This window comes from Trachurus trachurus, assembly GCF_905171665.1.
Source record: "Trachurus trachurus genome assembly, chromosome: 4".
NCBI lineage: Eukaryota > Metazoa > Chordata > Actinopteri > Carangiformes > Carangidae > Trachurus > Trachurus trachurus.
This window is the reverse complement of record NC_139898.1, coordinates 24980706-25038346: the sequence shown is the minus strand read 5'-3', so window position 1 is coordinate 25038346 and position 57641 is coordinate 24980706. Positions and strand designations below refer to the sequence as shown.

At 40.6% G+C, this 57641-nt stretch overlaps 1 protein-coding gene across 2 annotated transcripts; it reads left to right on the top strand.

Moving 5' to 3' along the window:
* Positions 1 to 6119: 6119 nt before the first annotated feature.
* On the top strand, positions 6120 to 46527 carry lepr (leptin receptor). Of its 2 annotated transcripts, none has more exons than XM_083970524.1 (21): positions 6120 to 6255; positions 25808 to 25865; positions 27043 to 27095; positions 28350 to 28577; positions 30928 to 31048; positions 31676 to 31869; positions 34983 to 35134; positions 35421 to 35562; positions 37024 to 37184; positions 37333 to 37432; positions 37733 to 37832; positions 38692 to 38906; positions 39586 to 39740; positions 40169 to 40322; positions 40529 to 40611; positions 41105 to 41318; positions 42953 to 43156; positions 43249 to 43332; positions 43436 to 43532; positions 44377 to 44452; positions 45218 to 46527. In XM_083970524.1, exons 2-21 carry the CDS (start codon positions 25852 to 25854, stop codon positions 46142 to 46144), a joined length of 3474 nt encoding a protein of 1157 aa, XP_083826650.1. In that variant the 5' UTR covers positions 6120 to 6255; positions 25808 to 25851; the 3' UTR covers positions 46145 to 46527. The 2 variants fall into 2 exon arrangements, with proteins under 2 accessions (XP_083826650.1, XP_083826651.1); XM_083970525.1 differs by lacking the exon at positions 6120 to 6255 and adding an exon at positions 22166 to 22377.
* Positions 46528 to 57641: the final 11114 nt, after the last annotated feature.

The window sequence follows — 57641 nt, the reverse complement described above, 5'->3', positions numbered from 1 at the left end:
ATTTATTGTTTATCAAAAGGAAACAGAGTAAATCTGTTATTTCTGTCAGAGTTTTGAGGTCTTCACAGGAAACTTTAGGAGACGATCCTAAAACGTCTTGGTCTTTCACCTTTGTGTTACTGATAGAGCTCTACTGTGAAATCCAGTTAAGCTGTTTCATTCTGATGTTTGACCCTTGTTATCAGTTCAAAAAATGTGTCCATTTCAACAATTGTTTCAGAGATGTAGATGAAGGATGGGATGCTCTTCTAATAACCATCACAATGTCTCTTCTCTTTACTGAAGTTCATTCTTTCCCAGTTTGTCCTTCTGTGTTGAGGATGCTGACTGAATACAGACCACTGGAAAAAAAAAAAAAAGGTCTTGACTGCTATAACGTGCTGTTTCCTCAACTGGTTCGAAACCCAGAACGGATCGAACAACTGGAGATTGTCAAGTTGTGTCATGACTGAAATGATCCTCCTGAGTCTCTATCTTAAAACACTGAACTCTGACCTTGAGGCTCCTGCTTTCTTTGGTGACTTACCAGACACAGGAAGTGTGTGTAGTATGTGCTTCTGTGCTCTTATTTACACTGAGGACCTACATGTGAAATAACCCCCATATGCTCCTTCGCTGACTGAATTCTCTATCTGCAATCTTACGGCTATGTTAAAAGGCTAACCTCTATATTGTAGTCAATGGATGTGTGTTGTTTGAAGTTGTGGTATGTATGAAAGTGATCAGATTTGGATACAGACTACTGTACGTTATGTGTTTGCCTGTCTGCTGTTCAAGTATTACTAAATTGTGTAAAAAATTCTGTTCATGTGCTCCTTTTCAGTTCTGTTTACCGTTACAGGATGTACATAATGATCAAGTGCAGTGCACAAAAATAAATAGTAAACAGAAAACTCAAGCTACGAGCAGTCTGCATCAATTTTTATGTGTCTCTTTCTATTTATTTTATTGAATAGCTGTGAGGACAGTGGATATCAAAGAGGATGTAGTCCTTTACCAGTTTCTCTTTTTGACCACTAGGGGACAGAAGCACACCACATTAGCTACAATCATGCAGCATTACAGTAAATGACCAACAGTAGAACAAGTGCTCAGACCAGGCCTTGTTACAAAGTTTTGCTACATTTAACGGTTTTGGTCTCTCTGGCTTAGTTTTTCTATGCTTTCGTGACAGTGCAGGTGTGAATTTTTATGTAACTTGCTGTGGCAGCCGGATGAGTGTACGTGCTTGGCATGAGAAAGCATACGCTGAAGCCTGGGCTTCACATGCTCCCCTCATCACTTTTGGAGCCAACCATAATTCCAATATTTACCTAATTAGAAATACATAAGAATCACCTGTAATATACCTAAAAAGTGTCAAACAGAAGGTACTTATTCTGTGGAAAAATGTGGTTGATCTCTAAAGAGTCTCAGGGCAACATTCATTTCATGTTGAACAAAGTTTCAATATCATAATTTCAAGTTTTCTCAAGCTTTGATTTGTTTTTCAATTTATAGTATCATATCATATGACATCCATTAATTAATTAATTTAATTTAAGGAAGGAAAATTAAAGGAAATCTGATGGAACTGCACATACTCATAAACATCTTAAAAGTAAAACATGGGCCCCATTAGACATCACTTTTATTGTAAGAGTTAAAAGCCAGAAAACATCAGGAACCACTGGTTTAATCCAACATGTGTAACTCCATAAAGTCAAGTGAGTCTACAGCCATGCTATAACAGCTCAGACACAGCAGGGCAGCAGATGCTAACATCAGCATACTAAGTTGCTCACACTGATCCAAGATCATCCTGTCCAAAAAAAAAAGAAAAGAAGAAAAAAGACTTTACCAGACTGTGCCTTTGCAGACTGTAAAAGACTATTTCAATATGCTGGCCTACAGACAGTGCTGCTGTTCACTGCTCTGGCTACAGTCTTCTCATATGTGACTAGTTAGAGGGTTGATAGGTTTTCCCCTGGGCCCCAGATCCGGGAAGAACAGTCCTGCAGTGTCAGTGCTCGACTATCCAGAAGGAAATTTAGGGTAATTGAAAATAACCCCCTCGATCTGTGATTCATATAGTGAAATAAGGTTACTGCTGCACTGCACTCCTCAGTTTTTCCCCCCTCTTACTCGCTCTGCTGACAGTGCTTACGTACTTCCTGTGACGGACCAAGGGCTGTTGGATGGAGACCAGCAGAGGCTGATTTATTTATTTTTTCTAAGATGCAACATTAAGAAGAAATCTCATGTACATGTAAAGTTATTACATACTGAACACAGAGTTTCAAATAAACATCTTGACGCTCGAGGGTCTGCAGATGTCCTTTGGGGGTACTGAGGACGTCACGGGAGGCTGTTGTTTTGTTTTGAACCCAGCTCTACAGTAAGTGCCCTGCTGCTGTTATGCATTTGATGTGTTTTGCTTATTTGAACCTGTTTCTACTAATGTATTGAATAGCACTCTTGAATTCGCTGTGCACATAAATGACCTTGTAAGGTCACACAGGCCAGTGCAATAAAAGCCTGTGAGCTTCCTCCTCCGACTTCCTCGATTAGACTGATTTCTTTCCAGCGACGCTACAGACTGACAAGCTGCTCGCAAAGAGACGGCGTTAACCATGTTTTGAATAAATTCAAGCTTCACCTGGAAATCACACGCCTTGCTTTCGCAAAATGACAGACGGTGTTTAACTAGGAGAACATTGTTTTCATGCAACAGGACTGTTGCCTTGGAGAAGCTGCAAAGTTGTGAAGATGGAAACTGAATAAATAATGCCTCTCACACACTCACTCACACACTCACTCACACTGCCAAACTGTCAACATAGTCATGAGAGCACTTAACCCCTAAGTGCTCCAGTGATGACCTGATAAAAGGCCTCCTGCTGAAACCTTCTGCTTCTGACTACTGTATGTTCCTCTGAAACTGAATATATCTGGAAATCAGTGCAGCTCCTCTGCTCAAGGTCAAAATATTTAAAAAAAATTATGTTTACAAAAAGCTAACTTTAGAGTTGTATGTGCACACCATGTACTGTTTATCTTTAAATCAGCTGACTATCTGGGAAATGTTCATGTCTCCAGAGATGCTTCTCCTCCAGGCTGGGAACTGATCAGGAAAACCAGTTGATAGTTCATATTTCTGTGTTTTTTATGTGCATTGTATCCCTCCATTTGTGCATGTTTACAGAGATGATCCGGGCCACAAGTGTAGATTTATGGACTGGACAGAAATGAAAAGGAATGAGCTGTCAGTTTATTAGGAACATCTATAAAAACCAATGCAATGAATTGTCACAGTCCATGAAGGTTATAATCTTCATTTATAATTGAGAATAGAGGAATTGGTTCATTTTGCAGGGTGCAGATTTTTTGCTACAGCCACTGAGAGACGTTTCTATTATTTAGACCTCCCTCGCTGATATGAATGGAACCAATGGGGACTAATCGGCAGTAAAGATTTAGCCATTGGTGTCTTTATTAAAATTCTTTAATAAAATTAATTCAAACCTTCCAGTAGTTGTGTGGAGATATTTCAGTCTGGACCAAAATGTTGCACTAGCTGATCAAACAAAAGAAGATAATCAATTTATTTTCAAGGTCAAAATATGAAGATGATATGGAATCAATTATGAGACACAGGAAGGCAGCCTATTTCAAAATCCATTGCTTCTGTTTTAATTTGATGCCAAATATAAACATGGTTGAGTCCATAACATGTGTTTTATGTGCTCGTGTCGTTAGGTTTTTGTTTTGTCCATGACCTTTGCCCTCTCTCTGCTGTACTAATGACAACTCAAGTACACTGCATCGTCTCTAGATATTAAAATACAGCCATTACAAATACACACATGTCATTCTCAAGGCTCTTTAACGGTGGATCTCTAATAATGTGAGTGGACACATGTGGAGCAGCTTAAAAGAAATTGATAAGCAGGTAGAGATGCCGAGGGTCAGAAAAGGTTGTCGACTACCAAAGACTATAGTGTGTCACAGAGAGATTGCATACATTTACGTCAGTTGTTATAAAGTAAAGACTTACATTTTTATCTCTCTTACACTCCTGAAGATGATGCCCTTCCTTTATGAGGAAATAGTTTTATTACTGCTACTTTCTTTATTCTAAATTCCATGCCCTATGCTTCCTCTGTTTAACACACCTCATATAGTAAAGTCTCCATTTTCCCAGTCATAAAATGTTATCTAGTCCATCTTAACTACATGCACTGACATGATAGAGGGAAACATTTTGTTACATGTGATGCAATAGGAATGAGGGGGATTACTGTGGCAGTTGTGTGTGTGTGTATGTGCAAGTATAGGAATGTGCATTTTGCATGCCAAAACTAATAGTGTGGGTGTGTGGATTTGACACAGGAAGCTGAAACAGAACATTTCACTTAGTTTCAATTTTTTTTTTTTCAATTTCTTCACGTTTCCTGTACACAAACTTGATAATCTGAACCATATTTGGCATTATTAGAATTGTAGGCTATTACTGGAAATAATTTGCATTTGTTTTTGTATTTTTGCAGGACTGAAACAAGATCATACTCAGACAGAATAAATTGTAAATATTGTAGTAGGGGAGATATAAAGACTGTTTGGTGTTTATTCATGTGTCATGTTGTACAACTTCCTGACTCTGCCATGGTCAGCAAGTACTGGCAGTTTAAAAATAGTAGGCCAGCCTTCACTTTGGGCCAGCCACTTTACAATCAAAAGCTGTTTTTAAAATAGTATGGCTGTTGTTGGGGTTTACTGCGGGTACTGAGGGAGGTTTTGTATTACATTGTGCTACTGTATAGCCAACTTTAGCACAACTGTTTATTTAGGAGCCCAGAGAAAACCTGAGTTTAGCATCAAACTTAATTGCCTGTATTCATGGAAGATGTGGAAAGCAACGCCACCTACACTTGTCTCTTATAACATCTTCTCTTTTACTGAAATTAGCATGCTAACCATCTAGCCAAGGCATGACTCATCTGCTCTGAAGACCAAGCGATGCTGCTCAGGCCAGGGGGCGCATTATGAGCTCTTGTTCGACAATCACCACTGCACTCCCAATTGGTGGCAGAGAAAAAGTACATTTAGCCCTTAAAATTGACATTTTTTATCTCTCTGGCACAGTGCAAAAAGCTATATATCGTCATTTACACATAAAACACAGAGAGAACAATGCTAATAATTCATTTGTTTTGTCAGTGTTTCTGGCCTCCTTGTAAATTTTAAGTTCAGGGTCTTTGTGACTCTTTGGTTGATACTTCAAGATGATTACTCACAAATCTGAAGAAGGTGAAAAAAATGCTTGATGGATTTTTGGATCTGGGAAAGAGTTTGATGAAGTGGAGAGACTGAACCAAAAATAATAAATTAAAATCCAAAAATAATCAACTGGAAATGCTCTGTAGAACTGTGGAGCTAATTCTCTGAAGCTTAATCATCATGAGGAATGTTTTCATATCATACACGATCAGTGTGAATAAAAATTAGGCTATTGATTATAGCAATCTTAGGTTTTTTTTTTTTGTCTGTGTCCATAGCACAGTGGACACTCCACCCTAAGCAACAAGGTTTATTTCTGTAATTGGAACAGGTTTTTCCTCACTGATAAAGAGGTGATTGTGCCCCATATAGTTTGTTTGGACTTGGGTGGGTTACGGAGGGCGCTGTTGTAAAATGGGGTGACATTGAAACTCAAAGGCAGCTCTTGGCTAGAGTGCGTCAGCTTCAGAGGAATTATAGGATCACATATCATTTGTCCCATACCCTGCACACACACACGCACACATATACAGTACACACACATACACACAGAAAACTCCTTTGTACCTCAACCAGAGTGGAAAGTGTGTGTAGGTCACTGGCAGCGCAGCAGGCTTGTCACTGAGCTCTTGTTCTCTCTTAAACCACAACTACAAATATATACACATCCAGTCCATGTACATAGACACAAAAATAGATTTTGTTTTAATTGCCAAATAAAAACCTAATCCCCGTGCCATCTGCATTTCAGTTCCCACACACCTGTAGATACACAGATTAGTGCAAACACTTGTATGCAACTCCAGGCCTGAGTGGCTGGTGTGTATTCTGACACCATGCATCAGAAATAGCCTCTCATGCCCAGAGACAAACTGCTCTACATAAAACAGCCAGTCTTTTGGGACTTCAAAATGTCACTTCAAATGTTCAGGATATCAGTCGGATCTTTACTTTTCATGTTATACTTGTGAAGACCTTCTACTAAGGGGCCAGCTGGTGAGTAGGTTTTCTCAAATATTACAGCATTTCATAAGACGCTGAACAAAAGCAGCGAGATGGATTACAGCCAACAAGCTGAACACAATGACTCACACCTGAACCGACACACAAAAAGTTGCTCGTTTTCTGATTTTCTGGAGTTGTTGTTTGTTGTTTGTGAGGAAAAGACACTGCTGGCTCAACCTTGTGTCTTGTGTCATGTTGAAACAGCCTCCCTGAATCTCTTGCTGTCTTTCTTCCTGCCTCCCTTCCTCTAATTCTTAATAGCGCTCTCTTTGTTATGATCAAATATACGTCTCTGCTCCTTCCTACACTGTTTCTCCACCTCCATATTTTTTCCTTTAAATTTTTGATCATAACACTGTTATTGTTTTTTTTTTTTTCAAACACAAAAAGGGCATGCTGCCAGAGTGGTGCATGTCTGGCTTGGAAGCCTATAAATATCCACATGTAAAGGAAGATGGTTTTAAGCTTAGAAATGTTCTTTGTCAAATATGTCATATGTGGGATGAGAGGATCATGGATAAGTACAGTATGCAGCTGGAGTCGGGACATGTTTAGACTGGAAATGGAGGGCAACAACTGGTTTTGCTCCCTGCACATTTCAAAAACAGACTTTCAAACACCTCAAAAAGAAACACAACAGAGAAACGACAGCTTCAGGGGTTTCAACAAGTACCCCGAAGCAACATGTTTACAGTAGGGCGACCAGATCCCAGATAAGTATGCAGCTGGTGCCAGGAAATGTTTAGGCTGGAAATGGAGGGCAACAACTGGTTTGGCATCCCTTCACACTTCAAAAACAGGCTCAAAAAGAAACACAACAGAGAAACGACAGCATCAAGCGCCCCGAAGCAACATGTTTACAGTAGGGCAACCAGATCCCAGATGTGGGGGAAAGACAATTTTTATTAGAGTGCCATGAAGGGCTTTGTGTGATCTCTGTCAACATGGGAACTGAACTGGGAACTGCATGACCACCTGTCTCTCTGAACACTGGCGTATATGAGCTGTCACTCTGTCTGCGTGTATTTGTGTGAGTGAGTGGACAGTCAGGGGAGTCTCTGATCACCACATGCAGTTGGATAAGTCAGTGGTTAGTGCCATTGACTATGATTAGGGAGGCTGGTGGTGTTTGAATCCCAGTCAGTACTATGTTGCATGGGTCAATAGAAGATTAGTTTATTATTTCTGCCTTAGGCTGATGACTGACAGATTGGGAGCCTGCCACCATCTCCTCTTTGTGAAGGAGACAACGCTGTAGAGCTCAGTACACCCAGCTGGTCTGGATAACTCAGTGGGTTATGGCTCATTGGCACTGAATCTAGATCGGGAGACCCAGGGTTCAAATCCTAGTCAAGACCTGTATATTGCAGAAGAAGAGCTTATAACTGTCATCATTACCTTCTCATTTATCAACATCGTTGTAGCATGTTTTTCACTTTGTTGTGGCCTCTGTTATTAAAGATTTGTCGGGTTTCCAAAAAAATCAGCTAGGAGGGTAAGATGAAGAGGGTGACAGGCTAATCTGCGCTTCAACTGCATGCGCTGATTGATTGACACGAGGACGTCACTCATACACCTCCATAACAAAAGCCTTCCGACCATATAAAATCAGTCTTGCAGTGGTGTCTTTTGAAAACTAGAGCTAATTTTAAAGAAAGCAAGCTAGAGCTGATCAAAATGTTTTAATGTTATTGTGTTATATGGGACATGCTGGCTACGTATATACAGAACATATCTAAACCAGTAGCCTACTGTGATCTACAACTAAACTTAAATAAGCTTGTGCCAAAACACAACTGATACATAACCATTGAGTTGCAGCATCATTAGCAGTGATTTGAACAGTCTTTTGTCACTTCCCTATCGATATCTATATGTATTTATTCTGTACAATAACTACCAACACATCACCTTGGGGTTACGTGCTGGTCTTCGTTTTGACGGTGTGCATTGACTGGTTCTTCTACCTGTCTGCTGGCTCTAACTTCTTATTGGATAAGTATCCTTATCTGGCAAATAAGTAAGTATCTTTTCTGTTTTAAAGCTCTTGCCTTATGTCAGTATTAGAATTGAGCCTATTTACTCCTAAAGTAAATTTGGCTCTGTGTATGAATTCTTAATAGGCCAATTTTTTTTCAGAGCAGTGAACACAGCTTTTTATGTTTAGGCTAGTGCCAGTGGCTTCTCTAAAACACTGTTAGCAGAGATCAGAGGCCCTGGCCGCAGACACATTTCAGCTGAGCCTCAGGCAGAAAACCAACCAGAGCAGCTTCGATCGACAGCCCAGTACCAGATTTTCTTAGAGGTCGAGACTCCTGTTTTTCAATCTGTGTCAGAGCTAACGGCTGTGGTTGTGTCACAGGAGGCATTTAGCAGCCCGTTTGACCATTTGCTTTATTTAAACTAGGAGGGTAAAAGGTGAGATTATGGTCACAGAGGTCTCTATGGTGATGATGGCTCCTGGGCTGTTTACTCTATTGGACCTGAAAGCCCTGCATTTACACAGGAGGCTTAAAGTGTTCATGTTCTTTGAACCCTATGCCATTGAAGTTTATTATCTTCATGCTGTAGTTACCTGTAAAGAGACTGAGGTCTAATCCTCCTACTTTTTTGGAGGGAATTTGGGAGATTTAATAACCTCAGGAGCTGTTTACATTCAGCTGAAACTTTATCCAAACTGCATTATAATATATATATTTTTCACCACATTAAACACCACCATACTTAAACGGATAGTTCAACATTTTGGCAAATTTGCCCATTGCCATAATCCCTATAGTTTTAGGAGTTCCGTTATTATCTCACAGCGTGGTAAATGTGCAGGTCACAACTTGTCCATGAGAGCGTTTTGGAGTTGTTGGATTGTGTATTTGATGAGTTTAATGAGGGAAACCAGGAAATCCCATTAGCCTCCATAGCGTAGTGTAGCCGATGTCATCTGGCCCTCTGTGTTGTGTTTCGGAACTGCCCCAGGTGGGGTTCGAACCCTGGTCTCCCGCACGACGTGCAACGATGCAAACCGTTCTGGCAAGAGATCAATGACCGCTTGGCAGCTGGGTTTGCACACCCTTTATGGGTGAGTGAGTGCACCCGGACCCTCCGTTACAGTAGCTCTGAGCAGCTCGCGGCTCTGCCCTGCCGTTCTTAAAACAGCTTGCACCGACATTAAAAGGTAACAAACCTACCAACCTCCTAAGATTATGGCAATGGGCCAATTTGCCAAAATGTTGAACTATCCCTTTAAATAAAACGATTTAGAATTTCTGCCCATGAATCGTACTTTTATTCAAAAGGAAAATAATATTTCTTTATTGCATAATCATAGGAAAAGTAAAATTGCATGAATATACTATGACAAAATAATTAAAAACATTTAGCAACTTTACTTATAGTGACTACAAGGCAGTGTGGGTGTTGCGGTGGGTTTTTGATTTAGTCTGTGGGTATAAAAGCAGACACTGAGTTTCGATCTTTCTGCTCTGTCAGTTTCACTTTTAATTCTTGATGGAAAAAAAACTTGTATCATGAAGTGGCTCTACCTGATTTTGCTAATTGCTATTCAGTGCAGTAACCTCCTGTAACCTGTAATCTCATCATGCATGGCTAACACACAGATAAACACAAACATTGACAGTCACATTTCATATCCTTGGACTTACTGCACTTAACCCCAATCAGCGGATGTCTTCTAATACCACGGCAATGCAGGGTCCAAGGTTTGAGGTAGCTACAGTGTGAAAAGAGACTTTGTTGGACATTGCCTGAGGCTCTGCAGGTCTCACATGTGACTCTCTCTCTCCGAGTGTTTTGTGTTTGTGATTTCCACCCACTCTCTGTCTGTCAGTCAGTCTATCTGCTCCTGTGAGTCATTGGATCCAAACCATCCACAGAGCTGAGCAGCAAATCATGATGTCTGACAACACACTGCTTTACTTCACTTGTTGTTTTGTCTGTGATGATAATGATGCTTTCACCCGTGGTGACAATCTTCCTGGAAGATACTTAGTGGAAAACAATATATACATCAGACTTTCAATGAAATGAAAAGATTGTCCACTTTTCTTTATTTGCAATGTTGCTTACTCACCTTTTTCCATTTTGTCATTATTTGAAATGAACATCCAGGCGCTCTCTCACTGTTTTTGTTTATCTCACGCTAATTCATCCTCCCTGCGTATGTAAGTTGATTTGTGATGTGCTTTTTTTTGGTTATAAATGTTTGGAACACAAATGAACACATGGACGTGCACTTGCACATACAGGTTTGTGACTGAGTGCTGGATCAATGCAGTTTGTTTAACTGTTGTTTCGACTTGCATTGATGTGGCAGGAATAGTTGGAAAAAACATAACGGCAGACAAACAAGATGGCCATTTTGCTTTTGAAAGCCTCACATAAAAAAATAACCCCACTGGTTGTACAAGCAGATCATGAGTTCTTACACAAGCTAATGTTTGTGTAAGGAGGCTTCAGTTGTTCCAGCAAATGTTTCAAAGCAAACTTATCTCTTATGCTCACTGGCCCATGCAGGAGCCTGTAGAAGGTTCTGGACATGTTCTGAAAAAACACTTTAACCTTTGTAATATCTTTCCTGCCGCATCTGCACCTGCGTCAGCAAGTGTTTGTTTTGTTAGCTTTCTCGCTACAACATGGTGCCATGTCTGTAAAGATCTAATCAGATTTCAGCAGAAGACAGATTGAGATAGATTGAGTTTTGTTCAGAAAAACAGTTGATCAGTTTTTCTCACTCACTCTTGTCCATCAGTAAGAAAGTAGTCTACGCTGATCTACTGTATGGGACCCATGGCCGGGATAGTAGCTGTGGAACGTGTGAATGGAGCTGAGAGTCTGGACACTGATGTGGATGATACAGACAAAGACCAGCTCTGTTTTAAATCGTTTCAAAAGGTAAAGGTGCATGAAAGCTTAAAAAAACAAAACAAAAGTCCATTAAACTTAAGAGACCTTGAAGCTGAGATGTAGAAGATGGAGATGTTTGAACTAATTAATGCTATTGATGGTTATTGAATATGACCAGGCTTCATACAATAACAATGCAATAATTTGTGATGATTTTGACTTTGACTTAAACTTGGGACTTGAGTTTCGACTCTAGTTTTGGTGACTTGACTTGACCACAACACTGACTATTAATCATGTCAGAGTCTTTCCCTACATACTATTATGCAGCTGAGTTTGGAGCACCTGTTGCACAAAGATGAAATTTCATCCCTTAGTCCTGAAAAAATAAAAACTAATCATCAACGGCCTTCAGGCTGAAAATGAGTGGCTCAAAGTAGATTTCTGCTGAAAGCATCACAGTGGAAAATAAGAATAATATAGTATGTGATTCTTTGCTCCAGCCAGGGGAGTGTGACTCAAAAAGAGCAGATGGAGTGCTTTCATTCAGAACAACACTGACAACCGTTGCCTTAATGAACACAACTGACTCTTCTCTTCCAGACTTTATGACTTCAGAGCTTTCATTTAGAAATATAAAACAGTTTGAATGGCTCTAGATGCCAAACAGACGCTCTTTGTGTCTGCACAGTTGATAGAAATTGGGGGGGGGGGTCGGATGTTATTGCCTACTGCTTGACTGATATGAGTTGTTTCAGACTGAGTGGGCAGCTGTGGAGTTGTGCGCATTATGTAGAGATGTGAGACCCACAGTGGTTTGGAAATCCCAGATGTTGCTCCTGTGTTATTATGACACCAACGTGTTGCATTTCTGCACCTTCTGAACTCTTCCCTTTACCTCACCACCAATCACAATTCACCCAAGACATCTCTGAAACAAGTACGGTGGAAGTCCAGGTTCTTCAAATGCTTTTGCTGTTGCAAAAATAATCCCTTATTAATGTCAAACCCATAGTACCAAACAATATATCTGGCATCTGTAACAACACGTTCAATCTAAGTCTTTCCACATTTGTGTTGGACTCACTTTTAACATTGCAATCTAGATAATTGTCATCTCATAATGAATTTTCTCTAATAATAAATCTATAATTTTATAAATATAATTTGGTTTCATAAAGACATGAAATATTTGATAAAAACAAGATTGTGTTTATTATTGATAACACTCCATAGGTGCCATTTATCATTGGTGTTTGTGTGTCTGTGCACCTTGCAAAATGCGTCACATGCAGAGACGACCACAGATAAACTGATCATTTCACCTTTTCTGCTGAGATCTTGATGACATTTCAGCCTTGATGACCTTGATGAGAGAGATTTCCATGTCACACGCAGGGATGACTCAGTCCCAAACACAAAAATGTGACATTATGCTTCAAATGAAGTGCTTGTTGAATCAAACAGCCTGTGTCTGACGGTTTTTGTCATCTCCGGTGAGAAAAGTTTATGTTGTGAGCTTTGAAATGAGAGAGCACAGAGGTTGTGAACTTTTTTCTCGCATATTCCCATTTCTCACACAAGTCTTACATTTTGTGCATAAAACCGAGTGCAGCAACACAGTTTGACAGTTTGGGCTGATACTTGAACAGTTATCAGGTGTAGTCCATCTTTGTGACTGCAGGTGTTTCACCTCACATTTGTTTTGACTTTTGAGCACTTTTTCTATCAGACATTTTTTCCCATTTCTAGTTCTTCTCCAGCACCAACAGTCAGGGTCACCATCAACACTCCTGCTCTGCATATGCTGTACGTACACACTGTTTATTTTTCTGCATTTTTTTCTGTTCTAAAAACAAGAAATGAAACCTCTGAATCCTTGAAATCCCACCAAAATGAAATGCCACAATGCATTTTGTATATTTGAAAGAAAAAAAAAATACTGACTGTAAAATGATTCAGCAAAACCACCAGGAAGGAACAATTTGCTGAAACTGCCCTTGCCCTGTTTCTTCTAAAACCCCCAATTTATTTTTTTTATTTTTTGTTGTTTAAAGAAGCTGGGCGGTCTGACATCAGTGCTGAAACAGATAACAGACCCCTACTCAATGCCCTCACTGTGACTGTGTCTTTACTGTGCTGGGTAGGAGGGGATGGCTCACTAAGTTTTAAGATAAAATCTGATGATGCATAAGCTTGGCACTGGGACACCTCAGCACTTTTGTGCCTTTCAGGCTTCATTTCTAATTATTTCCATATTTGTTTTTTAGCCTGGGAAGAAGTAGCTCCTTATAATCTTAACGCGCCTCTCAAAGGAGAAAATGAGAGGGCAGCTGTGTGAGCCCTCATCATCTCTGCTGTGTGGAATAAGTGACAGAGCACTTGAATGTGTGAGTGTATTTGTGTGTGACTGTGTGTGTGTGTGTGTGTGTGTGTGCAGAAACAAGGTTGAAATTGTATCCCAGGGAGAGGCGGTGATTGTGGTTTTATGAGTGACTCCATCATGTTGTGATGATGCCGTTATGGCAGAGCAGGGAACAAGAAGACAGTCAATACAGCACTGTCATTTCATCACATCATCGTGCGAGCACTGCTGCAGACTGCGTGCGTTTATGTCGGTGTGTGCGTACAACACAGAGAGGATAATGAAGGAAGACAAAAGAAAGAAAAAAAAGACAAAGACTGTAAGATGAAGAAACGCTCATCTCATCCCTCAGGCCTTTAGCTTCAGCCTCTGATGCTAAAAAGTAACAGACAAAACCGTTCAGACGTGTCTCGAAGCTTGGCCATGCAGCACCTCCACCAGATGTTACCCAAGTTGCATCTGGCAGTAGTATGTGTTCTTCACTTGTTGTGCACGCACAAAGCCCGGGCTGGTGTTTGTGTCTGCTGATGAGCACTAATATGCAACTCATTAAATCTATTACTTGTGTGCTCATTGTGCATTGAGACTGTATTTAGGCACACAATCACACAATCTTCCTGGTGTCTAATAGATGCCTTGTGTTGCGTTTGGATCAGAGATTCTGATCTGGGTGAACAAATAACTAAATCTTCAAACTTATTTGACAATTTGGCCACAGATTAAATGTTGCTTGCAGCCTTGCACAATGTTGTTTTGTCATTTTGTTATTTGTACATTGCACTGACTCACCCGTGTTCCCTCCCTCTCTCTCTGCTTCCCTGACATTTTCTTCATCTGTTTGGTCTCTCGCTGGGGCTGATGTTTGGCAGGTGCAGCATCTCATGTGCGGCCCTGTCTTCCTGTAATTCAGCGGATAGACACTGTGGGCAAAACAGTGGAAAAATACTGCGTCGCCTCATGAAAACATGAAATTTAGCTAAATCTCTTGAAATGTGCTGCCAGGAAGAGATACAGATTTTCCCACCTTCAAATAGACCAAAACTTGACACTAAAATAGTCCAGTGGAAATATGTGGTGGTTTGGTTTGGTGGCTTAAAAAAAAAATCCTTTGCTGTTTGTTCTTTCTTCTTCTTTGCATATAAAGAATTCAAACAAACAAACCAAAAAATAAGCATCATTTTGGGAACTTACTAAACTTTGTGGCTCTCTTGCTGTGTGGGCTCTGATGATAGCACAATGCCTGTTTTCTGTCTTGTAATACAAATTCTGCTTTTTGTCTGACTTTGACTGATTTGTCACAATCATCTCAAAATTGTCCACAATGTATGCATCTAGAACCAAGAAACAATTACTGTAACTTGTTTCAGCATAAAGAGGAGAGGGACACAGCCAGTATGGGTCTCTGTAAAGGGTAAAAAAAAAAAATCTGTCTATCAGCAACACTATTATGGCTGTAGCATGATTATTTCTTGGCTAAATGCAGTGACTTCCTGGAATATTTCCTGGCATCTTCACATTGACGACAAAGAGTCCAGGAAAAAAGCCAATGAAATTTTACCCCAAAATCTCAAATGAGCAAATCTCACTCAGCTGTGTTGGCTGTAGTTTTACCACCTAAGCATCTATTAAGCCTCCCCTCTTTAACCTCGTCACATGACCTGCAGTCATGTGCTGTTTTGATTCTGGATCGTCACCTTCTGTCAGTGTCAAAGTGGCAGACGTCAGCAGGTTTTTTTACTTTTATTGCTTTCTGGCTGATGGCCCCAAACTGATCTATGTGTTACTTCATAGATATTTGCTGCATTGAGCAGAACTCATGATGAGCAGTGCAGGGTCAGCTTACTGTATACTTCAGCATCTGTCCAGAGGGGACATGTGATACAGCTGTGCTCTGGAAAACACATCACTCAACACTCACTAGTTTCTGTGATGATGATGACCTTATAATTCATGATATAAACAAGCACTTACACTCAAGTTGGTTACTTATGTTGCCTCAAGAAACAAAGGGTTCTGGGTTTTTGGTGGTTCATCTGGTTCATACAGCTGCTGCTCATTGTCAACACTTCTGTTGCTGTTATAGCTGCACACTTCTCTGGAATAAGGATATTCATAGTTTGACCCTGGGCAGAGGGCCAGTGAAAACCAGGATGTCCAGCTCATGGAACTTCCACAAACATGAAAACAAGGAACTCTGTTGTCCTAAAAATCCAGCCATGATAGAAAAAAAAACACAATGAGAGGACAAAAGGAGTATTTTGCATTTTCACAGTATGAAAATTCCTGATAGAAACAGATAAGGAAATGAGTTCCAGTAAACATGGGTAAAGGGTCAGTGTCCTGTAGGGAGATGATCCTCTGAATATTCAGACTGAAATGGACCAGGGGACAGTGGACATCTTGGCCCAAATGAAGCCGTTTGTATGACTTGTATGACTTATTGCCATTCTTTTTGGTAAAAAAAAAAAAAAAAAGTTCACTTTTTGGTTAAAAAAAATTCACTTTATGGAAAAAAAGGTAACTTTTTTTTTCCAGAAATATATTTTTTCCAAAAAAATGTCTCCAAATTTTTTCTAAAATTCTTGCCATTGGCAGTAATTTGAACATACATTGACTAAAAAAGTAACATTATTCAGTCTCAGAACAAATATTTGTGTATTTCTGATGTCTGTCTCAAAATATCAACCTGAGAGTGTGTTAAGGATGATCTTTGGATGGAAATGAATAAAAAATAATTAATATAAACAGAAAGTCTGTTTTAGAGACTGATACTGTGGAGGTTGAGCTGCATTATAGCATAGGATTCAGTGTTGGTGGAAGCAGATCTGTACTAGGAAACAAAATACAGGATATTTAAAGTCTCTCGACTTTAACAGAGTTAAATATGAAATCTCTGGACTGCTCCATTTAGAAATAAACTGAAACCGATGCCAGTATCTCATTCCTCTCTAACAATGAACCTCCATACTCCACCTCATTTCCTCTCTTTGACAGAAAAGCACAGCAGTGAGAGAAATATGAGTTTCACAGCTTATTGTGTAAAATCAGGCTACACTGCATCCTTCAGTGATCACAGGAATTCAATCTGCACGTAGAGCAGGAGGGTCGCATTATAGTTGAAGCCCCCATGCATTAAAAATAAATAAATAAAAGAAGATGATATCATCTCCTTCAGTGACATCATCCAACCCAGTTCGCAAGAATGACATCATCTCTCTGGTATGTAACCCTGGGTATCTTTCTCTCTTTTTTTCTTGAAGGGACAAAATCTGATGAATTATTCATGAGCGGCTTCCCTGCATGAGGCAGGCGGCTCTTTTACACTGCAGGGCTCAGGGGGCTGTTTGTATAAAGATTCATCTCATAATGTTGATACAGTGTAAAACACTTGACTCATCTATTGAGCGATGACAGTGTTTTTGGATGACAAATCGTATCCCTAAGCAATGATGACATGGGAGTAATAGTGAACTGATATCACTGGGACTGTTTCTTGGTGGATGGATAGTGGATTTGAGAGAAATGGATGATATTTCCGCCATCATATAGTGATGCTTGTTGTGTTTTAGTACTTGTGGCAGGTTGAAGCTAGTCGAGCAAATTCACGAGGTTGGTAATTAAGACTAATAGGTCACAGATAGAGGAACAAAACAAGTTACGGGATGGCAGGAACACGACAGCACAGACGATGAATTATGCAACGATCTGACAAATGGCTGGAAAAAGACAGTTGGTAGATACATTGCACTGTGAGCTGGATAGGAAATAGTAAACGTGAGTGAGGTGGGTGAGGGAGTGACCATTGGGTATAGGGAATGGGAGACAGATGAACACTGTGATTGATTGAGAAGAACAAATATTTTATCCTGGATCCTCAAAACAAGTGGCTAATATATGAAATATGCATTGATTTATAGATATAAATTCATAATAAGAGCTGAACTAACAAGACCCCGGACTAAAGGCATACTGTTGACGCCTGCAGTGCCATATGTTAATGATTCAATATAACCACAGGCTACATGTAGCAGCAGCAGTTGTCTTCTTCTTTCTCTTTTCTTCCTTCTTCACTATTGGAAATTGGAAAACACATACTGTATCCAGAATTTAAACCCCAAAGACTGAACATCAAAGGTGATCAGATTAGATTGTTTGATTATTATGGTTTGTACAACAAACAAACACAAGGAAGATTAACATCTGCTGATGCTGACACCCATGCTCATAACAATAGTCTGGATATTTGGATCACAAAAAGTCTTCACATGAGGCTTACAGTACACTAAGAGGATGATGTCATTCTTGCACACAGGTTGGGATGATGTCATTGGTTAGAATGAGGTCATCCCCTCATTTTGAATGCGCACTGTAGGTGGGGCTGCTGCTGCGACGGTGTGATCCCCTCCCTGCGCTTCATCGGTGACCCTCATACATGTTAACCTAATACTGTGGCTGCATTTCTGAATCACTTCAAGCTCTGCTTTCTGCTCAGGAAGAATGGAAAATATTTCTATAGATGGGAAATAAAGGCTTATTGAGGTGCTTTTGAGATGGCAGTTTTTGGATATAGCAGCATGTTAGTGTTTTCTTAGGCTTTTTAAAAAAGAATTTAAAGTATGTTGTCTTTATGAGTCATGTCGACTGTATGTCTGAACAGGAACATCTGTCTGGATGTTTTTCCACTATTAAAAATAGATGATTAGTTTTTGCCAAATTCTAGAGTAAGTCATTGTGATTTGTTAAAGTTTCCACAATGTTCCTAAAACTAGAAAAAAAAAAAAAGGATTTGGTCAATTTGAACTAAATTTATTAGTCAGGAAAACCTTTGTCAGAGCAATTGGGAAATGGAACTATATGTGAAAATGTTTGGCTCTTTTTTCAGTAGATACTTAAAAGAACATAAATCAGTGGTTATTTGATCAGTTTGTTTGTGCAAGAGAGAAAGCAGCTGAGATTGCTGCCAGTCCGCTGTCACAATTCAACTGACAATAGCGTCCTGTAATTGCACTTCAGCAAAAGGGACCAAACCTTATATCTTTTGTCCTGTCACTTTGTTACTACCGCTGTCTGCTGCTCTGAGGGGATTTGTGTGAAACAAGATGCTGCTAACCCCCAGCAGTCTTTACAGCAGTGATGAGCCAAAATCACGTCTACAGTATAAAGATCAGTGGGCTGTGACAGAGCATCGTCGTGCCTCCATAATGACGCAGATAGAAGAGATTCATTTGCAAATGAATCTCCTCCCCTTCACACAAGCCAATTGTCTGCATGCACACAATGACGCTTCCTGTCTACGTCATAAAGTTTGATTGTGGCTGCAGGCACCATAACTCACTCTGTTGCCCACACCCATGAAAACCTGTACCTGTGAGGACACTGCATTGTACCTTTTCCAAGCAGCTAAAGCAGCTAAAAACCTACAACCGTAACAATATCTACCCATGCTCGACCATAACATGACCGCAGGCTGGTTGTTGTTCCAAAGGTGAAGGCTTTGTGGTCAGTGGTGCTGCCACAAGGCTTATAAGGTCCTGGATCCAAATGTGCCACCTGGCTGTGTCCTTGGAGGACTTTGAAGGTTTTCCCCATGTCTGCCTGGGTGTCTTCCAGTTTCTTGCTTTAGTCCAAAGGCATGCAGGCCAGATGAACTGGAAACTCTTAACTCCCCACAGGAATGTGAAGGTCTTTGCCTGTCTACGACCATTTCAAAGACTGGATCCTTCCAACCTTGGTCCCAAATTAATCAATGCTGTGTCCTCATTCACAGGTTATGAGAAACAACACATAGGGCAATACAGGCAGGTTGGAGCTAGTTGAGCAATTTCATGATGTTGATAATTAAGACTTATCAACCCACAGGTAGATGAACAAAACAAGTTACAGGGTGGCAAGAACACAACAACACAGACAATGAATCATGCACCGACCTTCCCAGGAATGTGAAAGTGAATATCATTGTGTTTACGAACATTTTATGGACTGGTCACTTCTAACCTTGGCCCTTAATGTTATGTCCTTATTCTATAGTGCTTAAAAGTTTCTGTTTTACTCTCACAGGAAGTGATGCAAGATGTGTGTAATCATACGGAGAGATAATCAAACAAACTGTTAAACACAGTCTTAAACTGTTAACACTTTTAAAACACTTACCCTAACCTTACCCGTAGGCCACTGTTACCGAACTTGTCCTCATCATAAATCCTAAAACAAACAATAAACCAATAATTCACCATGAAGGAATTAGAGACACACACTGTACAATAACAGCGTACTGAAGAAACTAATCAAAGGTGTGGGATTGTAAACTAATTCCTTAGGATTCACACCTACAGACAAACACACCATTATCTTGTCAGATTGATGTTTATTCTAACAACCAGCCACCAACACCTACTGTATATATGACAACCCCCATAAAGACACATATGTATCATCATCTCACTGCCTGACAGCCAGTGACTTATAGTCATAATTACTTCACACTTTATCTTATTATCTGTTACACATTTGAGGATTTGCTGTTGACATCAACTGTTTGCCCAATGTGTGGGTATTAGAAAGCTCATAGATCCTGAACACACCAAGAATGTAAAATTGATGATTATTTGTAATAAATAATAAGGCTACTTTGACAACTTTGAAATCCCATATTAATTATAAACAGCATGTAATCACAGACGTTTTATCTTCCCATTTATGATTCTCTCTGAAATGCACTTGAACGTAAAAACCAATTACACTCTGTTAGAATGATGCATTCAGTGCTGTTTGCTGGGTCAACCCCACCAATAAATGTTATGCTCATGGGAACCACAGATAAGCTTCGGGCACATGTGAATATTGTTCTATTCATCCTGGTTTCTGTAAATGTCCACGTTCACACTGCACCCAACCAACAACACTTGTGTTTTCCACTGACACAGACGCTGCTTTATTTCCACAAATACAGCAACAGTCTCTCGCCTTCACTTCTATTTTGGCTTCATGTTCACCAGCTGTAATGTAAAGGTATATGAGGTCAGCAGAGGAGGGACCCATGGATGGACATAAAGAAGGGTGTGTATTTTCATCTGGGGCAACATGGAAATTACTGACATTTGCAGTAAATATACCTCTAATATCAGGCCACATTCAACAGGACAACAAAATCATTCACTATTCAATGCAGACTCCTATGGCAGAAGTTCTCACTGACAAATGATCCAATTGAAATCACTTGACAGTCTGTTTGCATTTGGAAAAATAGTTTGACCAAGTAATATGCCCAAGGGTCCACATCTGGTTGGAAACTTTTTTTTTCCAGGACTCAAACAGACGGGTTTTTAACCGAATTTTAAAAAAAAATAAGCTGAATGTCAGCAGAAGTCTGCATCTCTTCAGTTTCTGTCCCTCTGTTTGTCCTGCACACCACTGTGATCTATTGACTCCCGAATACAACAGGTGCCTGTCTCATATTTGGGACATAGCTGTGAGGCTAGACAGGTTTTCTCACAGATGTTGGTTGGCATCTTTACAGTTCTCTTGAAGCCTGCTTTTCTTTGATGGGAAGACATAGACATTTGCACGAAGCACGTAGCATCATGTTATTCATTGTTGGCAACCTTCGCCTGGGAGTGGCAATCAAAGATATTGTGAAAAGATATGCTTGCGGCAGATTTGTTTCAATTAATTTTTAAAATGGGACTTGAGTGAGTAATGACTGTGTTGTTTCTTGTTGTTCTGTTGCCAAATCTGAGACAATAGTATCACTTTGTGTGTGAGCTATAGCTCAGAGTTTAGCCACTGAAATTATTATTTACCATATAAAAGCTCTTGTTGAGCATTGGATCTGTCAGAGTCTGAGATACTAAAAGCCTATAACTAGTTGACATGGGGTTGCCTTTTCATTAGCAATCATAACTACAACAGAGTAATGTGCACAGCTGCAGACTCTTATTTGCAACAATCTGTCACGAGAGCCATAAATCAAGAGGAACATTTCCTGGTCTACATCGTTTTTTTGTTTTGGGTTTTGTGAATCACACTTAGTCATAAGTGCGATTGATGATAGTGGGGTTTGCTAGCTAGAGACACAACAAAAATCAGAGGAACAAATAGTAGATGAGGTTAATAGATGGATGGATTGATGGATAAAGCAGTCTAAAGTCTAAACCTAAAGTCTAAACCTTAAATGAATGGCTAGCTTTATGAAGACTTGATTTTCATACCCATTGAGTGGATAGAAGGAAAAATGCTTATTAATACATAAAATTCAATCAGTAGGTTCCATAATTACACAAGTTTTGAAAACATATTTTGGCCTGTGTAAAATCTGAATTTGGAGTAGGCCTAGTAGGCTAGCCTATCAAATATGGCTGGCTGATAAATAAAGTGGACATTTTCATGTAATTGTAATGTATTCCTGAAGTATTAGTGTATTACCGTGTTGATAGATAGGTTGCTTTTGTTTTGGCGTGGCTTACATTGTTCTATGATCATCAAGAGGTAGGATTTCCGTAGGAGTTCCTGAACGCATCACGAGGGCATGTCCTGTTCAGCGTCTGTCAGCGATCGACACCTCCTTCTCCTCCTTCCTCCCCTCCTCCTCCTCCTCCAACCCGACGGAGCTCTACGTCAGGGAAAGGGCAGCAGCGGCGCGTGTGTGTGGGTTGAACGTGTGTGTGTAGCCTATGACAGAGAGACGGAGAAAGAGAGCGAGAGAGCGAGGAGGGGGGAAAGGCTCTTCAGTAGGAAACCCTGAGCAGTGTCGCTGCTCTCAGCCTCGGCTCAGCCATGGACCGCGCGCTCTGACCGCTTCAGTGAGGATTTAAACTTCAACCTGACTCAAACTGTGACTCGGAGCAAAGAGCAACGCGGACGCAGAGGCAGCGCTGAGCTCGAGGAGCGATGTAAGAACAGGCTCTTTATCCACTCTTTAAACATCCCTGATGATCGGCACAGATGAGCTGTGACCTTTCAGAGTTTCATTTGTCAGCTAAGTGAATACGGTAGACTTGTTATAGGCTAGCAGCAAAATCCTAACATCTGGCTGTGAAAAGTTCTTTATCTTGCTGAGCTGAACATTTCTGTTTGAGAAAGATTGTAATGTACATTTTTCAAAGATTTTGGCACTTTGTATAACTACTTCTCAGCACTTGTTTATTAGCTATATAGAAGCACAAACTTGTTGGAAATACGTTGGTCTCTGTTGGTGCTCATGCATGATGATGATGATGATGGAGGGAAGGGGACAAGCCCCAGCGCGCCTCTCCTGCAAAGCAGCAGCAGCAGCAGCTCCAGACTGTCAGAGGCAGTGAGTCAGAGCAGGATGAATAGCTGATGGAGCCAGAGGGGCAGAGCTTCCCTTGCATGTGGAAAATAGTTTCACATGGTTGTCTGCATCCAGCTCAATTGTTTCCAAAAGGCGACGAGGAAGGCGACACCAGACGGCAGCAGCTGAGCGTGGATGAATTGAACCACCACTGCTGATCCTTGAATGAGTTTTTGAGGTTGCAATGCACAGTGTCCCTCCGCTTTTATCTTGTGCAGCTCAGAGTTTGCAGCATCTCAGCTGTCAGATCTGTCAGTGATGCTCACTCACCTGCATCTCGTTGATAGTTTTGTGACCATCCATTCACATTTTTCTAGTGATTCATCCATTGATATTATGAGCTTGGATGCACGTCCTCTTCTTGACCCTTATCTCAGTTCACTCAGTCCTCACACACTTTGGTGGATGGTCTCACATCCTGGCTGCTCACTTGAACATCCATTGGGCTGACTCATGACAGTTTAACTGGATTAAGTGGTGGTAGGTGACATAAGCGCTAGTGGAGTTGTGTATATTCTAGATTAAAATAGTAACTTTCAGTAACTCTCAGTTCATCTGCTCTGTTTTATTATGTATTTCAATTTCTGTTTCTATGTTTTCTGCATCGTACACATCACCCACTGGGATTATGCACTCCTTTTAAGGCTCTGCAAAGCACTTGGTGACTCATGTCTGAGATAAGTGCTACATAAATTTACATTACTTACCCATTTAATCGTTCCTTCTAAATAATAGTGAAACATGAGCATCACAGCCGTCCGAAGCTCACATTAAGTCTACAGATTTATTGTTGGATTGCCCACAAACCCAAATTTGTTGAGTTTACTGTCACAAAAACAAAACAGAAGCAGCAGATTCTTTATAGTAAGGAACCGAGACAAGATCAGTTGATCATCCAGTTTATCATCACAGCTCTCGAATGGAGCTGACAGACAGAGCACCAGCAGGCATCAGCGGGTAAATACATGAGTAGTCTGCCGTGAAATGAGTCGTGTGGTTATACATCAGCACCATTACAACGGAGCTGGTAAACCAGCAGCTGACTGTGGTTCAGTTTTACAGTCACTCCTCACCAAACCCCGGTGCTGTGGTGAGTGAGACGGTGACAGTTGCATGAATCTTACTTTCTCCCCTCTGATTGGCCCTTTAAAGGCTCTATAGTAATATAATGACATGATGGCATGATGTGAACTTGGCTGAGATGATGTGATGCTGTTTATACTGTGACAGTGATCCTATTATTATCTCTGATTAAAAAACACCGTCATAAGCAGCGTTTCAAATCACTGCTTTGGACCAATGGGACGCAATTAAATTCATGGAGAAGTCCCAAAATAGATATTCCTATCAGGTTAATTTATGTATGAACTTTTTAGATTCATCAGAACATGTTTATTTAGTAGTAAATTGTGATTTTATTATATAAAAGCACACATACAATGACCATAGAGCTAACTAAAGCACAGGTTTAGGTTAAAAAGAGGCTGAAAGAGTTTCGTGAGACTCTGCAAATGAAACTGGGTGCAGAATATTTTATCACAGCCTGAGGCTAACATTGACATTTGTGCCTAGATGCTGGTTTCTGCTGATCATGTATTGAAAAGGCAAAAACTTACTTTATAATTGTTAGTTCACAGAACTGAGCAACTGCGGCAAACAAGATCCAAGCTTCTAAAAAGACTACAAAAACATGATCGAAACAAACAAGGTCCAGTGTTCCATCTGTTTTTAATGGTCCACTGTGAAATGTTTACACCAAACCTCAGAACGTTTAAAGATTAACAAAAGTATGAACTTTTGCAGTGTTGAGTTTTTAGTTAAGATCACCTACACTAGTTCAGGTTTCTGTTCCTGTTAATATGGAAACTGAAAATCACAGCACAGAGGACTCAATGCATGACAGGTCGTTACATCCCTCAGGAACCAGCCCACAGGCGTTGTCTTGCCCACCTGTTGGTGACAGATGTGGCTCTTCACACTGATGGTGCTGCTTTACATCCCATACATGATTATTGATTACCTGCCTCTTGTTTTACTCCATTTGGATCATACAACATGCTCATGTGCTGGTCTGCTTTTGTGTCAGTTGTGTTTTATACAGACAAAGATTCTTTGACACATTGACAAATTTTGGTACATATTTGCAAATGATTGACTTTATTACACACGCGCTGAACAGACAACTCCTGGCACAAATGTGCAGACACACAGTCCCGTGTTGCTGTTTTCCACTGTGTCCTCTCTCTCTGTTTGTTTGTCTTGCTCTAGTCTAGAATATCAATGAATTAATAGATGCTGTGGCTGTATTCATGTATTCCTTCCCCGCTCTTGTTTGGCACCAAAACAAAGCAGAGCTTCATAATGAAGTTAAATGACAAACAAATTAGAGCAGAACATGTATTAAAAAGAGAAGAAATATTGGAGAAAACAAACATTAGGATAGACTGTGTTGTTGTTAGTTAGTTTTTTCTCCTTTTATTACTGTGTTTCATTCATTCATTCAATGTCAGTATATGCTTGGATGACTTGTTGAAGGTCTCCTAGCTTTTTCCAAATTGGAGCATTTGATGTCAGGGAGACAAGCTGTAACTTGGTGCAGATACAGAAGCAAAGACATGTGGGTTGTTGCGAAATAATTCTGTCATGTGTGACTGACTTCTAGAGAAAATTTTAAGCGTTTATGTTTCCTCCTTGTGTTGCGTGGCAGAATCAGTTCTTCCCATGAGTGAATGATTGAGGAGCGGCTGCGGAGTGTCTTATGAGAAGAGAGGGAGCTGCTCCTGTCAGTGAGAAGATGTACCTCTCAAATTGAATGTGTCTGAGAAACCCTCTGCAGTGTTTTTTCTAAATGCTGCTGCATCTGCTTCTTCCTTTGCCAAGAATAATTCTTGAATTCACATCCAGTCAGGTTCAGTCCTGTTGCAGTGAATGCTGACCTTACTTGCAGCACTGCTTCAGATCCTTATGTATGATCAACCCTCTCTGTCTCTCTTTCTCTCTCTCCTCAGTGAGATTCACCCCAGCCAAAGCCCAGCCAGGCCATGCTCACACTATGACCACTACAATGTAAGTGCTGCGGTCAACTTCTCATCACTGAGCTGACATTGTCGAATTGAATTGACAGGGAGGTGAAAGCACGGATGCCTGGATTGATCATGATGGGCTGTTTCCCCCTCCTACTGATGAAAACACCAGTGGGGTCTAGTCAGTCAATCAGTTCATCTAACAGTCATGAAATGTTAAACGTTAATAGTAACAAAAACAGTGGCAACGTTTCGATTCCCTGGACTTGTTTCTTCAAATACACCGCAACAGACAGATTGCTCAAACTTAAAGTAAAAACATACTTAGTCACGACTGGTGTGACGGCATATTATTGACTTTGGCCTACACACCAGTTTGTCTCTACTCAAGTGACTCAATGACTCATAATCAAGGTGTTGGCATACGCCCTTGAGGAACTAATGCAGCTCCTTGTTGTGACTATGTAGAAAGAAGTGGAGTGCCTACGCTAATTTATTACCCATGTAGATATACAGTATAGCCTACACATTGAGTGAAGATGGAGAAGGGAGATGCTGATATCGTATATTTATTTACTGACTGGGTGTTGTGGACAGTCCTTACGCTGAACATCACTTGGTGCAATTAAGAGGGAAAACAAGCACCTACACAGGCAAAGAAGTTGAAATAGGTAGCTGCATGAAACAGAAAGCAATAAACACATTACGAGACTTACTGAGGAAAGAGACCAAGCATTGTTCTGTCTTGTGTAACCACATTTATTCAAATGACACTGTTAAATAACATCCAATTCAGTAGGCTACACCTGATCAAAACGTGACATCAGATAAGAGAGGTTAATTAGAACTGCAGACCATTGTCCTTTGTCTGATGATGAGATGAGTCACCACAGAAGTTGCTTGACCAGTTCCTCTGCTGTTCTTCATCACTATGTCAAAGCCACGATCCTGTGTTGTCAGTGACACACGTGTGCCCTGCCTCTGCTTTCCCATCACACCTGTTCTTTTGAAAAGATATCAGATAATTTCACACCCACACACTATGCATGATCTGTTGCTATTGCCCACATTGATACCCGTCCTGACTTTATCTTCTTTTATTACTCCACATCTATGTTACTCAGTCTTCGCTCTTTGCTTACAGTAGTTTCTCTTTATTCTTTCTTGACTGTGTCTTTGTCCATCTGTCCACTGCTTATGCCCTGTGTGTCTCTCCACAGGATTCAGTCTGTGATGTTGACAGTCCTGATGCATATTTCCCTGGTGTCCTATGGTGAGTTCCTCCTCCTACTCAACAGATGTGACCTCTCAGCTGCAGCATGTCTCCTGTGTTTCCTTCATGCAATTTAATAAACAATTGCAGACGTAAGAAATGGTGAAAAATGAAAAGTTAGTTTTGTTTGGAATTATTGTTATTGACATTTTTTAGCTCCCACCCTCCATTAAAAATGTCAAATAAAAATAGAGATAATTTTAATACGACAAAGAACAATATAAAGATCATTAGAAGAACCATCCCCACAATGCCAGGGTGTTGTGCCTGTGTTTTCTTATCTATATTTGTGCCATAGTAAATTAGCTGGTGCCTGAAATGCATTCAACACCCAGCTGTAGGTTTCATTTGTTTTCATATCCGGGTAGAGAAACATCTGTGCTGCCACCTTTGTGTTAAATTTCCAGCTCACGAACAAAAGCAATTAAAATGTGAGTGATACAGTCACACTCTAGATCCAGGACCTATACCATAGTAGAGGTAGATTTCTGTCAGTTGTGTAGATTGCAGCTTCCCGGTCCTAAACTAAATCTATGTGTACTTCTTCCATTATGAATTCTGTAGCTTTGGGTAAATGATGAATTACTGTATGTTTAGCTTTGTTGTATAATATTCTGGTTGCTGGACAATGGAAATACAATTGAAACAATGAGACATCGCCTTCACAGAACAGAACATTCACAACCTTTCTAGAACAGTTCTCTGAGATTTGTTATGACATAACATGACATAACTACTTAAATGAACCTGGAAATCATTAAACTGTGAAATCCCTGTTGCAGTTATTGGCAGGAATTTAATTTTGGACTTGACATTTCTCCTTAAGTACTGTCGTATTCAGGGTGTGAAGAAATAACAATGCTAACAGTGTGTCCGTTCAATGTAATCTCCTGATAACACAGGACGCCACAGCTTCACAGCGGTGTTGACACTTGAGACCTTGAGTTATTGTGTTGTAGTGGGCAGATTTCCCTAGTGTATGTCTCATTTAGTTTCAGGTGCCAAAATGAAAACACCCCTTTCTTTAACTGTACCATGTGAGATCCAGTGGTAGTTGAAGACCAATATGATTGACTAACACCTGGGGTTCAATTATATAACATGTCAAGGTTGTTTTGTACCTCCATTGTTTCTCTTCTATCTTTCTCTGAGATACAGACACATGATAAACATACAATACAAACAGTACAAACATCAGTTTTCTTCTGCCCAATTCTCAAACCTGAGTTCATGTGTTTTCCTCTCTGTGAACAGGTGTTCAGTGTTCAAAGCCTGAGGAGGGATCATCTCTCCAGGCAGGTGCTGTGGACCTCCCCTGGCAGGATGAGCTGTGCTGTGACTCACCTTCAGCCCACCTTGTTGTTGAGGCAGGCGGCACGCACGCACCCGGAACGAACCGTACTGAATCAAACCTCCCACCGTATCCCCGCTGCAGCTACAGGGGCTTGATAACTGAATCACGTCCTCACGAGCCCTCCGCCGGTAAGATTTCATTCAACAGTGGAGTGCTGCACAAAATGTCTCTTAGCTGATGATTCATCAGTGTTTCCAACTTATGAGTTTTCTCCAAAGGTTGCTCTGTGCTGAATGTCGTCAGCCAAGATATTAACAATACAATGTCAACAGCATCACGATAACTTGACCAGAATATTTAAAAAATATATGTATAAAGTAACAGAACAGGCACATAGCAATGATTGATTAATGATGATAAATGATGGTTTCAAAACTTTTTCATGCTTTGTGCAACATCTGCACACAGCATCTTGACTACATGGTTGATTTTACTGGAAGTTCATCGTTTTGACAAATAAATTATGTTTGTGCTGTGAACACCACTGAAGAACTAAAATATTTGGGTAAAGTTCAAGACAGACCTTGGTACCGGTAAATAAAACCGCAGACCAGTGGTGGGATGGATGTACCCTCTGGCCTCCTGCATGACAGTCAGGCGCCAAACCGCCACATCCACATCCACCACCTGAGCCCTCAGGCTCCTGCTCTCTGCCTCATTACCTAAACAGTATACACTTAGGCCTGTACTGGCCTTGCTAACTCATCATGCAGTGCTGCCCACTGTCAGTGGTGGTTTCTACAATTTAAATAAGTTTTTCACCACTAGTGGTGCTACAGAGGAGCATTCCTCCTGATGGTTTGGTGCAAATCTATGTTCAACTTTTGGCTCAATATACAGAGCAAACATCTGTGTATATGAGGAAACATTATACGTTACTGTGTTTGCTTACAAGGAACAAGGAAACCATGTGCGGAAAACAGGGCGGCTGAATGGTTTGGCTCTTGCTCTTGGTTTGTTTGCCACAGCCTGATGATTTGCTTACAGCAGCGTCACTTGTCACCAGCAGCGAAACCCCCCACAAAGATCAGCCTGATGGGCTCATTACCCTTTAATGGCTTTTTATGTGGTGTCCTTTCCCAGACTCACGTCAGAGTGGGCGGCTGCGTGAGTCTTGTGCTGTGATCAATTCACACCATCTCACTCATGAGGATTCCCTGCTCCTTCTCTCAGTTATTACAAAAACCAGCTGTTTTTATGTCAGACACTTTTCAAAGAAATGTCTCAGTTTAGAAGAAAAGACACGGTCAGTAAGTTTACAAAGCAAATTGGGGCCAGTTTAGATGAGTAATGATTGCAAAAAGGTCTCTTGATATTGTCAGTGTGGAGGTGAAGATGGAGCTGAGGCAATATTGAGAAATGGTGGAGGTGAGGGGGGGATTTGCTTTGCTGCATCGATCTATGAGGCGGACCGACGCGTCCAGATCGATGGTGATTAGCTGAGACCTTCCAGCTTAATGTCTACACACTGATAATTAAACAGAGAAGCTGAGGCCTCACTGTGCGTCCTGATTGCCTTATGAGGCCTTTTAATAACCACAGGGTATGATACGTCATTTTTCTCACGAGTGCATGTTAGTCGTGCCTACACAATTTCATTTACGCTTCTTGTTGCTCTCAGAAAAATCCCTTTCCCCAACAGAGGTGTGGGATAATGACTGCAGGGGACTGAGGCTGATTTAAATAAACAAAAACAACAAAATAGAGGGAAAAAAAACAAAAACGACTTGATTAGTGTTGATCGACTTCTGGCTTGGACCAATGTTGTTGTAGAAATGTTAAAATATAAAAAGAAAAAAATATATATAAACACCTTACATTATATGTAAAATAATTATAGGGGGTGCTGTGGTGGGGTTGGAGCATGTCTCATGTGGACTCAGCCTCAAAAAGCACAAGATTTATAATGAGATGATCATTATACTGTGTGTCAGACTCCCATTCTTTCTTCCTTGATACAGTTTGTTGCCCCTTATCCTAAAGGCATGAAAAATCCCCCCAAATATAACAAAACAAACATGTATAATGATAATAAGGGTTAAGGGTTTGAAATAGGACTGTCACAACATCAGATTTTCACGACACAATTATTGTGATCAAAATAAGAATATGAATAGAACATTTTCAATTAAACTTCATTTATTGAAGTTTTTTTTTTCCTTCTCATGCATTTCAAATGAAAGTATCTATTAGATTGTCATACCAACCTTAATTTGAATGAGTTTAGATATTTGAACAATGAACCAAAAGCAAAGACTTGAGAATGAATTCACCTTCATTTTTCTCCTCATGATTAAATTGCCAGACTGTCGGTCTCCTGTCCACATCACTGTATCTCACTCTGAAGAATATTTCTCAGAATTAAGGGCCAGGCCTGTTTCTCAGAAACCTTCATTAGGAGGTCACTCTCAACTGCTCTGTGGCATCTGGCGATGGTGCTGAATGTGCTGCTAACTTGACACTGTAATTTCTCATCAGGCTCCTGTTTGGACATACTGTGCAGAATTGATGCAAACTGGGAAAAATTAACCTGTGATCTCCAATCCCACGGCCAAACGGAGGATGCTGGTCTGATGGTGATCAGCTTACAGCGTCTGTTGTGAGTATGAAGCTGCTCACTCTTGTTTCACTCTGCCCCGGCTTCACCAGAGTGTGTGAACTAGCTGGCGTGTGGGTGTATGTGTGTTTGTGTCTGCTCAGAGGGGGGAGGTTAAGCATGTGTGTTTGATTCGATGAGCAGAGGGGGAGCTGTGTGATATCATAGTGGCTTCAGGCTTTTATTGTGGTGAGGATAAAGAGACCAATTCACCACTGATCTAACACACACTCGATAAGAGATGCCAGACAGAAAATGTGCATGTGGTACAGAATTAAACTGTTGTGGGATGTTTGCCTAGTCCATTCATTAGCTTTTGATCATATCACTCAGTCTTCATCAGTTTATAAAGATGCCCAGGTTTCCACTTTCCACTTTTATGCCAGTGAAGATAAAGTAATTATATGAAAAGCTCCATAAAGTCTAACACATTTATGCTGAGATTAATTTCTCAGTTTTGAAAATGTGAAAGTAACTGATTGAATTATTGTTATTGGCCAGAATCAGTTGGACCAGCTCCACCAAGTCAATGAATGTGAATGGTGTCTGCTAAAATAAGTTAATATTTCATCATGTGTTCTTAATTTACAGAGCAAACAGTGACCAAAGTATCTTCTTATCTGTTTTTAGACCCCACGCAGAGAATTCAGAGGTGAACTCTGGGAAAGCTGCGTCTGATAATAACCCAGTCGTCTGTGAAGCAAAGGATTCCTTCATGTGTTCGCTTCCTCTTGACACGGCAACAAGCTTTGTCACTTCGGCGACTGTCAGTGTCTCCGGCGCCGTAGCTCCGCCCGTCCTGCTCACAGTTCCTGCCCGACCTGGTAAGAAAGTGGTTTATGGTAGCGACACGGTTTGTCCAATCACTTGTTAGGTTTTCATCGGATTCAAAGCCACCAGTGGATCCAATGACATTAAAGAAATGGATAAAAAGAGCAAGTGCTCATTTTTAAACTCAATTTTACTGAATGAACTCAAAGCTTATGTAAAAGTAATTAACAACTGGGCAGATTTGTAATTGATAAGGAGGGGTAGGTGGAGTTGAGTCATCTGTCTTAGTTATTTCACCTACAGTAGAGTGGTTTGACAAACATCATATTATGCTTGTGCATCATTAACTTATTGACAAATGGGTTCTGCTTTGTAATGCATATTTAATGTTGTTTTTCTTTATATTATGTAAGATGGTTCCATCAAAATTATGACTCAGCAGCCTTAAACCAGTTTCCCAGTTATTTAGAAAGCATTGATAAATGAGTTAGTACTCTTTAATGAACTCGTTAGTCACAGCTTTTAAAGTATTTGTTAAGTTTTGTATAAAACAACTAGTACAGAGAAGGGTTGTGAAGTCTCTCAAGGAGAATTGTTATGCTGATCTCCCCTCTGGGAGATGTGAAGCTATGAAAGGTTAAGACAATGAATACACATCCTGGTATTGTACTGGAATTAGGTGTGTGTGCTTGTGTTTTCCAATAGAAATATACACTGTTTTGAGTGCATTGCAGTTCAGTGCAATACACTTCCCAGCATTCTCTCTTTTTTTAAGGCATTTAATTACTGGCATTATCGCCCTGAGAATAAATTCAGCCATATGTGAAGAGCTCCTTAATATTTAAACACCAACATTTACCAGAGTTCAGCTTCAAAGACATGAGTTCAGACAGATAAAAGGAGTGAATTTTGTTCTGTTGTGACTGGAATACAGCTGAAAGCAGCATGGTCAAGGCAGTGTGTACTGTATGTGTCTGTGAATGTGCTTTTGTGTGTGTGTGTCCACAGCTCAAAGTGTTAGACAAGGACTTTACAAGGTCTGGTTTGTTCAAGCTCTCATCTTTAGTGAACCTGTCATACTTTGTAGTTTCATCTTTTTCCCTCTGTCCAGGTTACAGCGTCATTGATAATCCCTTCGTTCTCCTTTAAAGCGTTCATACTGATTTGATGTAAAAATCAGCCTGTACTGTAAGTGCTGAACAGCTTTGGTTACTAGTTACTTTACACATGAAGATTTTATATATGAAACACTAAATCTTGTTAATACACCAATATAATATATAATATATATAATATACATAATATACAACTGCAACTTTTACTGAAAGTCATGAGTCATGTTGCGGTCTAAATAATGTCTAAAAACATTTATCAATAGTGTGTAAGAGTGTGTCAGCAACTAACTAACATTCACTTACATTATTGATTATGCAGCTGAATGTCGTATCTGCAGCTTCTGTTTTCTGTGCTGTGGAAGCTACTTTGAAACACAGAACTGTGTAAACTAACTCCCAGTTACTTCACACTGAGAGAAGTTGAACCACCGCAGTATGTAACTAAGTACAGTACAGAACATTCACAAGACAGTTTACTGTAAAAGTGCAGACTCATTTACAGATCAACCAACCAAACCAAAATACAAAACTGCTGATTCTTCCTGTTCATGTGTGTGGGGCGCTTTACTTTTCTGCATGAACGACTACACGAAGGCCAAGTGTGTGGTGGTGACTCTCTGATGAAAGTATTGACGGGTTGACAGCGGTTTGGGCTGTTCAGAGAGGATTCAGTTACATTGGAGACATAATAATAAATAAGATAATGATAGAGAGACTGGGGGAATGACATGCGCTAAAGATCGGCTTGGTCGGGAGTCGAACAAGCGATCCACCTTTTAGGCGGATGCCAACATGGGATGTGCTCCCTAACCATTTAACCAACAAGCACCACTTCTGGTAATACTTTCATTTTGATTGGACGGCTGGAGAGAGACCACTCCAGCTAGGACTATAGCCTCTGTTAATTGGGAGCCTGGAGTTTGATTTCAGTAGTTTGCCTGTCTGTACTGTATCCATGCACAGACAACAAACGTAACGCTGTTTATTCAGATAAAAAAAAAAAAAGGTCTGACTCAGGGACTAAGGGTGTGAATGGAGCCTTCTTTCCCCGTCTTTTTTTTATGTTACCTACACATAAAAAACAGTGAACTGCCCTTGTGTGCTCTGAACCTGGATGGCTCCTGATGTGAAGAGTGATTTGTTGTATTTGGAAAGTAATCAACGAGGCTTCACCTTGACTGTGTATACAGTACATGAGCCTTTCAGAAGGGAAAATGTCTCCTTGCCCCTGATGGTTGGTGGAGTAGTGCCTGTAGGAAATTGTCGAGCAATTACTCATAATGTTGAGTAATCTATCCTCACCCAGTCTGCTTCTCTGTGGTTTTTACGAGACTCAATTATCTCCGGCTAGATTTGTCATGGCATACATGTCATGATTGAACTCTTTGTTAGCCGGGCAGTAAATAAGAGAATGAACATAAATCTGGCTCCATCTGAGAAGATAATTTAGGATCACTATAGGGTGTATATACAGTACAAATCATTAATAGCTGCCTGCTTTTATTCATAATTCACTCCCTGACATTTTAATGCACAAGCTGAGACCAAAAGGTGAGGTGACTTTTCCAAGTTGATAGGTAATTGAATTACACGCCGTCTATATTTTTCATCAACTCTGCACTCAAGATGTCCATTAGATATTGATAATTCCTGCAGAATATTGATCTTTGCTTTATTAAGATGAGCACAAATACACAAGATGCCACCTTAAGATGTAAAGTGCTGTCATGTTATATTCCCTTGATGAGTAAATTACAAGTGTGGGTATAAACACCGAGCGCTAACATACAGTAGGAATTAGTGGGAGAGCTTAAGACTGCAGAGAGGATTCAAATCTAATGAACCACAGGGAAAATATAATCCTCTAATTTTTATTTACACATATTGCAGAGATAGGATATAACACAATGACATTTGTTGGTGCAAAGTAATATTAGAGGAGGATCAAAGTAACATTATGATTGTAGATAATTAATCCGATGTTGTGTATTGATTTTGTTGTAGAACACACAGTATAGATTTTAATGCGATGGTTTGTTTCTGCTCCATAGTGAAACCTGGTCCTCCAGTCAACGTCTCCCACAGTCAGACCATTGAGGCGGAACTGATTTTACACTGGGACAACCCACCAGACTTCACTGATGCTGGCCCGCTGAGATACGAGGTCCGATACTCCTCCGGCACCACTCATCCGGACTGGCAGGTAAATACTGACCTGGTAAACACACCACATGCACATGCACATGCACACACAAAGACATTGTTTATGTAGTGCGCCATGTCTTCAGGCTTGTCTACACACTGTCCAATTATGGCTGCAGGTGTTTCTGGTGCTTTGGTAACAGTCACATCAGATGAGACACCAGCAGCAACCCCAGTGTTGTTTTGATGTTTGATTTTGATTTAGTCATCCTTCTCAGAAAGCCACGCCCTATCACTCAAGTCAGTTGTGTGTGCCTTGTGTGTGTGTGTGTCTCCTCTGTTTCCAGGTGGTTTCTGCACCTGCACAGCCCAGACTGTCGCTGGACCTGAAGCCCAGACTGAAATACACCATCCAGGTTCGCTGCTCTGGCCCAGTTGAGCCGCCGCTGTGGAGCGACTGGAGTGAAAGTCACCACATCTACCTTGACAGTAAGAACTGTTAATAAATATACTCATACAAAAAACACAGAATCAGTTCTTATTTTTTTTAAATCTTGTTTTACTTGTACACTTTGGACAAGCTGCAAGGGTTTTGCAGAAACAAAAATCCCCTAAGACCTGCTCACATCCGGCTTTTGTCTACAATAGAGAAAAGTAGAACTGGCATTCACATTTGGGCCGATCTGTTTTTGCCCCTCACACTATGAACAGTGCTTTCACCTGGAAAGCACCAGATACTCAGGAGCTACGCTGTGGTAAGGGATGAAAGAGTGAGCTGCAGCCACAAAATACAATCACAGATAAAACTGTCTCACACAGATGCTTCTACATTGTCCTGAGAGCTACATTTATTTCATATAAATGAAAGTGATAATTTAGTATTTTTGATGGTCCTAAAATTAGATCATCATGTATTTCTGCAGTCAACTTTGCAGGCTAATATTTTAAACCAGCCATGATGGCTGAGAGGTCCAGCAGGTTCCAGAGGATTCATCGCTGCCTGAAGCAAACTCAATAACTGACCTCAATTATCTCTCAGGTAGATTTATGTCCCTGCTAAACTATTAAAAACGAGTCAAGCTCATTAGCCTGAGCCATCAATGAAGGACTCACCTTAGTATGGCCAACGCCAGTGGACTCTTAATTAGAGGTGATTCTCGTGGTTACTGTAGTGATAAACCACTCAACACAATAGCATGAAAATACAGAATCTGTTTATGGAGATGAACATGTGCAGATTTCATAACAGCAGTTTTTTAAAATGGTGAAACTGAGACTTGAAAAATGAGAGTGGGAATTGTTCTTACTCTGAATGACCAATCCTGGCAGCGGTGTGTTGACTCGGCCATGTGTGTGTGTGTTCACCTGCTTTTACAAATGCAAGTGTGTGCGTATTGTGCCTGTGACACGTAAGAAAATTTAACCTCGTTATGAAACCACATGTGGGTGAATTTGCATGCATATGAATCACTGAGTTCAAAGATTATGTGACTAAAGTTTTCAGAAAGTGAAATAATTACTTGTAACATTTTTTAAATTCTCAACAGCTTTAAAGAAAACATTTTTTTAATTCTCAACAGCTTTAAAGAAAACATCTAATTCATAATTTACTGTAAGGGCACTTACATGGACAAGAACATTATCAGTTTACGTCTCAGGGTGATGATTCAGGCTCCACACAGATGTTTGTGCTACATCTACGTCTTCAAAATCCTTGAAAGTTTTTTTTTTTTTTTTTTTTTGCCAAAGTCCACATTAAAATTGTTGATGAAAATGAATTGCTTAAGTGTTTTAGACTCTTTGTTTTAGTCTCCTTTGTTGCTTTTGGAGTTTGTTCAGCTTATCAAGGGCTATGATAATGCAAAGTGTCAGCAAAGCTTGTGACAAATTTTGGTTGTTACAAAAACTTTCACTTAAACAATAAATCATGATTCTTTGTTGCATGTACAGCTGTGAGCTACATCCCTGAGAGAGTGGTCGTACGACCGGGAGAGAACGTGACCGTGTACTGCGTGTTCAACGACCACAGCATCAACGCCAGCGCGGCCCTCTGGGTGCTGAACTTCGAGCAGCAGCTCGATAGCAGCCAGTACCGCCCAGTCAACCAGTTGGTAAGAACCTAACCCCAACCCTTCCAGGATTTTGTGTGTTTCTGGGAACATTTCCAAAAAAGATGAATGAACATCCCTCGTGTATTTTTTTGGGGAAAGTACAGCATGTTTTAAATAGTAGATGTGATTTGTCTTTTACCTAAACCAGGTCAGCCAGATCACAGTGCGTCCTTCCGATGCTCGGATGTATGACCTGCTGCAGTGCACTCAATACTGGACCCTCCCCTACAGCCAGATCTATGTGGAAGGTGAGTTTTGTTGCAACATCAGCAAGTCATAATGAATGATAAAACTATTGCTATGTTGATGGATGAGGAGTTTCTGTCCTGAAAGTTGCTTCTAATGTTTTAAAGTTTCTAGAAAAACCCACGTTCCACTTGTGTCGTTTTTTTTTTTTTTGCTGTGGTGGACAAAGACAGGAAAGAGAGTGGCGACATGCGACAACGGAACAATGTGTACCAAAAAAATCCCAATGCTGAGGCTATCTTTGGGTCAAGTGAGTTTTTTATTTCCCCAATTGTAAGCGTGTGTGTGTGTGTGTGTTTCAGGGGCTTCCATCGATATAAACTGTGAGACCAACGGTGACATTGATACCATGGACTGCACCTGGGAGAGCACACAGTGGATTGAACCCGAGCTTCAGTACAGGTAAAGTAGAAAAGTGCAAAAAAAGTGTCTTTGCCGTCTGTCGTTATTGTTAAAGTTGTAGCCGTTCAAAACAACGCGCTGAACTCAGTGTGCTGAAAACATGGAAGTTACTCAACGGCACATTTGTTGAAACCGCAGGCACACCCACAACGTTTCTAAGTAAGTGGGAAGTGGATCTCAGAGCAGCAGAAAGTCACTACAATGCAGACAACAATGAGTGACTGACAGATTTATGTATACTTTTCATAGCTTTTTCCATGAAGAGGCCTCTCGTGCAACACTACTCTGCAAAAACTCAATATCTTACCAAGAATATTTGTCTTATTTCTAGTCAAAATGTCATTTCTAGTCAAAACAAATCTCATTACTGTATACCTAAAATAAGACTCATCACATAAAAAGTAACTTGTTTTTAGACTTTTTTTTTTTTTTTTTTTTTTAACTTATTTCAAGACTATTTTCACTTGAAATAAGTAGAAAAATCCGGTTTTTCGTCCTTGTTACAAGCACAAAAAACGTCCTTTTACTGGCAGTCTTTTCTACTTATTTCAAGTGAAAATTTGTTTGAAACAAGTGAAAATGATGTCAAAACAAGTACATTTTTAGGTGATGAGTCTTGTTTTAAGCGGAAAGAGATTAGTTTTGACTAGAAATTAGACATTTTGACAAGAAATAAGACAAATATTCCTGGAAAGATTTTGAGTTTTTGCAGTGTACAACTGAATTCATTACTCCAGTTCTCTTAACTATAAAACAGAACTGATCCCATAGGGTTCAGTGTGACTGAAAGTCCGGTGGCAGAGTTAAATGATCAGACTGTAAAATGAGATGAATTCATTAGATTTTTTTTAAATGCCAGGTGGGGGGACATGTCGTGCTACGAGATGGAGGAGAGGGAAAGAGCGGGTGAGATATTGGGGGAGGAGGGGCCTCCTTTTCTGAAGGTCAACTCCAGGACAAGAACCTGCACCATCCATCCTCTGAGGATGAACTGCTACAAGCTGTGGCTGGAGATGTCCTCCCCAATGGGCCCCATCAGGAGCAAACCCGTCTACCTGTCAGCCACAGACCACGGTGAGGAAGACAGGTTCTACCATTGAAGTTACAAACCTAGGGATTAAAGTATTGAGTGGCGTTGATAAAAGTTGGATAAAAGTTCCTCCACAAAAAGTGAATATGAGCAAAACTTGTAGGTAACAATAACTTATCTCATTACTCTATACTGTAATCTGTCTTTTCAAAATATGAGCGATTTTGAAATATAGATATACTGTAAGAGAGTTGACAGGTGACAGGTCTGAAAATACCTGACCTTTTGCTTCCAAAACATGATTTCATAATGTTCTTTAATTACACACATAGTTGCTCTGAGTACAATCAGATGATGTGAGTCATAATATTTGGTATGTCCGCCATTTCCACTTCAACATGATTGATATTCCCATCATACCTTCTGCTACTCAAGCCAAAGTTTTTCCTTTGAATTTAATCTAGATCTGTCCAGTTTATGTTCCAACTCACTCAGTAAATAATTTGGCTTCTTCTGAAAAGGAACATGATTGTGTAACACTGACATTGAAATAGGCCTAGCTTGCTTTTTGTAAGGGAAATTACCCAATTACCTCTATTATATGGTTAATAAAGCATAATGAAGATTGATGGTCAATTTAACAAAATCAACTGTTCTAATAATTTTGGCCACCACTGTATGTGATAAATAATTTAACTTAAAACTCTGTCGTCTTCTCTGCAGTGAAACCCCACACACCCACCAATGTGGAGGCCGTGAGCCTGAGCAGTGGGGTCCTGAGGGTCACCTGGAAGCGTCCGTCTCTGCCGATCTATGGGATGCAGTATCAGCTCCGGTACCACTCGCCGTCCATGCTCAGAGGCCAGCCACAGTGGAAGGTCAGCTTCGTTGTTCCACCACAGACTCTGATTGAAAGTTTAGGTTGACACTAGGATTTGCTGATTAATAAAAATATCAATTTGTTTGCAATCATTGGCTAAATAGAAAACATGATGAGCAAACTTAGATCAACCTTGAATTCCACAGTCTCTGTTGGCCTATAAGAATAATTTCATTCGACACAGATGCTTTGACATGGGATCAACTTGACATGAGGCCATCTTCCTGTCCGCTGATTACATATTATGTCTTCATAATTGGATACTTACTATCAATAGTACCCTCTGTCCTCCTTTATTCACTCAGAATAATAAGAAATATGAGGAAACAATTTTCTCTTTTCTTCGGTAAAAGATGCAGCAGATGTGCACTGCACTCCACACATCAGTTATTTATCAATTGTGATTTGTCGTTGTCATGTCTTCAGGTCCAGAGTCCAGTGCGGGTTACTTGGGCGGAGGTGGATGTGCCGGATATGTGCTGGGTGTATGCGGTGCAAGTGCGCTGCAAGCACATCAACAACACCGGATACTGGAGCGAGTGGAGCAGCTCTGTTTACTCCACGCCACAAAACACCAGAGGTATAAAAAAGAAAAAGAAAAACACTAAATACCAACAGCCTTTTAAGATAATAGTAACCTTGACAGATGCCTGGTGTGAACCTTTTAAATCACATTTGACCTTCAGTGTTTAGCTCTAATGGTTAGATGGCACCATTAACTCCTTCACTAATAGAGACGGAGAGGTAGGAGCTGCAATGTGATGTGGTTGTCGGTTTCTTCCTCAGTTCCTGTGCGTGGCCCCAATTTCTGGAGAATTCTTCAAGATGATTCATACAGAAACCAAACTAATGTCACTCTGCTGTTTGAGGTACGGAAACAAAAAAAAAACACACTTGTTTGAAGATTTGCTCATCTGATTTTCTTATCATTAACAGATCCTGTAAAAAATACACAAATACCCTGTTTCAAAGAGCTCTGTTGTCGTCACTACCTGCACAACATGTCCCTTCACTGCTGCAGTATGAAAACAGGCACTACAGTTTACTGTGGGTCAGTCGGATGTGCACCATCCTGCTGCAGGAAATACCACTGCACCTAATTTGCAAGTCAAGTTACTTCACAAAAAACGCACTCGGCAAATGTTTGAGTAACATTAAAGTCCCCAGGTGTAGTTTTATTATTATTATTTTTTAGTTTAGAAGCGGCAGACAAGCACAGGAGGATTAAATGTTCTGAGACGGACAAATGTATTCTTGGTTTTGGTCTTTTCATGGGATCTGTCCATGGTAATATAATTATAAATAGCATAACAGCAGCATTTTGATTAAGGCCTAATCATAGAACATGCTTTTGCTCTCCAGAGTCTCCCTGTATCCAGGCGCTCCTACTGCGTGGATGGATTTATAGTCCAGCACCAGACCCCGAATGACACTGTGACCACGAAGCTGATGGGGCCAGTGTCTTCCCACAGCTTCGAGTGGAACCAGGAGCTCCAAACTGTGACTGTGGAGGCCTACAACAGTGTGGGCAGCTCCACCAGCAACATCAACATGACACTGATGAGACACAACAAACGTGAGTGAGCTTGGAAGTGAATCATGACAGACTGAGTCGGTGGTTGTGTGCTTGTCGCTATGTAACTGAGCCTAATCCTCAGGATCAGCTGCCCCCCCTCATTATTATTATTACATTAATACTACAGGACAAATTCAATCATAAACTCAATGTGCGTATTCCAGATGACTGAGTCGTCACAATGCCAGTCATTTACTGAAATGTGTAAATGGGTTTTTGGCTGCCGGAAATTTCATATAATGGTGGATTGTGATTGACATTTTTATGGTTTTCACATTGAATTCAATTAAATTTCATTTGCATAGCACCATTTCTCAACACACCTCATTCAAACAGAGAGAAACCCTGCACTTTCACAAAAAGCAAGCACGCTGCCAAGTGGAAAATATTATTAATTGCACCTTAATTATAGACTAATAATTTGGGAACAGAGATAAATCAATATTGACCGTTAACTGTAAGCTTTAGCCATGTATTATTCAGTATTTAACAACATTTTTGGAATTTTCTTAAAACCAGCCAGATCTGTTTTTTTCAAGCGGGTTCTGGAAAAAAACCTGCACTAAATTGAGATTAGCCACAGAGAACAAGAAGTGCAGCCAGAATAGAGCAGATGGATCCTGCAGCAGTGATTTAGACTTTGCTCTGGTTTTCCTGTAAAGCCTTAAAAACTGTTGCTCAGATCAAAAGGTTGTAACATTTAACAATCTACGGCCGCTGATTCAGGCTCTCATCACTGAACACAAACTCGTGGTCTATGTTTACATTCACTGACACAGGTGCATGTGTAGTAGAGAGAAAACAAGGTGGCACACGCTGATAGTTTCCTGTAAACCACATTTATTTTTTATGAAACTATGTGAAACTTGGCAGTAGAAAGTGAACCAACTTTTTTTTTGTTGTTTTTCATTTTCACCCTAGTATTATTTTCTCAGAAATGCAGCTTTGGCTTTTGTTTTTATGGTTGTTACGCTAAGATCTTGTAATGCATTGGACACGTTTTTACCTATCCAACACATTTTCTCGTCTTTTAATTTGCCACTATGACCATTTCACATCTGCTGTGCCTTATAATACATGACACAGACCTTTTTGTCAAAGCTGGTGAAACAAACAGCCAACCATTTAAGCAATACACTTAAAATGTGTGTCCCTGGGGACCATATAAAAGCCCTGATTCAGGCCCTGCAGCCATTAGTATTACTGTAGTAAATCCTATTAGCAACCAACACATATAACAAGGTGCTTTTTTCATTGACAGTACCCAGTGTAGCCTAATAACACAGATATGTTTGTGTCCTCATTACTCATAATTCAGAGAAGGCTAAACAACTGACTGGCTGAATGCAAATGGTTTTCCATGAAGATGGCCAGTATTTTCTCATTTGTTGGTTAGATGTTGTCTCATTAATATTCTGACAGAATGTTTCTAACAAAATATGTTTCCACTTTTATTAGCAGCCAAATAACTGATGCTTGCATAAAAAAAGCCATAACAAATTATTCACATTGCTTTTATCTTAAGTTCTTGTGCCCTGAATTAAAGCATCTAATATCACACATGGATAAACTCTTACATCTATATAGCTACTATTGCTCTGACTCTGCTCCTTTCTGTTCTTTCTTGTCTAAAGGCCACTGTGTGCGCTCGTTTCGAGTGCTGGTCATCAACAGCACCTGTGTGTCTCTGTCGTGGAGTCTGATGGACAACTGCTCAGTGCCTCCTCTGTCCATGGTGGTCCAGTGGTCTCCACAGAAGCAGCAGGAATCTGATCAAGTCCACAGTGGAGACACGTGGGCCAGACTTCCCTACACCGACCGCCCCGTCTATCTAAGAGGTACAGTAGCATGTCTTCCTCTCTGTCTGCTGTTCCTCGTCTTATTTTGTTTCCTGTGATTGGCCTCTGACTTTTTTTATTAATCACCTCAGGCGATTTCTTTGGCTCTGAGGAGTTCGTCTTCTACTTGTACCCTGTGTTTGCTGATGGAGAAGGGGAGCCTGTCCACACTATAGGTATGCCTGTTATTCACATCAGTCTTCTCACTGTTGTAGCAATATTATTTTGATAAAGCATCAGCATGTTTCACTGCATCGTTACCATGTCAACCTGTTACAGCGGCCAGAGCAGATCCTGCAGCCTACGTGTTGCTGATGATCATCATCGCCTTCCTTGTCATCGTACTGCTTGTCACTCTGGTCCTCTCCCAAAACCAGTAAGAGCAGCCATTCAGTAAAAAGCTAATCAAATGTGTGCTGTTGAGGGTTTCTTGGCATAGAGATCTGGCAGCATTACTACAGCATTAGTGTGTATTCACTATTCAGTTTGTGTTTTTCAGCCGGACACCTGTGAGAAATGATGGATGATGTTAATCTCTGGGGTAGAGTCTAATTTAGAGTGCGACATTTAACAGGTCACAAGGGTGTAATTGTTCTTGATGTTAGCTGATGGTACATCTAAAACAACTTAAATATTTCAAACCTTTATTTATTCAGGGGAGCCATTTGAGAGCAGGCTCTCTTTTTCAATGACGCCCTGATTACAGAGATAAAAAAAAAACAACAACACAGATTATAAGCAACGCACACACAAGTGTCAGAATCAGAAATACATTGAGCAGACACAAGGAGAACAGCATATACATTTAGGGTCACAGCTTCATGGAAGGCAAGTACACTCAGTGTAAAAAACAAAGTCTAAGAGACTTCTGAAGGACTCCACTGGAATAAACTGTTTCAGTTTGAGCGAGTCCTGTAATTTATTCCACTTGTAGGGAGCAAAGAAGCTAAAAGCTTTCTTTCCTTCCTCAGTATTTACACGTGGAATGTGTAGTCTGATGAATGATGCTGAGCGGGTGGGTCTTGGTAGACTGAAGAGTAACAAAGATGTTAAGTAGGTTGGGAGCTTCCCAATCAGTGCTTTGTAAATAAACAAGAGGCAATGTTGCTCTCTACGAGAAGAGAGAGAAGACCAACCCACTCTTTCATATAGGACACAATGATGGGTGGAGAACCCAAGGCCTGTAATAAAACGTAAAAAATATCCCTTCTGATTCCCAGGATGAAAAGGTTTGTGTGGAAGGATGTGCCCAACCCGAATAAGTGCTCATGGGCTCAAGGAATAGACTTCAAAAAGGTAAGAAAAAAAAGTTCAAGTTAGTTAAATGATGTTTCTGAGTCAACAATTATTTGTCAGTTTTTACTGTTTATATGCATTTGTTACTGAATGTGAATTGATGAACGAGCACAACATTCGATCTACAGTAAAGTAATGACATGAACATTAGATGAATCTGGTTTACTTTCTCGCAGAGAGATGAGAAGATTCATACTCACTCCCATGTCTGTATGCTATGAAGCTTGAGAAATAATTACCATGGCTCTGTTTGATGGTTTAAAGAAAAAGTCTTCTAACCCTCCAGCACCTCTAAAGGTCACTAATTACCACTCACTGTGTAAAACTCAAACACATAGTAAAACACAACAACTTTTTTATTTATTTATTTTTTTTACTTTGGTTTCTGTTTGGATTTAAAGATACATCAAGGTGGATTTTGTTTTCCAAACCATTTCCCCTTGTTACCAGCAAAAAGGAGAGTCCATGCATTTCCTGAAATATTGAACTGTTTGTATTAACTTGTTTTTATTATGATTCAACAATCTAAAACCATTCAAGTTATCTTTTTATCACTCTGATAAATATAGAAATGGAAACATTTTTCTCTTTATGCACATTCACTCTATAACAGTGATGGACTATTTCTGTCTGCATCTGTGGGCTGTTACACAAGTCATTTCACAATGCAGCCCTCGGGGAATAACAATATGCATGTCCCTTTTGTGTTCATGTATGTTTATTTATACATCAGCGCTTCACATCTGTTTCTATATCTCTTTCCAGGCCGACACCTATGACCACCTGTTCCAACCCAGAGACGACCTGCCTGTCTGGCCGCCGCTGCTGCCCTCTGAGAATATCTCCAAGGTCGTCATTGTGGATCGAACTGACCTCTCTGATCTGACCACAGCTCTGGTCCAAACCCCACTTGTGTCCCTGACCCCCGACCCGGCCGCTGCCTTAGCCATCGCAGGGCTCGACTCCGAAGTCGACCAAACCCACTTCGCAGAGAGTGAAGTGCTCATGGCTGAAGCTCCGTCTTTTGTTCTTAATCTTGATGCTTTAACCAGTTCATACCAAGGGTTGGATGTGCTACAGCCGGGCGACCCCCGGGCAGACCAGCCGCCGGGCAGCGCTGACAGCTCTGCACAGTCTTCAGTCACCTATGCCACCGTGTTGCTGTCGGAGCCGAAGCAGAACCAACACCAACACCAACACTACAAGGACGGCAGTGGCAGCAGCTCCAGTGACGAAGGCAACTTCTCTGCCAACAACTCTGATATTTCAGGATCGTTCCCCGGCGGTCTGTGGGAGCTGGACAGCTGCCGGGGCGGGGAGATGGACGACCCACGGCGATCCTGCTCGTACAACTCCGTGGAAGAGCTTTCTGAAACCTCGGAGCAAGAAGATGAAGGAGAGGTGAGAGAAGAGAAGGACTTGTTTTATCTGGGAATGGACCATCCAGCAGAGGATGAGGAGAGCGAGGAAGAGCAGACAGAGGAGGAGACAAAAATCGGGCTGCTTAATAATGTAGTTTTGAACAGAGAAGACTGTCACATGGAGTCGCACCATTTACTCGGCCACGAGGACTTGAGCGAGCCCACAGAGCATCACTCGGCAAACCACGGTGACTTTTCCCCGCTGTACATGCCTCAGTTCAGAACTGCCCAGTGCATTAGGCAACTACATGACAGCAAACCCCAGCTGTGACCCTCACAAAGACTACACGTACATGAACATGTACTCGTTAAATCCATCGCATTGTGGACTTCGTCATGATTCAGCATTTACCAAAGCAGATTTGCATCTGTTCCTTCAGACATAGTGAGGTGTGGAGCTGGGAAACTGTAAAAAAAAAAAAAATACCTCGACTTAAATATGATTGCAAATTGATATTAATCAATGCTGCTATTATGTTTTGACTGAAAAGAAATCAGGAGAGCACAGGGCTCATTCGCAGGCATTCATTACTTTCTTTCAAGCTCAGATTCTACTGTGCCACACTGCTGCTCTGCAAGGAGAGGAACTATTAGTTATTGATTGCTGAGAAAAAATAAGCTCATATTTTCAGTGGAGGTAAATTTCATGGGATCAGAGAGGATACACATTAAATGCATCTGAAAACATGTAACCATGTGTGCCTACATCCACTCATCAGCTCCCATCTTAATGTGCAAAACACATCATTCTCTGCTGAATTCTTTCAGCTGCATTTGAAGCGAAACATGAAAGAAGTTCAAAGAGAATACATAAAAATGCACAGAAAGCGAAAGAGAAAAATGCCCGCAATCTGCAAACTTCTGGCTTTTTTTCTCAAAGCACATGTGACTGTGATGTGAAGGCAGAAGTTGGCTGTCACTCCAGAGCTACTGGTGTGACTAAACGAAACCAGATGATGGTGAAAACAGCTGTTGTCAGTGAGTAAGTGCAGGCGATCAGGATTTACTGCATTCATTGACAGTTTGTAACAGCATCATCTGCATGGACTAACTCACCTACCAAGTCAAAGAATGTTTTTTTGTACTTTGTGCTGTAATGTATTTGAGACTTTGTTACAGTATGTGAGTAATATGATATCTATTTTTATCTGTGTTTTGCCATTAATACAAAGACCAGGGGGGTATTTCATGAAGCTTCGGTAGGGCAGTGTCACATCTCCAAAAACAATTTTATGATAAGCGTCATTATGAACTTGGATAAAAAATGTTAGGGTTAGAGTCAGTTTTGTACAATCGGACAATACATTTGGGGTCTTAACAGTGACTTTCTCACCTAAAAAAAACATCAAAACTGTATGAAATGAGCGAGCATTGCAAGGAAGATGGAGACGCATGACGTAGCTCTACAGTGGCTCTATGGAAAAGCAAAATAGTTCTTAAAATGCTCTTTTTAAAAAATTATAATAAATGTATATTCTTCATACATCTCCATTAACAGTGTGTTTGTTCGGACCCTGGAAAGAATGGGCCTGTACAACTGAGTTAGTGATGAAATACCCCCCTGATGTCTTGTGTAAGACGAATGTATATTTGAAATCAGAGGAAGAAGACATTGAAACTCACAGAACTATGGAAAAGTGGTTGATGTACATTCAGATATTTTGTCTATTTTTCATGGTGATAATAAAAGTATTTATTGTGATTGTGTCTGGATGATGGGTACATGGGTATCAGTCACCTTTAAAGAGCAGTATACACTTTCTTTTGATCGCTATGAACCGTTTGTTAAAACTTTTAACACCCGTGATACAGAACATATTTGAGTAAGAAAGGCTTGGCGTGCACACTAAGATTTATTTCTTATTGGAGCAGATACTGTAGCAGTTGTTCAGCTGAAGAACTACATACAGGCCTATAGGCTGACATTTAGTGTTGTGGAGGCATTTTGTGTCATTTTGCCGCACACAGGATGCACTCACATGCCATCAATACTACTACATTTCACATTAGAATTAACATAAACCCAAAATAACCAAATTCAAAATTGAAAACTAATCAGAAGTTATTCTATCAGTGCTTTTCTTGTAGAAATCTTAGGCTTAGTTCAATGTGTAACCAGCTATAGGCTTGGCAATTATGGCTAAACATAACAATCAACACACAATATAATACCTTTATTTTAAAGGAGATATATCAAGACATACTGTACATGTTCAACACAGTAATTACCCCTGCTCTTAAATATGCCCTCAGAATAACTGATCAAGGACTTAAACATGACATGGTTTGTCAGTTAGCTAGCTGTGTGGAGACCTAAAACAGGGGGACCAGATTTTAAATATCAGATGTGACAGAAAAGCTCATGCTTATATCTGACTCGCGACCGAGCTAACATTAGCTATCTTGGAAATCACACATTTAAGAGATTAACACCATCGCCTCACCATTGCTGCCAGAAATACATGCAGGCAGCTGGAGACCCTGGCCTGCAATGCAAGCTTGATTTTCGCAAGAAATTAAAAACTTTATAAACATTCAAGACAGGGAGGTGATTGGCCAAATATAACCGTCCGTTGACCCTGAGGGCTCCAATCCCACAGGACAACAGCCCTAACCAGCAGAACTGGCCCAGTGTGAGGTAAAAGCAGGCACCCCGCTAAGCAACATCACTGAACGAACAAGAAGATGGGATCATTACAGGCACAGAGACATCACTACAGTAATGACACATGAATGAGATGTGCAACTTCACAGCAGTGATGTGTCGAGCTTCTGCCTAATAATGCCGTTAATTAAGTCTGAAATCATAAGCATGGCTTGACCCTAAAAGGATTCTTAAATTCTTATATATTTTTCCTTTAAAAACCACCATGTTGTTCATCTTATAGCCTCTTGCATATACAGTACGTATAACACATGATGTCAGAGATGGAAACTGTTCATGTGCACTTCTTCAGACATATTTTATTTGGATTTTTAAACATAAATTTGGGACATTATGTGGAAAAATTAATTCAGACCTATTTCCTGTGTAATGTACAATATATTTTATCCAGATCATGCATACTCAACAGCTGTAGGCTACATTTATCACTTTCCCTAAACTACACTACTATTCTGTCACCTTGTGGCTGCAAGAAGCAGATACATCATAACGACAGCAGGCTTGAGGTACACTCATGCTCTGTGATGTACTTTTTGTTTTGTGGCACATAAAGATATGGGGGGAAAAACAGTCTCCACTGTTGGTGAATTTCTAACCAACATCCAGACAATAAGGATGTATTTCCTCATGACATCCGGAACAAGCTGTACAGACTCTTCAACAGTGATTTGATTTGCTGCATCCTAATGAGTCCACTAGATGTCACTGTAATACTGTAAAAGATTTCATGTTACATTCACAGTAGATATTCTGCTGTGTAACTTTACATTTTGTCTGCCTCAATATGTATATATTTAAAGTACAGGAGAGAGATTTGTTTCCCATTTGTCAGTGTGAAAACAAGCAAACAAAAAATGCAAATCTAAAACAGATATAATTCCACCTACTGCACATTATAGCTCCAACTCCAACTCCAACATTTATTCTTTAGACAGGAGACATGGTTTTAATTCCTACTTGGAGTTTATTTTCTTGAATAACAGTGCTTTTAGTCTTAAGAGCTAGGAAAGAAAGATCCATGTTCATATGATTGGTTGAATGCTTATCATGTGACATGTGCAGTTACATAATGTAGGTGTGTTGGGAACCCACTCAGCAGCCCAACAGAGTCAACAGATGGTGCTGGTGTGTGTGTGTGTGTGTGTGTGTGTGTGTGTGTGTGTGTGTGTGTGTGTGTGTGTGTGTGTGTTATTGGTGTCTTATTGTTGCACATTGTACTGCAGTGTTTCCACCATTTATCTTTGTCTTTGAGGATGACGACGACCTTCAGTGATAGTCATATCTGCCCTGACAATGACTTAAATCAAAACAAAAACAAAAACAAAAACAATCAAACAACATTTTATTCGGTTATGTTTCCCTTTGTTTTATTGTCTTGAATATGAAAATCATCTTTGATTAGCTTTAAAAAAAAAAGATAACATTTGTTGTTGTTGTCATAGTTTAAATCATAGTGATTGCTCACCAAAAATTATGACTTTATCTAGATTATTTCATTATATCTTTAAGGAAGTGAGCCATCTGTATCTGGAAAGATGTTCATGTTGTGGCTTCACCCTATACTACAGACTCAAGATCAGACTCAGTGTCAAACTCCCAGGTGAACAGGAAACTGCTTCAAAGAATCAGAATCCAGACTTATATCACTTTGTCAACATTATAATCTGGATAACTCGGTTATCCGTATATAAGGAACGGGTCCCAGGCAGGGAAGGTCAGCCAAGGATGCTTTCATGTTACATTATGGAAAGTGCAGGATCCAGAGTTTTGGGAGTTTTATAGGGACTAGCAGTATTGGCTGTGTGCAGGTTCGGTATGGATTTTCTATCAGGAAATGATATGGGACAGAAACTGTTTTTAACAATCTTACTGTTTGTAAACGTTGCAGGACTGATAATGGATCTGTCAATGCTGCATGTCATTCATATTTATTTATTACAGCCACAAGGACAGGAACCACCGATGGAGCTTGGCACACCTCGGTTAGTAAGTCTTTATCCTTAAAGGGCCTCTCTGTTTAATCTCGTCGCCATAGAAGGACCTGATGGTGCAGAGAGCCGCTAGCTTTGGCAAAGAGAGGTTTGAAAGCACTGGGGCCTGACGCCATGCTCAGGTTCAGATATGGTAATAGAACGAGGCTCCTCAGTGAGCGAGAGAACTTGTGTTTAAGGACTGTCTGACTGTCTTCTAAACCGTGGTGAGGGAGCATCTGTAAGGTGAGTTCAATGACCGATGCCTGAAAGCCATCAGACACATGTGTTTCAGATTAAGATGGAGACAAAATTGCATCCTACTCATGATCAAAAAGATCAAATGCCTCGTCCAGTCAAGTGACCCTGTTTACCTCAGAAGTCCCCCCCTCCCTTCCTCCCTCCAGCAGCAGACCGCTGTACCTGCTCCTGATCTGAAAGCCAGCAGCTTAAGAGGCCAGGAGATAAACAAGCCTGCAGGAGAAACAGGCTACTGCACATGTGAGAGTTTTTGGTGCTTTGCTGATCTTTCAGCTGTGACAAATTAACCTCATCAGGGTTCAGTCTAAACATCTGAGGAAGTGAGTGACCTTCTTGGAAAGACAGACCGTTTTATAACAGTATTAATAGCAAACTTAGTCGTTCTTGCAACTTATGACCTAACAAAAAGGAGATTGGGTCTTTGGGTGTGTTGATTAGGACTTTGAAAGCTACACCACACTTTGCCAATGAGGCGGGATACACAAATTAAGCATCTGTGAAATGTAGTAATCTTGTTCTTAAGATTGAGATTTTGTTCATTAGTGGTCCGAGACCGATTCTGGTGAAAAATAAGATTATGCATAACTGAAATTTCCCTTTTGAAGAGCGGATGAGCCATTGAGTGTTACTGACACAAAATGATTGTGTTCAAATCCATGAACTTTACCATGACCCAAAGAGATTTTTAGTTTAGCGGTTTAAAATGAAAAAGAAAAAAAGCCCAGAAAACGATCAAATGTGTGATGTGATTTTGAGAGAAAATTATCTAATGCTTGTGCTAATGAAACAAAATTAGACTGAAAAATCTCAAGTTCAAGGTCTTATATTCCTCATTCATGCGTATATTCTCCAGTGGCATATGGCATGTCAGACATATGTGCATGAATATTTATATATACAAATGTGATTTAATTTTCTTAATTCCCCCCCCCACCCCCTCTCTTTTCCCTGGTTGTCGTCCTTCACCTTTTTCAGGATGTACCGCCTCGTGTTGCACAAACACTTCCACAGAAGCCATTTTCACCTCCCAGGAAAAACGTGTCTGCTTTCTTCAAAAACAAACCTATGTGTCCTAACTGATTTATCTCCGAGCTGCATGCTGTTGTCATCTGGAAGTGATTGAATCACCTCCGTGTTGTAGAAGTAGGAAGTGGAAAATGTAGGGAAAAAAACAACTTGGATGCACTTTCCCTGTCGTTCCAGGTATCCTCTGGTTTCCATTCATCTCGTAACAGCAGAGCATGCAGTAAATTTAAGTTATTATTGTAAAGTTATCACTGTGCAGTGCAGACTGTTCTAATAAATCTGTGCTTATGTAACATGGGCAAAAATGCTGTATACTGCAGAGAAAAAAAAGCCTGAATCTGAAAATGGAAAGATGACATGTAATTTCCACGCAGAAATGTATCACAGGGGTCCCTGCCAGGGTGTGATCTCTGTTAACATGGGAATCAAACCCACGACCTTAACATCAGAGTCACACATTGCACCAACAGAGCTAATCAGACAGACACATGATCACCTCTCTCTCCAAACACTGACATGGAGGAGCTGTCCTGTCTGTGCATTTGTGTGTGTGTGTGTTGGACTTTAAAGTGATAACACAACAAACATCCCAGATGTTCTTTATGCTCCGTTCTCAGTGGTTGCCATGGTGATTTTACCTGCTTAGCTTTTACTGAGTGAGATTCAATTGAGATGTAGCCTCTCAAACTCAGGCTTCCAACTTAAATATAGCAACTGCAATTACATTAAGTTCTTGTACTTAAAGACGAGTTAACAGTAGGGTTGGTAGCTCGGCCCAGGAGGAGTTATGTTCTCCTGGAAAAGTAGATGTGCTGTGTTTTTCTGTGGTTAGCTGCGGTTATCTACCACAGTAAGAAAACACCCACCACAGCCGAATAAAATGTAAAATGAAATTGCAAGTATTTTCCTGAATTTGCTCCACGCTCCTAAAACATAATGGGCAGAATTAGAGAAATTGTGTAAATATAAAATCCAGATGTAATGAAATCACACCATGGGACAAAATAAACAAATTTGTTTCATGTCCACTGGTGCTGCATGAAATAGGAGTTTAACTTGTTTATAACAAATTGCTATTATCATGGTTCATGTATTTTTTATTATTACATTCGATGGGGGGATTTCAGACAATAGTTTATCAGCCTGACTGTCAGTGAACTGACAAATTGTCCCAGGAGACAACTCTGCGAGTGTCGGTGCACTGACGTCACCGTTCATGCTCTGGCTGTTGCCATCAACCCTGTTAATGGGAGTCAGGAGAAAGATTTAGGAGCTTGACATTGTAAATCCCTCATTGATCGCCTGGGTTTAATTCGTGCAGCAATCGTGAACGGCTTTAGCTACTGATGTTTATCCATGCTAGCTTTGAAGGCCTTAACATCTGGGGTAAAGGTCAGATTGTGGCAAGTTCACTACAAAACTCTGCAACCACAAAGGAAATGAGGGAAATCTGTCTTAGCTGGTTCAGAGCTGCATGTGCATGCTGTATTGGCTGTACTCCCTCTTTTAGTAAACAAGGGGTAAAAAAAAAAACTTCAGTTTGGTTGCCAGGCACCACAGTTAGCTGCACAGATCTGGGTTCTCTGGGAATGCAAAGCCTCTCGCTCCCTGTAATCTGTAATCTTAGCTCAGATGCAGCTCTGTTGTAGGGAAATCGATGTCAGGATAGGGAAACACAAAAAAAGACAAGTGAGAAAAACACTACAAGCTGTGGATGAAAAGAAGTTAGAGTGATAAGGCACTGGCAAAAAAACAGATGTAGAAAGTAAAAAGTAACAGGTGCATGAGAGTGGAGCAAACACAGCGAGGGAGTAAAGGAAAAAATATATAGACAGAAGCTGTGTTGACCCCTGGTCACCCCTCTGTTGGGGCCCTTCCTGTGCTGGAGGCCTCTGTGAGGATTTGGGAAGACATGCATATTGCTCTCTCACACCATTGCTTTCAGACAGGGCTGTAAATATATGAGCTATTCGATGCCTGTCACATGATTTATTCCATCAGACACCTGGCAGTATTTCATTTTAGAGCAAGATGTTTTTTTATAGTGATGCAACTAACGGATAAACTGATAAATAGTCTGGAGCTTTTCATATAACTCGTGTGACAGAAGAAAAGATGAGTTAGATGAAGAATTTACTTTGTCTTTGGTCTGTTTGGGAAGTAAAGCTCCGTCTGAGAAATTCAAAATTAACACTTTCAGCATCATACTACATATAATGTAAGTCTGAACCCTCCTCACGTTATTTCCCCTTCTTAGAGGATACACACAAGACCAACCAACCTAAAATATATTTATGAAAATTGTACATCTGTATAGGTAGCCTACTGACTTCTGTTGCTCTGGAGAAAACTCTCAAACATCTGAGAAAATAATCCTGGTGATCTCAAAGTAATCAAATAAATAACATAAAACCTGCATGAAATATGAAAAATCTGACAATTTGACAGGCACTAAAAAGACCTCATGAAAGATGCTTTTAGTTGCACTGCATACTACAGTTTGTGGAAAATGCTGTTGCAGACACTGAATTCAAGACTATCTCTGCCTCTGCTGTGCTGATTTTAACCGTTCTCTTTTGTCCCAACTTTAGTTGATCCATTTTAAAACCCAGGTTTGACAGAGACATTTATTCAGCTCAGAATTTGTGGTTAAAATGTGTGAGATCACATGGGTTTCTACAGTAAGATCATCAGGGTATAAATGTTGCTACAGGCATGAGCAGTTGAAACTCTCTCTTAAACTCTTCTATTTCTGACATCCGATCACTGATATCACACTGTCTCACTGCAGACCCAAATAAACCCAAATAGAATTAACCCGAGTGAAGTTAAAGACCAATTCAAACCATGACATTATAGTACCTTCCTCTGTTGTTGATTCTTGTTGATTGGAGCAAGAACAACTGGGTCACTGGAGCTCGATGGTGACAAACTTCCATGCTGCATGTGTTGAAAGACGTCCTCGTCGATTCTTGCACACTGCAACCATTAGCCCACATATTTATAGGGCACACACGGATACTCTACCATTAGCCCAATCATTTGCATGGTAAAACCCATTTGTCCACTTGTTTGTGAGAGAAGAGAAAAAAAACGTGAGATGCACATGAGCTTCTGAAGGCGACCGACGGCGGGCTTTTTTCCTGGCCTCGTCTGTTGTAAAGTGGGCCACATTGATGAAATGCCTTCAGATCAGTCGGTACGTGTGTCACAAAGCATGCTTGTCTCTGTCTAACAGGGTGAAAGGGACTCCGCTGAAAGCCCCCCTTTCACTCTGACACTCAATTAAGGCCTAATTGTTTGGGGTCCACTACAGGCATGTGGTAAGGCAACACCCTAGGCTTCTTTGCACTTGTCCGCTGGTTTATAACCCCCACCCCCCTCAGGAAATATGTCTTTGATCTTTGAAGAACCAAAGTAGTTGAGCCCAAAGGTCGATAGCATACACTCTCTGAATATGTACAGCAGTTTCAGACAATTACCAGACTTCTGTACAGTTCGTTTGGCTCACTGATAAAAGTACCGACACACAGGACTGAGTGGTTCTAGTTAAGTGCATATGGATCTATATGCATGGTCACATAGAGCCATTTGTCTTTCTAATGTGTTTGTGCATGAATAGAAGTGGGTGTGAAACATTTCTGCGAGCTGTGTCAGCTGTACATGAGATCCATCTCTTTATGGTGAGCTCCCTTCCTTTACTGTAATGCATTACATGCATTACTGGAAAGCTCCATCAGTTTATGGTTCTCCAGAGATCCATACAGCAAAGAAAAAAAATGTGAGGTTGGGGATTCCTGGGTGATTATTCAATACCAGCTAAGTGTTTTAGGACTCAAAAGCAGAACACAAGCACAGTGGTGCTACTGTACGTGGTAAGATTTTTATTGTAAACAGCCTGCTTTGGACCGAATGAATGAAGGCAGTGGGTGGGGAAGACAGATGAGGATCAAGGAGTAACCCTGAGGCATAGGGAGAGTGAGGTTGGAATGATGTTCAAAGAAAATCACAGGGAAGCAAACACATATTCAGAAAGACGCAGAGTTGCACACCTCACAGGTAGACTGAATAGACGAGTGAGTGAACCCAGGGTTGAAATACTGTGAGGCCGATGAGATGATGCTGGTGGTTGCAGCAGCCAGGTGGAGGAGATGGAGGAGGCGGAGGAGGAGAGCCACACCCATTGCTGAAGACTCTCATCTACTTTAGCTGAACTTCATGATGCATTGTTGCACATAAATCATGTTTGAAAATGGTCTTCGGGGCCAGTATGAATGGAAGGAATGAAAACAGTATGCAAAAGACTGTCTCAATGCTCACATGGGCACCTGACTATGATTTAAAGACAGATTTATGAGCCTTTAACAGGTGCAAGAATATGAGTCTCACTCACACAGTCCTCAGCAGAGGTCTAATTAGGCTTGACAAGCGATCCTTCTTCACAGTGTACAGGTCAGCTTTGATCTGACAATCAAAGGCCCTCAAGGTGAAATCGACCGTGTAAGAGATTTGTATGTGATGTGGAATAAAAATGAATCCAGGAGCTTTGACTCAGGCCAGGGATTATATAATCGATACTCCATCCAGTCTTCAAACAAATTGGAAATGATGCTGTATAAACTACGTAGAGTTAAAATATCAGTTTTACATCTGGTCTCTTTTTTCTTAGCTGGCTGCATCTTTCTGTGCATTAACATCTGACACTTATCTGCCCACAGATATGTTTATGTTTGGCATTTTTTCTCAGTTAACACACAATGGCCTCAATGAGCCAATGGAGAAGGGCCTTTTCTGGGAATCCTACTGAGAAAATTACACATGCACACTAACACAAAACAGATGGCTTCATCCCCAACCATGTTATGACTTTACTCCACCACAAAATCTTAGGGTAGCTATTGGAAACTCCAACAACGAACCCCCCCCCAAAACCCTGGCCTCTGGTGACCTCAGCCCACGTCGGATAACGTCACTCGGTGGGAACACCACGGCCTAGTTCTGCCCCTTTGTTTGTTTCCCTCGTCGTCCCATGGAGCCCGGGGACCTCTGGAGTAAAAAACACTCAACGGTAGCAACCACCTCGTGGGACGGCCGAGCACATTCCATCGTCTGGGAACATCCCAACAAACTGTCAGAGGATACAAGTAGTTGTTTAAGTGAGGAGGAAGAAAAGACGATAACAAATAACATGAGAGCACAGATATTAAATGATTGTGAGGAAGCGAAAAGATGTACATAAGTTTGCACATACACTGTTGCATTAATCTGTGAGTTTAACTATTATTATTATTCTAAGGGAGGCTTTTTATCTAGATTAACTTAAAAAAAAAAGGTTACACTTTCTCCAAACAGGTGCTCAATCAAACTAAATGTTTTACCAGCTGTCCAAAGATGTTTTGGTTTAGTTGTGTTGCCTAGAAAACAACTCGGCCTCGTAACGTTCCGTTATTATCTCATAGCGTGGTGAATGTGCAGGTCACAACTTGTCCACCAGAGCGTTGTGGAGTTGTTGGATTGTGTATTTGATGAGTTTGATGAGGGAAACCAAGAAATCCCATTAGCCTCCGTAGCATAGCTCTGAGCAGCTTGCGGCTCTGCTCCGCCGTTCTAAAAACAACTTGCACCGACAATTAAAGGAAACAAACCTACTGCTATGACTATAGGGATTATGGCAAAGGGCCAATTTGCCCAAATGTTGAACTATCCCTTTAAATCTCAGTCTGAATCAAGAAAAGGTCAGGCCTGGCCACATGAGTAAACAATGACATCTTTGCATCTTGGCATAAATATTTGGTCTCAGGAGCTGGTGATCGTACGACAGGGTGAGATGACCACCAACCCTGAAA

What these genes read in the sequence shown, in the direction of transcription:
- lepr (XM_083970524.1), top strand. An exon ending in TATTTCCCTGGTGTCCTATG is followed by an intron (nt 27,096 to 28,349) that starts GTGAGTTCCTCC and finishes CTCTGTGAACAG; the next exon opens with GTGTTCAGTGTTCAAAGCCT. An exon ending in ACCGCCCAGTCAACCAGTTG is followed by an intron (nt 37,185 to 37,332) that starts GTAAGAACCTAA and finishes TACCTAAACCAG; the next exon opens with GTCAGCCAGATCACAGTGCG.